Below are 61274 nucleotides of genomic sequence, written 5' to 3'. Positions count from 1 at the left end.
AAGGGGCGGGGGATTTGGAGGTTGGGGTACCAGGTGTTGGGTATCATAGAGGGCACTGCTTGCATGGAGCACTGGGTGTGGTGCAAAAAGAATGAATACTGTTATGCTGAAAATAAATAAAAAATTAATTTAAAAAATATTAGTTTTTCGTAAACTACAAAAAAAAAAAAAAAAAAGAAAAGCGCTCCCATTTATAGCGTACACTTTATGGTTCACAAGGCACGTGCCAACAATAAAAATAATAATGGGTTACCGTTACACTTCATAGAAAAGGAGGTACAGGGAAATTGAATGAAAGGGAATAACAAAGTAGGTTCATAAGTCAATCTTCCTTGTAAAATAATTAACCTGAAAGTGCGTTTCTGCCACCTCTCTCCTGTGTGACATTTTATCGATGGGAGATGGAAAATAAATGGTCTGGTTAACCTTTCCCTCCCCCTCAAAACCCATTATTTGAAAACACAAAAAGGGAAGTGAAGGGAGAAATCCTCCCACTCCCATTCCCACTCACCTCCATAGCCACCTCCTCTTCCAAGAACCTAGCAGACAAGGTGCCAAGAAGTGTTAGGTACCAGCAGTGGTCTCAGATCTCATTCAAGGATCATGGTGAAAGGCATTCAAAGAGATTGTGGGGGCACAGGGATCCAATTAAGGGGGACAAGTTTAAGGTTTGCCTGTTCCCCTAAAAACTAATGGCACTAGAGAAGATGACCTTTGGGAACTATAGCATAATGGATACAATGTGTTAAAAGCTTCAGTGAGTCATGGTGGGAAGAGGCCAAGAGGGCAGCAAACACAGTCTTAGATGATGTTATTAATAGCACTACAGGCTCTAGATTTCCTGTGGTGGTGTTCTTGGCAAGACCAGCCCGGCCAAAGTGGATACTCTCAACCTGGAACAGAGGGTCTTGGAGATGCCAGCACGTGAGGTATGATGAGAGGGTAAAATGATAGGAGGTGTCCTTTGGAAGGACTGACTCCTTGACTTTAAAAGGGAGAACCCAAATCTGTAGGTGAAATCTTTCTGGCTACAAAGAGGGCCAAGGCCTCCTAAGGTCAAGGTCTCCTCGTCACTTGCAAAGATGTCGAAGAACATATTCAGACATTTCAAAGATGTCCTCATATCATTGGTTCCCACTCTGGAATTCTATCAATAAGGTGAGAGTTCCTCTAGTTGAAAAAGAGATCTAAAAAGACTTCCCTTTCTCATGTAATTTCTGTAACCTCCAGGACACACCCACCTCCCCCTTCCAGCTCTGTAATGAAGCCACAGCTGGTGCCAATTTGTGGAACTCCTTAAAGGCTATTCTCCCTTATATACCCCGGGACCAAGTTCCCATGCTCCCTCACCCGATTTCCTGCACTCACCTCCCACCTGGTGTGTTCACACCTGCAAGTGCCTTTTACCAACCCCTTTGCCAAAAGGCAGCCAGAGTGACCTTTCAAAGACCTATCAGTTCCTGGCATTTGTCTCCATAGAAATCTGCACTGATCTTCTAACAAATTCTCAGTCCTCCAAAGGCACCCATAATCCTCCCATCAGTCTATTCATACCCCTCCAACTGACTGATGCCTGTTCTGCCCCATCTCTCTGCCCTTCAACCACACTGCCTCCTTCTTCCTGTGGAGACCTCTCATGGCACCTGCCTCCAAGCACAGGTGATTCCCATTGATGGGAAGACCCTCTTCTCTCCCCCATCTCCCCACTCCAGTTACTCCCACTTATTCGTGAGCTCACAAGCCCCATGGTACACACTCTCCATGCAGCCTGCTCTCTCTTTTCTAGCACTGGCCTCCGTTTCTAGCTGTGCTTGTGTCATGAATGTCCCTCCCCAGCTAGCCTCCAAGCTCTCTTTCCCTTTAGCTCCAACACCTGACACAGTGCCTGGCACGTAGTAAGCCCTGGCTAGCTTCTAAGAGCCTCACTGAGGGACTGAAAGCATTTTAAAAATGTCACCACGTAGGCTCGAAACTGTAGGCAGAAAAAGCTTTGCCTGGATTGACATTTTAGAGACGTATTCGTCAAGTTGGATATGTTCACTGACTTTACCTTGTAAAATTAAAAAAAAAAAAAGGACCTCTGTATCGCTTCGCATCTAAGGAAGGCGCATGTATATTATTAGATCACGTTATGAGCTTAATGGAAGGAGACAAGATGTTTTCGCTAAGAAAATGTATAAGACTGTTGAGGTCAAGTGGGAGGAAACAGTCCGTTTGTTGGAGCATTGCTATCTTACTCTATCACAGCCACTCATAAAAATCTGACACGGGGTGAGTCAGAATTGTCTGTCGGAGATGAGTTAGATCTGGCTCATGTTCCTACAAACATGAAAGCCAGAAGCGAAGAAGGAGGCTTTGAAAGCGTGGGTTGAGGAGGCCGTGTGGTTCACTGCGATGAGCTAAGTGCCCAGGGCCACCAGCAGACATGCTGGCCTGTGTCCGTCCTTTGTTCTGGGGTCCCTCTTGCACCATGTGGTGAGGCTGGTGGCTGGGAGCAGCTCAGGACAGGACCTGGTGGCATCTTACCTCTCCCACCCTCCTGTGGGCTCCAGTGGGCTCCAGTAGGTCCCAAGGGACAGCCTGCCTTCCTTGCAAAGCCCAGTAGCACAGGGAGCAGAAACTGGGGCCAAAGAGTGAGCACCCTGTTTGACAAGCTGGACCAGCCACCTCTTCTTCAGATGCAGGGGGAGCCCTGGCATGCTGACTCCTCCCTTCTCCCTTTCCCCTTTCCTCTTTCCTCCCTCTTTTCTTCCCCTCTCTCCTTCCCTGGTGGTGCCCTTTCCCAATGCCCACTTCATCCCTTTTCCTTTCTACATACCTGTCTTCTAGAGTTTCTTCTCTTTCCTCCCCATTACTTCCCTTCATCTGAATCTCCTCTTTGGTCCCTTTGTCCCTGCTCTCTGCTCCTCCTCCCCTTCCCTGGCCCCTGTTCAGCTCCATACTGAATGCAGGCAGAGCTGGACTAACATGCTCACTTGCTTGCTCTTCCAACCTCCAGAGAAGTCACTCTTCGGTGGCCACCTTCCTGACCCCCTGGTCGCTTCTCCACTTGTTCAGATATTGCTCTGAAGTCTGAGGAGGACAGAGCGGGGCTGCCACAGAAGCAGGCCAGAGGAGAAACCAAACCATGTGTCCACACTGTCCCCCAGCACTGCTGCTCTGAGAGCTTTCGGAGTCCTCAACAGGGTTAGGATTTAGGGGCTTCTTCAGAACCGGGAGTGAAAACAAGCATAGGTCAAAAGAAAAGCGACGTCCCCCACACAAAAATAATAATCACAAATGAAAACTATGTTAACTCTGAGTCCCAAAGTCGAAAAATTGCCTTGAATCTGTCACTAGAGAACACCCAAGGCCTCACTCTCTGGGTTCTGGGTGCCCTGGGAATGGCAGGAGGCTCTGAAAAGCGCGTGGGGGTGCAGAACTATGGGGGCTAGCCTGCCCGCTGGCAGGGGGGGGTACCTCCTGTGGCGCTGTCCCGGCCTGACCCCCTGCGGACAGGGTGTGGCGCAGCGTCTGGGGTGGTCCTGGTGCCCTGGGGTTGGCAGGAGGCTGCGCCCAGCTCCTGGACTGCGTTTTCTGCTTCAGGTGAGGGCGTGTCGTGGTGTCACTTTACCTGTGAGCAGAGGGTCCTCCAGAGAAGCCATGGGTCGGGGAGGGGCAGCAGGCGGCGGTACGGGAACAGGACACCGCGGCCTCAGGGGCTAGGCTGGAGCATGGGAGTGCAGGGGCAGCGAGTATGGTGGGTCCTGCAGTCCCAAATGGGCTGCAGCACAGCACACTGGCGCTGCGCGCCCCTCCTTCCCGCCTGGGCAATTAGCAAAGCCCCTCTCCCGGCTGCCCCCGCCCCCCTCCCTCCTGAGTCCTCTGAGAGCTCACTTCTTGCTTTGGAAATTAGCAAAGACCCTTCTCTGCGCTGGCCCCGCCCCCTCACTTCTGAGGCCGGAGCCCATGCTGGGGTGCGGGGCTAAGCTCCCAGTGGAGCATCTCAACAGGAAAAGGTCCACCCAAGGGAAGCTCAAAGTGATACGTGCCAGGCACTGTGTCAGGTGTTGGAGCTAAAGGGAAGGAGAGCTTGGAGGCTGGCTGGGGAGGGACATCCATGACACAAGCACAGCTAGAAACGGAGGCCAATGCTAGAAAAGAGAGAGCATGCTGCATGGAGAGTGTGTACCATGGGGCTTGTGAGCTCACGAATAAGTGGGAGTAACTGGAGTGGGGAGATGGGGGAGAGAAGAGGGTCTTCCCATCAATGGGAATCACCTGTGCTTGGAGGCAGGTGCCATGAGAGGTCTCCACAGGAAGAAGGAGGCAGTGTGGTTGAAGGGCAGAGAGATGGGGCAGAACAGCCATCTCCATTCCTGTGTGTTCATAGGCTTCCAACGTTTAGATACACCCTTGTTCGTGGTGTATATGTTGGCAATTCTTCCAGGTTTCTGTTGTTTTGATGCTCCATCAAGACAAAACAACTTCCGCTTATCTTTTGTCTCTCGAAGGCATAAAATGACTCTCGCTGACTTATGCACAAACACTTTGGCTCTCTTCTCCTTGGGAATAGCATAACCTATGTCTTCCCTGTTTCTTCACTTGCAAGCTATGAGTATCTTTATAGTCGAAGGAAATCTCCTATGGTCAACAGAAGGACGAGCTAGTTTAATATTTGCTGTTTTCTTATGGATGTTTTCTACCTTTTTTTTTTTTTTTTTTGATTTGGAATTTCAACCACTCTTACAAACTGTTTGTATTGACGGGAGACTTTAGTCCTGATACTGAATGTATTATTGATAGGTAATAGTTCACTTTCTCATTTCGGTTGGCTTCTGACTTGGATTCTATTTGCCTTTCACCTATATGGTATTTTCTTGGGGTTGCTTCATTGGTACGATTCCTCGCTTCCTTCCCATATTTTGCATGTCTTATCTTTGTGTGTTTGCATGTGCATGTGTTAATGCTGTGTGGTGTGTGTGTGTTTCACATCACAATTATTATTAAAATACGAGAGAATGGAATTCGGTCTCTTGTGGGTAGCAATTCAATTTGACATGCCTTGAAATCTCACATTCCATCAGTTTCAGGAAATCTCCTGCAAGGAATGTCATCTCTTGTCCTCTTCAAGTAACACGTGTTCTCACAAAACTGCTTTCCAAAGAACAGCACCATTTGAATTTCTCATTAGAGTCATACTGTTTGTACCAATACCCTTTCTTTTTCGTATGATTCTTGAGTGTCATGAGTTAGTGAAATCGTCTGTCTGATGTCGTTCTGAGAATGATAGATGTGACAAAGCCCAATGCTCTCCGCAAGACTGCCATAAGAGACAAGTGGAAGAATTCCTTCTTGCTTATGTCTCAGTACGAATTGCGGTGACATGGAGGAGAGTGAGATGGTAGTAGTGTCTAATAACCTCATGCTTGTCTTCAGCTATGAAGGCAACAGGAAGATGAACACAACAACTGCATTGGGGTGGAAATTGACCTGAAGCCTACAAGATAAACTCCACAGCGAAAGAAAACGGAAGTTGCAGAGATGATGGGAGAAGGTTGGAGACATGGCTCAGGGGAGATTTGGTTGGTTAGTGGATCAGAGGGCTGGATCCCATGAAGAGTACCAAGGCACAGGAGAGCAGGGCACACTGGGAACCCACAAGGAACCTGTTTCCCAGTGCCGTTGACTGTGAGACGCAGAGGGTCTGAAGGGCACGAGTACTTTACAACACAAGTGTTGAAGGCTGAAGTTTTCCTATCAGCAGGCTTGGCAGACATCAACTTGAAGGAACACCATCTTTTTCCTGCATATGACACCAACAAGCGACCAGGAGCAGACAGCCTGGAGACAATGATCAGAGAGAGACAATACTAAGTGACGCACTGGGAAGATGGTGAGTAGTGGGAGTGATTCCGTGAAAGGCAGTGTTCGTGGAGATGTCTCAATGTGGACATAATAAATTTTGGGCTCTCGCAACAGCAGCATCAAGACAAAGCTACTGGCCAAGACAGGTATGTGAGGACATAGGCTGCCTATCCAGCCAACTCGAAATCCCGACAGTGGAATACTTGGAAAACTGCCTTCCTCAGTCCAAGATGCTTAGTCCAAGGACAACGACTCTCCCATAGGGGACGAGAAGAAAGCTTTGACCACATGTTCTCTTCTGAACACAGCATTCTGCAGGCCTGCGTTCTGTTGAGTTGGTAGAGTTTCTCCTTTCACAGGCACACCAGAGCCCACCAAGGTAAACCTCTGCATATTCAACCCGGACCCTAAAAACAACAAACGGCCGGAAAGGAGAGCTACAGCAAATGACTGGCCTCCAGGACAGGGTCAGCCACAACACAAACAGCAGTGGCATGCATGCCACATACACACTCACAAACACACACACACGCACGCACTCAACAAACCTTAAGGGCCAGCCCTGGGTACTCCGGATCTCTTCCTCCTAAATAAATTACCCTCAGGTTAGAAAGCAGAATGAGTTTAACGAATACAGAGAGGTGACAGAGACTTAGATCCAATGCAAAGATGAAAAAATCAATTGATGCCCAGGTAAAGGAAGAAGGAATGATTATGGCTAGGCAATCAGAGTGAACCCTCTACATAGAAAACGCCTGATGCGGGATTGAAAGCAGGGGCCTGGATACTCGCTGTACGTCAGAAAACATAGGAGATATCAGAGAGTCTCGAACCACAGAGATAAAACTGATAAAGATAAAAGCACCTAAAGAACTCCTGAAGAGAAGATTGGTAGGAGACTGTACACTGCAGCTCCATGCAGGATCCCATGATCTTACTCCAGAGGCTTTTCCAAAAATTCCAATGCTGTTTCAGTTCTCATCATTTGAATTCGGGTGGCCCTCCAAAGATAGGGTCCTTATTCAAAAGAGCGAGACTGATACAAAGTGAAGGTCAAGCAAACGTTAATTGTGCACAAAGCATCGAGAATCATATTGACCGGTCAGGGCCTTCTCTTGCAAAGAGGCAACCCCTCCCAGCCTCAGAGACTAACATTTATAGCGGTAGTTTAGCCAGGCTATACAGACGTGGCCAATGAGATAACAATACAGAAAAAACTGCACAGTCGTGCTAAGTCTGCTACACCACAAAAACAAAAATGCTAGGTAACACATGGGTGGACAATTGGATCTCAATTTACCCTAGTAGATATATGCGTGCCCCTCTAATGGGATGTCTTCACCTGGCCTGATTCACCCTTGTATCTAGGCTTTGAGAGTAAGCTCCTCTGGGAGGAGTAGGGTCAATTTTGTTTACAGCATGGGTTCAATATAAGTTTACTGCAGAAACACAAAATGACTCCCTCTGGCCTAGCGGACCTTATAATGAGTAGCTGTAGCATCCCTAGAAATAGAGCCAAAATGACTTCCAAATCTTCAAAACTGACGATTTACCAAAAGCAGATTCTACATCCTAGAACCCTAGGTCCAGAATGGACTCATGTACTTGGAGTCCACAGGAGCAAGCATGGAGCATGTTGGAAAAGACCCATAGCCCAAGTGAAGCCATCTGAAAGACTTCCGTGCCCGTTTCAGGAAGACAACTTGTATCTTCAAAAGGACGCATTGAAGAGGATTCAAATGTCAAAGAACCTGGAGCATTCCCACAGGGTCGTGCAGATACCCTCTGGAGGAGTACATGTAGATGTGACAGCACAAGCCTGCCTTCACCCTCTCATGAACATCCCCCAAATAGTTTCATGGGATAAGCAAACAATGCCTCTTGTGGAAGATGGGCGTGTTCTAATGGAGGCAGCAGAAGATGAACAGTGGGACAACAAAGGGCCATTAGAGAGCCACAGACAGCGTATGCTACAGGTTGGTGAGGATATTCAGGAAGACAAGGAACTGGAGAATGAACATTGGAGCTCTGAGCGAAGGTCTAGCATTTGAGATAATGGGAGGTTCTCTGAACCTGGCTGCCTTCCATAGAGATCTAGGTCCAAATTAAAGAAAACATCCCCTGGCCACAGTCAATCCTTGTACCCCGGTTGTGTTTTTGTCTTTTTGTCAAACAATGCACATGCACATATTTGACAGAGAGACAGAGAGATCACAATCAGGGTGTAGAGCTGGAGAGGGAAAAGCTGACTTACCCCTGAGCAGGGAACCTGAGACCAGAGTCGATGCCAAGACCCTGGGATCATGAGTTGAGCTGAAGGCCGCCTCTGAACTGATAGACACAATCCATGACACAACCTTTGACTTCTGAATATGTCCTAGTTCTAGACGTGAACCACTGCTCTGTCATTGTTCACAAATGAAGGGGAAATGGATTTTGGCTTGGGCTGGTGTTGCTTGAGCAACCTGGCCTGCTTTGAGAGCTGGTATAGTTTGTCCTCTTGAGGTAAGTGATTTGGCTATGTACAAACTACACTCCCACGCATATTTAGGTAAAGAGAATTCCTCCATTGAATGAAACTATGTCTTGTGGTTCCATGCTTCTGTGGATGGTGATGTGAGTCCTCCTTTCCTCTGAATCTGGATCTCTGTTTCTGCTCCCAGATGAGGGACAGTTTTAGCTCTGAATTCTCAAATCCATGTTCAGCCCTCTTTTTTTTCTCTCACTCCTACTTCTCCTACAATAAGCACCTCTTTCTATTCCTTGGAGTCAATGACTTTCCTAAGCTCATTGTCATGTTTCATCATTCTTCCTTCTTTCTTTGGATTTGTTTCCTTATTTACCATTCCTTTTCTGCCAGGTCAAAAATTTGGTCCTTTGCTTCTGCCAGCTTCTTGGACTTTTCCTTCAGTCTGCTACCAATCTTTTCTTTAGAAATTCTTTATTTATTTTATTTTATTTTACTTTATTTTATTTCTATCAGTTTAATCTATGTGTTTTGAGACTCCCTGATATCTTTCTGCTTTCAATCCTCCATTGGGCGTGTTATATGTGAGGTTTCACTCCGATTACCTGGCCATGATAATTTCTTGTCTTCTTCCTTGGCAACAATTGATTCTTCCATCTTTGTCTTGGATATAGGTCTCTGACTCTTTCTCAGTATTTGAAAAATCAATTCTGTTTTTTATCCTGATGGTAATTTCTTTAGAAATAAGATATCATGGAGTGCCCAAGGGCTGGCCCTTGAGGGAGTCTCAGGTATGTGTGTGTGGCATGCATGCCCTCTGCTGTTGTATCATAGCTGCCCCCTGTCCTTGAGACCAGTCATCTGCAGAGGCTCTCTTTGCCAGCCTTTTGGTGTGTTTGGGGTCTGGGCTGAATAGGCTGAGGTTTAGCTTGGTGGGATCTGGTGTGCCTGTGAAAGGAGAAATTCAACCTTCACAACAGAATGAATGCCTGTAGCATTCTGTGGTCAGGGGACAGCCTATGGACAGGGCTTTCTTCTAGTCCCCTATGGGAGAATCTGTTCTCTTAAAATGAAGCAAGTTGGACTGAGGAACACAGTACCCTATGTGTTCCATGGTTAGAATTTCGTGTTTGCAGGAGAGGCAATTAAAGCCCTCACCAACCTGTCTTTGGCCAGTAGCTCGGGCTTGATGCTGCCTGTGCGAGAGCCCCAAATTTCTTTTGCCCCCATCAAATCATCTCCAAGAACACTGCCTCTCACTAATGTACAGCCAGAACCCACCATCTTCCCACTGTGTCACCTGGTATTGTCTCTAATCGTGGTTTCCAGGCTGTCTTCACCTGGCTATTTGTTGGTGTTCTCTGACAGAGAAATACAGTGTTCTTTTGAGTTGATATGCCAAGGCTGCTGATCTAAAATCTCCAGGCCTCAAGGCCCTTTGTTGGCATGAACTAGTATGATTCAGACCCCCTGATGGTCAGAATCAATGGAATTGGAGAACGTACTCCTTGTGGGTTCCAAGTGTGCTCCGATCTCTTGTGGCTTTGCCCATTGCATTGTCTCACTGCCTTCTGAATTACCAACTTTCCACTTTTCCCCTAAACCATGTCTCCAGTCTTCTCCATTAGTGATTGCAACTTATTCTCTCTTTTGCTATGGAGTTTGCTTTGTGGGCTCCAGTTCATTTCTGCCATGTTGAAGTTGATGTGGTAATCTTCCTGTTGTGTTCCTGGATAAAGACAAGTCTGGAGTTACCAGACACTACTACCATCTCACTGTCCTGAAAAAGCCCCACAGAATCTTACCCAGCCATAAGCAAGAATGAATTCTTTCCACTTGCCTCATGTGGCAGAATTGTGGAGAGCATTAGCCTACGTCACATCTATCAGTCCCAGAAAGACAAATAACATACAATTTCACTCTCTCATGACTGTCAAGAGACATATGAAAAAGCAAGGGAAAAATGGACAAATAATACGACACTACCCAGGCACACAAAATGTGGTGTTTGTTGAGGTCAGGTTTGAGAAAATATGTGTTTATCAAAGAGGACAAAAGATGACATTCTTTGTAGGAAATGTGGCTGAAAGAGAGGGAATGTGAGTTTTCAAGGCATGTCAAATGGAACTGCTATCCATTAAATACCGACTTCCTATCTCCATCAATTTAATTATAATTGTTATTTGAAACACACTCAGCACACACACACACACACACACACACACACACACACAGATAAGACACACAAAAGATGGGGAGGAAGTGAAGAATAGCACTAATGAAGCAAACCCAAAAGAAAAGAACTGAGAGAAAAGGATAAATTCCAAGACACATATTCACTCCAAAGATTAGGTCAGGAAACCTACAAAATCTCAGCTCTGTAGTAGTGACTAAAGCGTTTGAAGCAGTAATCAAACCCCTGTCAACACACAGATGGCGAGGTGCAAATCATTTCCTGTTCAACTCTTCTAGACATTTAGAGAAGGCAATGCCATTTTCTTCTCATCAATTCCACAAATGGAGGAGGTGGATGAACTCCACTTTACTAGTATAAAGACCCAATTCAAATAATGACATTTTAGGAAATAAATTATATTCCATTTCAATAATTAAACATAATAAAAATATAATTCTTTCGTTTTCTCTGTCTGTCTTCACCTGCATTTGAAAGGGCCAGCTTGTTTTTGTATTATTTTGTACTGTTGAGGAAGCCAGCCTGTCATCCATCATCCATTTTTGACAGAGTATTCACTGATGCTTCAGTTCCATATATGACCTAGTACTCCGCCTAAGATATGCCAGAACTCTTCAACACCCATTAGCCCGTTCCCTCATTCCCTGCATGTCTCTTTTTTCCTTGACTCTCAGCTTGATTCCTCAGAGTTCTGAGTTACTCCTGGTTTGTCTCCTTCTCTGACTTATCCCCTTCAGTTTTTCCTTCTTTCTACTAAGGGCCGTGGTATTCGTCCAAGGGCACATATGAGAGAAGCCATATGATATTTCCCTATGTCTCCTTGCCCATTTCATTTCACAAACCCAGTCCTGTGGCATTCATGCCAGTGCAAGAATCAAGAGTTCATCCTCCCTAATTGCTGAGGAATACTCTGTTGCCAATATGGACCACACCTTCTTTATCCACTAGTCTTTGCAAGGACATAGCAGCTCAATCCTCAGTTCTGTTCAAGTGAGCCTTGCAGACCATCAATATAAGCCATTAATTTTCCTTTGATTAAAGAGACTTGGTCAACAGGGTTATACCCATTAACACAGTAGGTAGAGATAAATAATGGTAACAAGGAGTGCTGTCCATTGCTCCTCCTTAAGGATTAGCTATAATGTATAATGTCACTCTCTCATGCAAAGGATGACAAACCTCAGAGAGACGGGATGATATACCAGAGGACTTGTTGTTTCTGATATCTCTAGATATTTCAGAGGAAATAGGAAAACTTTGCCATCTCTGGAGAAAGGTTGGCCTAAAAGATCATTTTCCTGGGCCACTCTTCTAGGTATTTAGTGAAGGCATTGTCATGTCCTCTCATCAAATCCAGAGATGGAAGAGGCGGGTAAGCTCTAATTCACAAGGATAAAGACCCAATTCAAAGAAGGACATTTTAGGAAACCCACCCAATGTCATTTCAATAAGGAAAGATAATAAACAATATAATTCTTTCTTTTTCTCCCTGTGACTTCCTTTGGTTTTGAGAGGGCCACATTGTTTTCCTATGAATTGATGTTGTTGTTGCTATCTGTTGAGAAAGCCTGCCTATCATCCATCATCCATTTTTGACAGAGTATTCACGGATGCTTTAGTTGCATGGATGTCCTAGTGCTCCTCCTAATATATGCCACAACTCCTGACCACCCATTAATCAGTTCTCTTTTCGGTAGCCCTCAGCTGGATTCTCAGAGTCCTGAGTCACTCCTGGTGGGTCTCCTTCTCTGACTTCTTGCCCTTTATTATTCCCTTCCTTAAGTGGGCCAAGGTATTCCTCCCGAGGCACATATTGTGGGTAGCCATATGACATTTCCCTTTGTTTGCTTGCCTTTTCCATTTCCCAACAGCAGGGCATGGGACATTCATGTCAAGGCAAGGTCCAGGGGTTCATTCACTCGACGGCAGAGGAATACTGTGGTGCCGAAATGGACCCAAACTTCCTGATCCACTAGTCCTTGCAAGGGCATTGCGACTCACTCCAAAGTTCTGCTCGAATGGGCCTTGCAAGCCTTCGGTATAGGCCGTCCCTTTCCTTCTGACTAAAGAGTCTTGGTCCACATGTTTATACCCGTTACCACAACAAGTACAGTTAACTAATAATAACAACGGGTTCGGTCCAGGCCTCTTCATTGAGAGTTAGCTCAGATGCAGAATATCACTCTCCTCAAAGACTTTGCAAAGGTATTTAAGGGAAAGCCAGGTAGACAGAGGCCTCATCCCTTAGCCGCGTGTTTCAGAACACTAGGAGACGAGGACACAGACGGCACCATATAGCGATGCCCTCACCTTTTACCTCGGAAAGGGACTTTCCGTACCTTAGTCATCACTGACCCATAAGCAAAAGACGCTGACAAAGTACGCTCTCACCCACAGGACGAAAAACCCCACGGAGAGCTGCTCATACACGCGACCTCACCTTTTCTTGAGATATCTAGAAATTGTAGTGTAAAAGGACACCTTGCCGTCTCTGGGGATATGTTGGCCTAAAGGAAGGTATACTGAATGTCATTTTCCTTCCTCTATGTCTCCAGAAAGGGGAAGTTGGACATTAAACCACAAGACATCCTGAGTTCTTGATCAGGTTCAGAGGGCTCTTGTTTTGTCCTTCCTGGGGCTTCCTACTTAAAGCCATAGGACACCAAGGTCATGGGAGAGGGACAGCTGCTTCAGTGAAGCCAGCATCTGTGATGTCACAAAGCTTTGAGGTCATAGCAACCACTCCTCATCAACCCAGACCTGATCACTACACTTGACTGGAGTAGTCATGGGTGGGCCAAGAGGACCCCAGGCCGTCCCAAACTGCTGGAGCCGCCTGGGTCTCTCACCAACACAGTTTGCGAAGCGAGTCGGTGTCACCTTCTCCATGGCCCAATTCATAGTATTTGGTCGTGAGTGTCAGCACCAGCCCTCTGGACCTCGGAGAAAGGCAAGATGCCGCATTCCATCTTAGCAACGACAAGCCAAGAAACTAACAGACCGCAAGCAATGCCTCAGGGGAGGAAATCTGAGCCCTGCGTAAGGGTGAGACCCTCCCACCAAATCATGGAGCATCTCAACAGGAAAAGGTCCACCCAAGGGAAGCTCAAAGTGAACCCCCGCAACCGTGCCAAAGACATGTCTGGAGTCTTCCACAGAAAGCACACGAGTACCTCAATGGTCTCCAGAAACGGTGCCAACAAGGCCTCCCAATCTTCCAAAAAGACCATGCATCCAAGGCAGAGTCTACACCCTAGAACCTTAGGTCCAGGACGGACTCATGTTCTTGGAGTCCACAGAAGCCAACGGAGAGCATGTTGGAAGAGACCCAAGCCCAAGTGAAGCCATCTGAAAGACTTCGGTGCCCATTTCAGGAAGACAACTTGTATGTGCAAAAGGACGCATTGAAGAGGATTCGAATGTGGAAGAACCTTGAGCACTCCCTCATGGTGGATCAGCTACCCTCTGTGGAACTGCATGGAGATGTGGCAGCACAAGCCTGCCTTCACCCTCTCATGACCATCCCCCAAATGGTTACATGCGATAAGCAAACAGTGCCTCTTGAGGAAGATGGGCATGTTCCAATGGAGCCCCGAGAGGATGCACAATGTGTTAACAAGGGGTCAGTACAGCACGACAGACAGCGGATGCTGCAGGTTGGTGAGGAGATCCAGGAAGGCAAAGAACAGGAGAATGAACAAGGAAGCTCCAAGCGAAGGTCGGGCATTTTAGGATGGTGGGAGGTTCTCTATACCTGGCTGCCCTCCATAGGAACCTAGGTCCAAATTCAATAAAACATCCTTTGGCCCCAGTCAATTATTGTGCACTGTTTTTGTCTTTGTTATCTTATCGAACATGCACATGCACGTTTGGACAGAGAGGCAGAGAGATCCCAATCAGGGGGTGGAGCTGGAGAGGGAGAAGCTTACTTGCCCCTGAGCAGAGAACCTGAGAACAGAGTCAATGCCAAGGCCCTGGAATCATGAGTTGATCTGAAGGCCGCGTCTGAACTGATGGACACAACCCGGGACCCAACAATTGACTTCTGAATACCTCCTGGTTCTAGACAGAACCGCTGCTCTGTCATTGTTCAGAAATGCAGGGGATAAGGATTTTGGCTTGGCTGCTGTTGCTTGAGCTATCCGGCCTGCTTCGAGAGCTGGTATAGCTTTTCCTCTTGAAGTCAGTGACTGGGCTATGGACAAACTATTCTCCGATGCCTATTTGCCTAAAGAGAATACCTCCATGCCTAGATTTTCAGGGGTAATGGCACTATGTCTTTAGGTGCTCCGCTTCTGTGGAAGGTGTTGGGAGTCCTCTGTGCCTCTGATTCTGGACCACTTTCTCTGCTCCCAGATGAGCGTCCTTTTCAGCCCCGAGTTCTCCAATCTAGGATAAGCCCTCTTTTCTTTCTCTCACTCTTACTTCACCTACAAGAGGCACCTCTTTCATTAACTTGGTGATTCCCTAAGCTCACTATCATGTTCCATCAAAGAATACATTCAAATGGCCAACAGACACATGAAAAAATGCTCCACATCACTCGGCATCAGGGAAATACAAATCAAAACCAGAATGAGATACCACCTCACACCGTTCAGAATGGCTAAAATGAACAAGTCCGTCAATGACAGATGCTGGCGAGGATGTGGAGAAAGGGCAACCCTCCTACACTGTATGTGGGAATGCAAGCTGGTGCAACCACTCTGGAAAACAGCGTGGACGTGCCTCAAAAAGCTGAAAATAGAACTACCCTATGACCCAGTGCTTGTAGTACTGGGTATATACCCTACAGATACAAACGTGGCATTCTGAAGGGGCACATGCACCCAAATGTTTATAGCAGCAATGTCCACAATAGTTAAACTATGGAAAGAAACTAAATGTCCTTCAACAGATGAATCAATAAATAAGATGTGGTATATATGTTCAATGGAATACTATGCAGCCATCAAAAAAAATGAAATCCTGCTATTTGTGATGACGTGGATGGAACTAGAGGGTATTATGCTTGGCGAAATAAATCAATCTGAGAAAGACAACTATCATATGATCTCCCTGATATGATGAAGTGGAGATGCAACATAGGCAGTTTCGGGCGTACGAAAAAAAAATAAAAAAAGATGGTATTAGGAGGGAGACAAACCATAAAAGACTGAATCTCACAAAACAGACTGAGGGTTGCTGGGGGGAGGTGTGTTGGGAGAGGATGGTGGGGGTATGGACATTGGAGAGGGCAGGTGCTATGGTGAGTGATGGTGAGTGCTGTGAATCACAGACCTGTACCCCTAGGGATAAAACACATTATATAAAAAATTTTAAAAAATAATTTAAAAAACCCATTAAAGAAAAAACACAGATTGCAAGCCCAGAGCTAATCTCATATTCAATCAAAACTTTTGAAAGTTTTCCCCTTAAAGATCAGAAAAAAGACAAGTGTGTCCATTTTCACTACTCTCATTTGACACAGTAGTGGATGTCCTAGCCAGAGAAACAAGGAACACAAAGAAATAAGAGACTCCAAAAAAAAAAAAAAAAAGGAAGAAGTAAAATTTTCTTTTTTTGGATAACATGAACTTACATGTTAAAAAATCCTAAAAAATTCACAAAAAATTTGAATAAACAAATTTAGTAAAATTACCAAATACAAGATCAATATATAAAAGAAAGGAATTTTGTTTTGTTTCTTTTTTTTTTTATGGACTGCTTCCCAGTTTGTCATGTCATCCTTGTTCAGTGATCACGCTAATCTTCTCTGCATCATTCCAATTTTAGTATATGTGCTGCCAAAGTAAGCACAAGACAGGAGCATTTTAACATTCTAATGATGAACTATCTGAAAAAATAAAGAAAACAATCTAATTCACAATAGCATCAAAAATAATAAAATACTTAGGGATAGATTTAACTAAGAAGATGAAAGATCTGTACTCCATAAACTATGACATTGATAAAGAAATTGAAGGTGACAGAAATGGAAAGATAGCTCATATTTATGAATGGTAAGAATTAACATTGTTAAAATGTCCATACTACCGTAAACCATCTGTAAATCCAATTCCTATCAAAAATCCAATGTTAGGGGCGCCTGGGTGGCTCAGTGGGTTAAGCCGCTGCCTTCGGCTCTGGTCATGATCCCAGGGTCCTGGGATCGAGCCCCGCATCAGGCTCTCTGCTCAGCAGGAAGCCTGCTTCCTCTTCTCTCTCTGCCTGCCTCTCTGCCTGCTTGTCATCTCTCTCTGTCAAATAAATAAATTAAAAATCTTAAAAAAAAATCCAATATTATTGTTTTACAGAAGTAAGTAAAGAATCCTAAAGTTTATATGAGACCATAAAAGACAACAAATAATCAAAGCAGTTCTGAGAAAGAATGAAGAAGGGAGATTACACTTCTTGATTTGAAACTATACTACAAAGCCCTCATGCTCAAAACAATAAAGTATACTGGCATAAAAACAGACCAATAAACAAGTAGAACAGAATTGAGAGTCCAGAAATAAATTCTTTCATACAGTCACCTAATATTTGACAGGGGCCAACATATGTAATGGGGAAAGATAGTCTGTTCAATAAATGATATTTAAAACTGAATAGTCACATAAACAGTATGAAAAGGGAACCTTATATCACTCATAAGTCTGAACTTGAAATAGATTAAAGACTTAAAGGTGATGCATGAAACTAAATTTCCTAAAGGAAAACATAGGAAAAATTCTCCTTGACATTGGTCTTGCCAATAGTTTTTTGGATACCAGACTAAAAACACAAGCAAAAAAAGCAAAAATAAATAAATGGTATTACATCAAACTAACGTTTCTGCATTGCCAAAAAAAGGGAGAGAGAATGAAAACACAATCCACAGAATGTAAGAAAATACTTACGAATCTTATATCTGAAAAGAGGTTAATAACCAACAGATACAAATAGAAAAAAATATATGATTAAAAAAATAGCAAAAGGATCTCAATAGACTTTTTTTTTTTCAAAAAAGTTATATAAATGACCAACAGGAGCATTAAAAAGTGCTCAACGTAAAAATCTCAGGGCAAAGTCCTTATGTTGTTGTTGTTGTTGTTTACCTCTGAAAAACACAGCAAGATATTAGAATATATACTACCAAAAAATTGAAACTAACCAATTTTGGTAAATATTGGGGAAAACGGGGAACTTATGCACTGTAATAGGGATATAAATTTGTATGGAAAACAGTATGGAGATTATTCATATTATTAAAAGTAAAATTACCATATGATTCAGTAATCCCACTTCTAGGTATCTATCTAAAGAAAACGAAGTTCACTGTTCAAAGACATATCTGCACTCTTATGTTTATTATAAAATTATTAACTCTAAGCAAGAGATGGAAATAACTTCAGTATCCATTAATGGATGAATGAGTAAAATAAGTATGGTAAATATATACTACGGAATACTACTTAACCATGAAAAATTAAGAAATACTGCCATTTACAACAGCATGGATGGATCTTGAAGGTATTATTCTAAGTGAAATATTTCAAAGATTTTATATATTTTTTTAATTTATGTATTATGATATCCCTTACATACAGAATCTGAGGAAAAGGAAAACTAATGGAAACTTAGAGTTGAGTTGACAAGGAGTGAACCTGGGGTGGAGTAAGGTGGTCCAAGGGTGCAAACTTGCAACTATAATATGAAAAAGTTCTGGGGATTTAATGTACAGCATGATGATCATAGTTAATAAGATATACATACTTTTTTTTATTGTGCTTCCCTTTATTAAACTTTGCATATATCACATTCTTACAAGTTGAAAGTTTATAGCAATCTTGTATAAAAGAGGTCTGCTGCCACCATTTTTCTAACAACATTTGTTCATTTTGTGTCTCTTTGTCACATGTTGGTAATTCTTGCAATATATCAAGTTTTTTCATTATTATTGTATTTGTTATGGTGATCTGTGATCAGTAATTATGACCCACTGAAAACTCAGAACTAGTGTACTTAAGGTATATACATTGTTTTTCTTTAAAAACATAATGCTTTTGAACAGTGCAGTATAGTTTTTATTTTTTATATGCACTGGGAAACATAATTTTTTATATGCACTGGGAAACCAAAAAATATAATAATTTGACTTAGTTTATTGAGATAATCACTTTATTGAGGCAGTCTGGAACAAAACCCACAAGACCTCTGAAGTTTATCTCTACTATACTATATACATAAAAGTTGCTAAGAGAGTAGATCTTAAAATTCCTTATGATAAATGCATAAAAAACAGTGGCAACTATACAAAAAAATGTATTAACATTTTTATGTAGATTATATTGCAATAAAGATGTATACCAATTTATCAAATTGTACAAAATTTACACAATGTTAAAGGTTTGCAATGTTATAAGAAATCATTTCTTAAATTTACAAATATGTCGATTTTTTTCAATAAACCTGGAAAAAACTTTTTGTAGAATTAATCTATTTTTCAAAAAAGGAAGTAAGGCAGTAGAAACTGCAACTAACTCTGAAATAATAGAATATAAAATCCATTTTCATTATATACACTGTGACAAAAAGTATTACTTAGTTTACAATGGAGGAGTACTTATGAAACATGAAGGATGGTCTATAAATAAGGCTGAAAGAGCTCAGTTTTAAGGTTTAAATTTAAAATCTTCTTTTGAAATACTAAACTGACCACCCAGTGTTCCAAACATCAATGTCTTAACTGCATGAATTTATTTCATACAACTCTATAATCTAGTTTCATAAGAAAACAGCATGCAAATTTTGAATAAGACAGACTTGCTTAAGTTTCATGTTCAACAGTAAAGGATACCTCCCTAAAAACAAATAGAAGACAAATCAGCATATTTATTATGATAATTATTATTCATAAAGAGATTCATATTGAATTAGGGAATATATATCCTCAGAGGGGGTAAAGTAAAATGAAATTTATTTTGGTAAATGTGTCTATGAATAGTCAATACAATGCCTCAATATAAATGAATATTACCATTTTGAACAATTTAATTACTATTACTAGAATTATTATAAGTATAAAAATAGCTATCATTTTAGCATGGAATATGAGATTCTCATGCTCCATGCTTCATCACATACACACAACAACGCAGCATAATAAGTATTATCATCACCATTTCATGGGTGAAAAAACTGAGGCTAACACATTTGGATAACTGGTTTATGATTACATGGGTAGCAAAAATGCATCACACTAATTTAGGCTTTATGATTTCAGAATTGTACTCTTACCATTGCACATTCTATTACTCTGTAAATACTTGGCCTGTTTTCATTTGGTTCTTTAATTTTATTCATGTGGTGATGGCTTAAAGCTTCATTTAAAGGAAGCTTAAAAATTTCATTTAACCAAAAGCTCCCAAGAATTAAAAATGTCATTGATCTAATGTAGACATGGATATCATTAGTTAATGGGTAACTATATATTTTCCACTCTAGTGAGATAAAAGAGTATTTTTCTAAGTTTTAGTCTCTCAGTGTTAAAAAGGACTTTGTTAAAATAGAAATATTTAGACAAAGGTGATCAAAAGTCTGGATCAGGTCACCTTAAGGTAAATATTAGGAAACTGAGGAAACAAATGGAGATTTGAACACTGAGCTATGATATAATGAATGGTTTCAAGTATTTAGTAGAGTATAGAAAAGCCCTTTAAAGCCTGGTCTTAGCCTAGCATTGCAGCTTCTGGGATATCTATCTATCATCTATCTATCTAGATATAATGTGAAAACTTTTTTAACTTAAAGATTTTGAGAAATAGAACATAATCAGCACCATAGAAGATCTGTTTATGATAACAACCTAGCCCCTCCTCCCAGTTTGTTAATATTCTCTCTTATTTAATGTAACATTGTGCAAATAGACCACTACTGATCTGCTGTTATGAATGAAATAGCTATAATCATCTGTTTGCATATCCTGGTGAAAATATTCATTTAGTTCCATGTTGTATTTCTAGGAATGGACCAAATTTTTATTTTTATTTTTAAGTTTTCTAAATATTGTCCAACTTACCTCAAATGTTTTTATTATGGGCACTTTCATTCTTTCACATTCTTGCAAGGCAATTTTACTGTTGCCCAATATGGTAAGTGTGTAATAGTATGTCATTTTAGGTTTTAATTTATTATTAATTTAATTTAATTTAATTCCAGATTCATAATAAAGATAAACAGTTTTTATATATGAGTGGCCATTTGGATTACCCTTTCTGAAAAGTGCATGCTCAAATCTTTTGATATCTTAACATTGTGTCATACTGACTTCTTTAATAGTAGATTTTCTGAATGAACTTTAAGCTGTGTAGGTCTTCTCTATTTTATTTTGAACTTGTTTTCATTTCAAAATCTTTATATTTATTTTCATAATCTGCTTTTATTTTTCTTTGTCTATTATCTATCTATCTATCTATTTATTTGCAAGCAAGAGAGAGCTAGCAAGTGAGAGTGCAGGGAGGGATAGAAAAAGAAGGGAAAAGAATCTTAAGCAGGCTCCAGGCTCAGCACAGAGCCCAACTCTGGGCTCTATTTCACAACCCTGACATCATGACCTGAGCCAAATGAAAAAGATAAAATAAAATTAAGGTGTTAAAAAAAAAAGGAAAAAGAATTGGAGGTTTAATTAAGTGAGCCACCCAGGCACCCCTGTGGTACCTTAAATTAGCTGTCATATTTTTAAAGTTCTAGAGTATCCATTTGTTCATTTATAAAACCTTTCTCAATATCATTTTTAGTGTCAGTTTTTGGTTCAATTTGCTTCCCCTCTCATTTCTTTGAGCAGAGTAATCAAGCCATTTTACAATCTTTATTGATCATTTTAACATCATACTTAATCCCATTTTGTCTATCAAATCTTGTTAATGGTTTTTCTTTGTGTGCTTTGTTACATTTTGCTATGTTCAAGACATTATATTTGAAACTCTTATTGAGTAGGGATAATTAAGAGCTATAATAATGGTATGGTCCTCCTTGGTAGGATTTTCTCTTATATCTGAGACTCTACAAGACAATCATACTCCAAATTCAGTGATTGACTTTCTCAGTTTACACAGAAGGCAAGGTAGGCTATAGTCTTATTTCTGCTTCTCCTTGTGCTTTGGGGATCTCAAGTTAAATTTGGGTTGTACCAAAGTCCTCAAATTTGATTGCTGCTGGATTTTGAATTTTGTTTCTCTAGTATCAAGAGTCTATGAACAACACAGCTCAGTGTGTTTTAGCAGTTTCAAATGCTCTCATAGCTAAAATGGCTTCAGGGCATATATCTCTAGGCTCTCATTGTATTTCGTATTTTGGCCCAGTAATCCCTCACTTATTTTTATAATCATTCTGATATTTTTAACTTTAAAAGCTATTTTGTCTGGATTTTTAGTTGTCTTAAGTAGGAGTTTTTAGATCACCATTACTAGAAGCAACAACAAATATACATGAAAATATCTGCAGTAGTTTATCACATCTTTATGGCTTTGAACTTCCATAAGCTGAGGCATCCTTCTCTAATCACTTAGGCAAACTCCAATTTACCCTTTAATACAACACAAGAATTGCTTCATTTAAGAACATGTTCAGGGATGACTCTTCCCCACTGTTCTTACCAACATTCCCACACACTCTTTGCTACCCAAAGCTTGTTTATGAACTTTCGTTAGGTATATCAGCGTGACCAGAATTTTGCTCTATTGTATTTTTGTCCTTTAGAGCTTTAATTAAATATGAATTCCATAGAAAGTCTGTCCCTTTTCTTTCAAACCTGGGTTAGTTATTTCTTCTCATTCTTTGTCAGAAGTTACTTTATTAGAGAAACTTATAGCTCTATTGTGACTTTGGAGCCTTTACAGTTTTTCGACTGGAAAAATCACCCATCCCTGAGATTTTTACGCAGCTTCCTAGCTGATATTATTCAGAAATCTGTTCAAAACAGACTTTTTCAGGGAGGCCCTTTTGGACCACTCAGTTTAAAAACCTCTTCTCAATCACTGCTCTTTTAAAAATGTGCTTATTTAGTTCAAATACGCATCTCTATTAAAGAAAAATCAGTACGTTTTTTTTTTTTTAAAGTTGGCTTACCTATTATCTATCTCTCCCATTAAAATGATTCCTCTGGGCTGGGGTTTTGTTGTGCTCATCTTAGGCCAGGCACTCAATAAATTGTCTCTGAATGATTGAATTGTTTGACTCCCTTGCTAGATTCTCAACTTCATGAGGCCAAGGATTGTTCTATTCAGTCCTTCTTTATCCTCAATGTCTGTTATATTGCAGTCACTTACATGACTAATGGGAAAAATCACAGAAAGAAAGAGTTCAAACTACATAAAAACCCCGTAGGTTCAATAACACAAAGCTTTCTAAAATTATTTAGCCCAGGAATTGAATACTGGCTGCACTTTTGATTTTTTTTAAATGGTATTGAATTTAATTTAAATGGAAATACTGGAATGGTAGAATAATAAAAAAATTATAAAAGCAACTTGCTCCTTAAAGTAAGAATTATATAGGGCATCTCTTCTAGAAGCAAAATTTTCAAATGACAAACATCTGAAAGCATAGAAGGAGAAGTAAGAGTGTGAATTGTATTTCAATGCTCTTTTCTTTATATTCAACAAACAGCTTCATTCACACACCTTTCCAATTTTTTCAACTCTTTTGACAAAGCCTTCAGAGGAGTTACTGCTGATGACAACCATCACAGCCTAACAGGAGAAATTTTATAAAGAAAAATAATAGCATGTTTTTCCCAAATTGTTAAGGATATGGTGAAGCTCTGTCGGATTCAAAGGAGGAATGTGCAATTCCATGCTATATATAATAATAACTTGTTTTAATAGTGGCTTTGCAATTTTTCAGATATATCCATTTACTGAAACCACTATCAAATAAACAAAAACAAACAAATGAACAGGGGTTCGAGACAGAAATTATCTAATCTAAAAATAGCACATGTTCACAGAATACACAACACATATCCCAAGTACTACTATAGGTTTCAAGTAATAGTCAAAACAATAGTAAACATGATTCAGACCCTACCAGTCAAATCATAAATGGGACCTTAACTGTAAATCCTTATCTTTAGATCAAAGCGGGTAATTGGGGGCTGAAGATACATTATAGAACTAATATGTTATAGAACTCCTCTGAAATGAGTCATTTATTCCATCACTTTTCCTGCACAGCTGCTGACCCATGTTTTGGTTCCTGGAAATAGCTGCTACCCTGTCATACTTCTTAAAAGCACATATATTGATAACTCTACTCATTCCTCCATTCCTCTGTGACTGTCACTGTGTTAAAATGTGGAGTCAGCTGACTCACTTGTGATGGTAATAAAGTAGATGAGTTTGCAAAGTATTTTGTTATTTCTAAAAATGCAAAAACCAAATTACATTGAAATCATAAGGGGTGTTTCAGGGAGAGCTGTAGGATGTGGTTTCTTGTGTAATCCACAGAGATTAGCTCCAACACATATTTAAACTCTCCTCTAGGAGCAACCTTAGTGGTAAAGCAAGAAGATAAACAGATGTATACACACCCTGGCACAAAATTATCACTTATGTTTGGCTTCCTAGTCTCCTCGTGTTACTTATTTATCTTAACTTCTCTCTGAAATCAGGGAACACAGAATCTCAATCAGTAGACATTTTTCTACTGAATTACCCAATAGTCCGATCATACCCCTAATACTTTTTAAAATTATTTCACTCATAATCCCAAATCTGCTTTGCTTCCTCATCTTAGTACACTGTAATTTGATTTCAAAATGAGGACGGTTGTCAGTAATGCCACATTCATTCATCTATTTTACAATTCCATGTGCTTATAACTATGAAGATATGTTAATAACATCCATTCCAATAAGCCACCCTAAATTTATTATCATGAAACAAGACCTCAAGAAAGAGAATTCAAAATCATCCATGTATTTGCAACTTATTGCAATAAAGCCTTTATCAATAGACTTCCCTGTGCACATGGTGGTCAAATTGCTGGTGAAAACCAGCCAGATCTATTACAAGCTTTCTCATGGCTTCTAGGTAACCCAAGTGAGCCTTTATTGATACTGGGAAGGGATAAAGCAGGGAAGGGATAAACAGTGCTATAAGATTTGGCTAGACAAAAGTAATGACTCTCATTACAAAGTGAGTATTTTTTTTTTCAAGCTTTAGTTCAGTTTATTTTTCTTGTATAAAACTATGTAGTAGCCACAGCTGGAGCCTGGGTCCTCTGAACAGAGACTCTGGTGTGGGTCTTCACAAGATGGTCCGTGAACTCCTGATAGGGAGACTTGGTGAACACAGTCTCCTTCCAGAGATCAGGGGTGAGATAGCTGTAGGTCTTGGAGATGGCATCGAAAGTAGCCTTGGCAAAGTTCCCTAGGGTGGCAGTGCAGCCCCTGGCCGAGGTGTAGCAGTCGTCAATACCAGCCATCATCAGCAGTTTCTTGGGCACAGGGGCCGAGACAATGCCAGTGCCTCTGGGGGCGGGGATGAGATGCACCAGCATAGAGCCACAGCGGCCAGTCACCTTGCACGGGACAGTGTGGGGCTTGCCGATCTTGTTCCCCCAGTAGCCTCGCCGCACAGGGACAATGGAAAGCTTCGCCAGAATGATGGCTCCGCGGATGGCAGTGGCTACCTCCTTGGAACACTTGACATCCAAACCGACGTGTCCATTGTAATCTCCGATGGCGACAAATGCCTTGAACCTGGTCCGCTGGCCCGCGCGCGTCTGCTTCTGCACAGGCATGATCTTCAAAACCTCGTCCTTGAGGGAGGCTCCCAGGAAGAAGTCGATGATCTCAGACTCCTTGATGGGCAGGGAGAAGAGATAGATCTCCTCCAGGGACTTGATCTTCATGTCTTTGACCAGGCGGCCCAGCTTGGTGATGGGGATCCACTCCTTGTCCGCGGCCTTGCCCCCGCGAGCTCCACGGCCTCGGCCCCGGCCCCGACCACGGCCCCGGCCCGGCCCGGCCCCGGATGCCGCTGCCGAAGCCACCGCGGAAACCGCCGCGGCCTCCCATTCCAGGGCCCCCGGGCCCTCCGGGCCCTCCCGCAGCACCGGCGTCATCCGCCATTTGGTGTTCTCTCGGAGAGGAAACAAAGTGAGTATTTTAAAGCAAAAGAGCCTGTTGGGAATATTGTTTTATAAAATAGTGGTTTTTTTTATTAACTTTTTAAAATTCAATTAGGTAACATATAGTGTACCAATAGTTTCAAATGTAGATTTCAGTTATTCATCCATAGCATATAATAGCTAATGCTCAGTACTTACTGTTATAGCTTCTTGAAAGCAGAATTTTAACCCACTGAGCCACCCAGGCGCCCTTGAAAGCAGAATTTTAGATCACATTTTCTGATTACTTCCATGTCGTACAACACTTTCCTGCTAGCAACCTTCAAAACATACTGTTTGTTAGAGGAATTTCTTTAATAATAAATAAATAGGAATTCATTTAAATTTATAAATATATAAAATAAATAGGAATTTATTTAAATTTATTTAAATATTACACACTGTTTCATTGTTCATAAATAAGGTGATGATATTATAGCCATTAGTTGGTAGCACTGATATATCACTATCTTTTTACTTCTCAGTGCATTCTCTTTACACAAATAGATATATATTTAAAAAAATGTGGATCTGTGGCAAACTTGTAAAAAACCCTATACAGTAAAGTTTATCATTTTAAGTAATCTCAATTATCTTCCTCAATTGTGATAGTATATCCTTCTATCTAGGCCAGATATTGTATGAGGGATTTGAAGAGACATACTTTTCTAAATTTCACTTTTCTCATCTGCAAAATGCTTATCATGATCCTACAAAAAAATACACTTATAATTTTTAATGAAAATTTATTTATTTATTTTAAGATTTTATTTCTTTATCAGAGAGAGTGGGCGAGAGAGCAAGCACAGGCAGACAGAATGGCAGGCAGAGGTAGAGGGAGAAGCAGGCTCCGGCCGAGCAAGGAGCCAGATGCGGGACTCGATCCCAGGATGCTGGGATCATGACCTGAGCCAAAGGCAGCTGCTTAACCAACTGAGCCACCCAGGCGTCCCTTTTGATGAAAATTTAATCTGTATAAACAATATATTTGCTGTAATGCGTGGTTCATGGAAAACATCTTTTTTAATTATAAGCAGTATTAGAAATTAAGTAAATGTGTCTATAATATTTAAAGTTTTAACACATAATTCCACTGCTTTGCCTTATTTTCTCAAATCCCTTTACCACTTTCACTGACAGAGTCAAATGTACTTTTTCTACTAGTAGCCAGCTCTTTGTCTTTTGTCAGAAAGATGCCCTTGTGAATTATTTATAATAGAGATATTAGCAATAATAATAATAATAATAATAATAAATAGCAATGAAAATGTTAAAAAAAAAGTTTTCTTAACTAATTAGGGTTCTTAGACATCAATTAGAGGAACCACCTCGGGCAAGCAAATTAATCTGCAAGACATTCCCAGAATTAACAAGTCAGTCAGATACAGGGTTGTCTGTAGACTGAAAAGAACTAGGTTTGGAAAATAGGTAAGGACAGTGAAAAAAGTGATCAAATTTTTGGGCAAAATAAACTCTTAGGTGTCCTTTCAATGGAGTCCTGTTCATTATGTAGCAGAAACTCTGGAGATTATCTCAATCCATTGGAGTCACCCCGTTTATTAGCTTGCTATTGACAAAGTTATTTACAAACTGTAGAGCAAGAGGTTATAATGGAGAAAACTGATGGTAATGCACAGGATTCTTGTTAACAATAATGCAAGTTAGTGATTTTTCATTAGAAAACATAAATTCTATAACCCAAATTATGGGCCCAGAGCACTTCTGCTGCACAACTCTGCTTATATCCCAAATAACCATGTGAACTAGTTTTAATATCTGCTTCTCTTATTAATTTTTGAATAAAAATTCTTGACACAAGTATTTTATAATTGTGTGATAATCATGAATTTAATTTTTGGAGAACAAAACACACTTTAGCATAACTAGGTTTGTTCACAGAACCAGCCTTGATAACACACTTCTATATGTTAGAAATGCTGTAATAAATGTAGAATATTGGGCACTTGTTTGGTATTCTTTGCCATGTTTTGCACTATCTAAAAAGAGATCAGTGAACTTGGACTGGAGTTAGTAGACATGGAAGAAAATAAAATATTACAGAGAAGAATACTCTGTGGTCCACAACCTAAACGGCCTGGGATTCCCATCATTTGGATCCCTGTAGCTTTACAGAAGTCAATTAAATTTTTGTATCTCTGATTAAAGTTGTTTCCCCAGTACTTTTTCAAACATCTCTTGTAAAGTATTGTTTCCCAGAAAAAAAGGGATTTTGCACATGTATCTGCCTTTGTCTCTGGTCATGATCTCAGTCAGGATCCTTGGATCGAGCCCCATATCGGGCTTCCTGCTCATTAGGGAGTATACTTCTCAGTCTCTCTCTGCAGCTACATCCCCCTGCCCCACTCATGCTCTCTCTCTCTCAAATAAATAAATACAATCTTTAATTTTTTAATTAAAAATAAGATAAATAAATTAAAATAAAAAGTCTGGGCTTACTGCCCCATTTAGCTCCTTTTGTTTTTTTGAGTTGTATTTAAAGCAGCATGAGAGAACATGAGGCTCTCAAACTTAAAAAAAAAAAGGAAAAAATTGAGTTTTGTTAGGATTTAAGATCTTGTCTGCTAGACAAAAACGTTGGCTTTGTTAACATGTGAAAATTATCAAAAGGGAATAAGATAGAATTCTAATAATTTTTGTAGAAATTAAAAATTTTCTCCAACCCAATTACGTACAGACCCATTAAGTAAATTCATTCCAATGTCCCAAACCAACCTTTTCTAATAGTAATGCATCTGTGTAAACAGGGTCAACCCAAGGAATAAATAAATATTATTATTTTTTTCCTGTCTCTTCCACAGTCTCATCTGGGTATATTGGTAGCAAGCCAATTATCTATCTTATAAGACATGATATCATAAGGAAGGGTATTCTGTCCATTTGGAACAACTGAAAATCATTGTAATTTTATCTTGGTGCAGTAACTTGAGATGGCACAGTGTGGTTTATGAATATATTTTATTTTTTTTTTACTGGGAAGAAGAGATTATAGAGATATTGGTTATCCAAGAGAGACTGACAGGTGTTGATAGTTGCCAGGTCAATATCCATCTACTTTTTCCTTTAGTATCAGAAAGCACTGAGGGATTGACAACAAGGAAACTTAAAACAACATCAAATATTTTATTGTCTCTTTTCTAGTTACATTGTAACCATATGACAAAGTATCAGTCGTACAAGATATCATTCTCTTTTACCTCTATCTTTCTGCCAGAAATGTGGGCTTAATAGTGAGAACTCCAACAGCAATTTTTGCAACTGTGAATAAAAAGCCATGAAAACCTCTAAGATAGTTCACTTGACTTTCTTAAGACTCTGAACCAACACCAGAAAACACTCTCTGTAGTCTTCTTGTTAAATGAAAAATATGGTTAAACCACTTTTGACAGTCTACTACCTACAGCAAACTGTAAATCTTAATTGAAATATGTCCTCTCAGCTGTGCTTAAGCAACTGAGTCCTGAGCTTTTCAGGTTTTCAGTCTGAAAGAGTACACCTTGGGTGCTCTGAAAGGGAAGAGAAACGACACCCTGTTCTCCATATAAATTAAAGAAGAGAAATCTGTGCATTTAAGTGGGCCATATAAAATTTATCAAGCAGTTATCTCCTAACTCCTTCCTATCCAAATTACCTGATATGCTCTCCCTACTCCTTTATTCCATGTTACTGCCTTTTCACAACATGTCTTCTGTTATTTCCTTCTTGCAAGCTAGTTTTGATTTCTGCATCTAAAAAAATCAACAATCATTGTGTATTTCAATTCCCATTTTCCTCAAATGCATTGATTCTTCTTATCTATTACTCTTTTCTCATACTCAGTGTCTTTGTCTTTATGGGGTTTGTACTTTGCTTTTCCCCATCCTTTACTGCCATTATATAATCAATCTAATAACTTCTTAGAGAAAGTTAAAAATTCCCGCATAGCCACACGTGAACACAAAGTCACTGATTTTTAGCAAACCTATAAGATAGTCAGACATCCATTCAATTTCTTTTTTTTTAAGATTTTATTTATTTATTTGACAGAGAGAGATGACAAGTAGGCAGAGAGGCAGGCAGAGAGAGAGGAGGAAGCAGTCTCCCTGCTGAGCAGAGAGCCTGATTTGGGGCTCGGTCCCAGGACCCTGGGATCATGACCTGAGCCGAAGGCAGTGGCTTAACCCACTGAGCCACCCAGGCGTCCCTCCATTCAATTTCTTAACTGAGTCCCAAATGCATCCTGACTTCTAACCTAAACCTAAGCTCTACTTCTTACACGTTGTTATATGACCAAATTCTTTCAGTTCAGTATTTTGTAACATTTAAATATTAATCAGTTGATGCTTTGTTTGTGTATTTCTATGAAAATAATTTGAATACTGTAGATTTATTGTTATATTTATAGGTTTATAATCAAAGTTTCATCAGTTGAAGTTTTTGGAAATTTCAGATATAATGATTAACCTAAAATGATACTGCCTCAAATCCCTCTGATATCAAGGCCCAACACCTGATTATAGCCAAACCTGTGGTGGATAGTTCCATGGGAAATTGCAGTTACTTAACACTAATAGCATCTCATGTTCTCTCTCTCATTTTAGAATGTCTCCAACACAACCTGAAAGTGTAGGAGAGTTAATGTCCTCTGAGGACAGCTCTCAGTGAAGTGGAAATAAGAACCATAGGTAAAATTGTCAGTTTTCAGGTCTTCATGAGGACAACTTAAAGAAGTTTCTCAGGACCTTTCAGTAAAAGCAAGCCTTCATTTTCTATCCACAACAATTATATCAACAATGTACCTCTTTGACAAAGTTGCTTCTTCACTGTATTACTTTCCCATTCTTTTCTACCTTGGATAATCTCCCAGATAAACTAACAGTACTCAAATCCTTTGTCCTACTCTTTGCTCTCAGGATAAATGGAGCCAAAAGACTTAGATTAATATCAAGTTCTGAATGGGATCTTAGAGCTATTTCTGTCCAGATTTTCATAAACATAGGGACCTTTGAATTATCAGGCTATAAATAAGTTCTAAATGGAGGGGGCAAAAGCAAAAAGTAGAAATTTTTATGTTTGATTTTTAATCATGATTAATTGACTTTATTGATTATTATAAATACTAACATTATAAAAGTGTGGATCTTTGTAAAACAATGTCATATTGTAAGAAAGAAGTTGCATAATCCTTTTGAGAATATTAAACCAAGTGTTCAGGTGCCATCTAATTTCTTGTTTAATCCAGAACTTTGGTGTACATCATCTTGAGGAATAGGATTTTGAAGTCCAGACAGACTAAGAGAAAACTGATCCAAATGTGTGTGTTTATATTTCTGCTTTTGTTGTAAAAATCAAAGTGTGATTGCTGGTTTAAAATGGTAAAACTAATAATGTTCATGGACTCGATTATAAATTTTCTAATTGTATGGGAAGAATCCAATAAACATAGAATTAATTGATTTGCAAATCCCCAAAGAGCTACAGGATCAGGTAGTGGTATGTTCTGATTCAACAGCATCATAATGCAGCATTTTATATGTGTGGCTAATGGATATTTTCATGAATGTTTGCTAGCTAGTCAGCCAATACAGAGAAATATTAGGTAGCGTAATTACTCACAGTTGTGTTTAATAAAATGAGAGAAAATTATCAAATGACACTAATAATAATAATCCTATAGCAGGCTAAATATTCAATGATAATTACAAGTATTAATCTAGCTTTCTTCCCTGATTATGACTCTGCTCTCCTTTATCATAATGGGAGTAGCAGATTGTCTGCAGTGAATTGTGAAAACGCAGCAGTGACTTTGGCAGTGAAGGCCTCCCATCAATTTTGATAGGTTAAAATGATTCTGGTTGGTCTTGAGCAAATGTGTCAATTTTTTTTTTCTGTGTGTGTCATAAAAGAAAGAAGCAATAGTAAATTCTTGCTGTTATTCCATGGAGCCAATAAAATCATACTGCCAACAAGAGGCTGTTGACACTATAGGTGTAGTTAACTGTCTTGAAATACTACGCCTGGAAATAAAATCCTAATATTTCACATAACCTCTTTTTTTAAAAGAAATAAAACAAAACAAAACAAAACAACTATACTGCTTACATTTAGGGCCCTGCTGTTGTGTAACTATTTTTGAACATGTCTTCTGTAAGTGTATATATATATATATATATACATATTTTTCTGTGCAATAAATTCATTTAGAGATAAATTTGGATTACTAATTATTTTGGGGGAGGCGTGGTATTTGTGGCTAGTCTTACAAGTAAAAAGGACTAAAAGAAAGAAGAAAAACATTTTTTATTACAGCATATTTACATCTGTCCAAAGTACTTATCTACTATAATACTGACTAATGTATAATACTGTACACAAAGAAAGAAGCTAAATGAGTTATAATTCAGTCAGTGTATAGCTGGCCATTTTAAAACTTACCACTGAATCTTTCTGGTATGCAATGTGATATCTGGCAATCTGGTCCAGTTCATTACATCAGGTCATTTGTATGTTCTTATTACCATTTTGATAGCATAGCACATTTTATAACCCAGACATTTTACAATGGAACTATGATGCATGTATTTTCAAAAGTATAGACATACATGAAGCTATGAGGTCAAAAAAGATGAATGTCCGTAGTACCATATAGACTCAACAAATAAAAGTGTCCAAGGGTCTGAGTGTGACTTATGAATATTGTATAAGATTAGGCCAACATGTGGTTTTGATATAAATAATCTGTTCTTAAATTAGAATTACAATCATTGAGTACAGTGTTGAAAATGGCAGATAGATTTTAGCTATCTTTGCTCACTAGGGAAAATGGAAAAATGTTTAGTTTGGTCAGATTTTCACTTAACTTCTGAAAAATCTTACATTTGAGAGAACCCTTCTGAAATAAGAATCCTTAAAGACATAACCCCTTTGGCACAAGTTTTCAAGAAACTTGTTTGATGTTGTAGACAATTCTATGGCACACGTACTGTTCTAGATGTTTCATGCCAATAATATGTAAGCCATACCAAGGCTACATATACATATAGAGATGTTCCTCAGCTTACAAGGGGGCTATGTACAGAGAAACACATAAAAAATTGAAAATGCATTTAATACCCCAAAACTATCAAATATCATAGCTTACCTTAAGCTTATTTAAACATACTCAGAACACTTACATTTGCCTGCATTTGGGCAAAATCATCTTAAGCAAAGCCTATTTTATAACAAAGTATCAAATATCACATGCAATTTATTAAATATTACACTAAAAAAAGAAGAATATATATATTCTATATATATATTCTATATATAGAATGCTTGTAAGAATATCAGGTGTTCACCCCTGTAATCTTCTAGCTGACTGGAAGCTGTGGCTCACTGCCGCTGCCCAGCATCACAAGATGGCACCATATAGAACAAGAGTTTCAGGTGGTAGGTGTTGTAAGTTTTACCCAAACTGACATTGGTTTTTGTCATCATATATGTCAAGTAGTTTTCTCAGGTTTATTTTTAGAATATCCTTGTATAATGAATATTTACACTGATATCTAGTATAAAAATCTTGCAATTTAACATTAGAAACATTAAGATATTGAAAATCAATCTATTTCTTTAATTCATTGAAGACATTTTTGGCTTGTTTCCAGTACTTTCTTACTGGTTAAAAAATGAATTTGAAGTAGTCTGGATTTCATTATTATATGGCACTTTCCCTTTGATGAATACAAAGACGATATTCTATATTAGCTATCTGAGAAGAATTTATTTTTTTAATTTTATTTATTTGTAAGAGAGAGAGTGAGAGAGAGCACAAGCAGGGGGAGCAGCAGGATGAGGGAGAAGCAAACTCCCGGCTAAGCAGGGAATCTGTTGCAGAACTGAGTCCCAGGACCCTAAGATCATGACCCGAGCTAAAGGCTCAGGCGTTTAACTGACTGAGCCACCCAGGTGTCCCAATCTGAGAAGAGTTCTGTATGCTATTCCTATTAATATGCAGTTTAAAGTCTAGGTAATTAACTTAATATTTTAGTGGCTATTGCATAGATAGCACTATGTTCCAGGCAGAGAGTAAGAAAGAAATATTAAATCAACCATATTCTATGCATTCTAAATGAAAATAATTAATCGATCATAAAAATCCTTCTATTTATGGAATATCAACTTATAAGCTTTCCTCCATATGAACAATGCCAAATACCAGAACAAAGGGTCATCTAATACAAATAAAGGATAGAATTAAAGAATTCTGGTAAGCCATTTAATTTTGAAAAATGGTGTTCTATTGTTGCTGAGTTGTGGTTTTCAGTTACATAATATCTGATAAGTGTAGAAGTAACATGAGTGTTACGTGAGATGAGAAATGGTATATAATTAAGATATTTTTAAAAGTACAGATAAATACAAATTTGTAAACATAGCATTATGGAGGAGTAAAAATAAATGATAGCTACACACTCTAAAGTGAATAAAACTTGGAAAGCTAATAGAGAAGTAAAACAAGGACAGTGCAAAAAGTATGGTACATTTTTATGAAGTTCAAACAAATTCTGTGAAATCATAGATGGACTTAAAGATACTATTATGTATCAAATATTGTAAAAATTAAGCAAGGAAATAGCAAACATAAAACAACCAAAGCATACAAACTTGGGTAGATACAAGAGGTGTGATCATGTTCTACTTCATAAAGAGATGACTTAATAGATAAATACAAGTAACTAGACTTTTTAGAAGTTAATAAAACGTTGCCTGTTATTTCTTAGTAATATAAAATATATGGTTTTCTAACAAAAACGTTTATCTTAAAATATTTAAAAATAAATTTTAGGCTACTCCTAAGGTTATATTTACTTTTCCACTGTAGTAAAAGCTGGTTGTTGTAGTTGTATTTGTTTGTTTGTTTTAGTCTCCTCCTAGTTTTTATTATTATAATGTGGAATGAGGAATGTTAGATTGAAAAGTGAATTATTTTATAGACAAAAATCATTACTTGATTCACCTCCTGGTACAGCAGATGGAACTCCTGAAAATATGCCCTTTTGCCTTATGGAAGAGTAACAGTTATGCTTACTTCTGAAACATACTTGGTGGTGGCCCTAAATAGTGACACCATAGTAAACATTTTGAATATTTGCAATTAATTTTTATAGTCATAGGGCTCCAAAAGGCACTGCAGGTATCTTAGCAGGTATTTCAATAAGGCTAAAATTTGCCTGACTGTTTAAAAATATTAGCAAGGCACAAAACATGGCAGAAGTATTGTCCTCAGATATTATTTTTTTCCATATGCTCCTGATTCCAGACATGACAAGTTATTTTTCAAATATTTATTATAAAAGTTTTTATTTATTTATTTGACAGAGATCACAATAAGGCAGAGTCAGGCAGAGAGAGAGAGGAGGAAGCAGGCTCCCTGCTGAGCTGAGAGCCCGATGTGGGCCTCGATCCAAGGATCCTGGAATCATGACCTGAGCCGAAGGCAGATGCTTTAACCTACTGAGCCACCCAGGCTCCCCCATGACAAGTTATTTTGATAGATGTATATACAGTGTATTTTCCAGTTATAAGAAAAATGGTTCTGCTATTTTTAACCTTTTTAAAAATTAAATAATTTTTTTCATTGAAATTTTATTTTTTAATGTTTTACTTTTCTTTTATTTTTTTTTAAAGATTTTATTTATTTATTTGAGAGACAGAGATCACAAGTAGGCAGAGAGGCAGGCAGTGAGAGAGAGAGAGAGAGGGGGAAGCAGGCTCCCTGCGGAGCAGAGAGCCCGATGCGGGGCTCAATCCAAGGACCCTGAGATCATGACCCGAGCTGAAGGCAGCAGCCCAACCCACTGCGCCACCCAGGCGCCCCAATGTTTTACTTTTCAATATACTACTTAGAATATAAAACCTATTCCATTTTGTAAGATGTTTACCATTTAAAAAATGGTAATTTTCTCATTGTGTCTTCCCCTCACATTGCTTTATTTTGAATAAAAAATTTCACAATAAACATAACTGATGCTTTCCTTCTGATGGTCCCTCTGTTGGTCATATTGTATATGAGCCATGACAATTAGTTTTACAAAATTTATTGATGTTTGTTGATATGTTTTATCATAACTAATTTTCCCTCCCTTATCTAGATTCCCCAGCTTTCAGACAGGTGGACACTTCAATAAACCATACCCAAGGGATGTATCAAGTACTTCTTAGACATTCTCTCAGATCCTTGAGGTCTCATTTTGCCTAGGGATTTGCAATAGGTTCTGCCAGAGGCACCACTGTGACAACTGATGTCCATGGTCTATCTCCTGCTAAGCTCAAGAGGTCACTGGTTTCCAAGTTTATCTATAAAATTAATGCATTCCAGCAAGTTCTTTTTTTTAATATTAACAAACTTATTTTAAAGTTTATATGGAGAGGCAAAGACTCACAATAGTCAACATAGTGTTGAAGGAGAACAAAGACTGAGGACTGACTTCAAAGTTTACTAAAGCGATTGGGCGCCTGGGTGGCTCAGTTGGTTAAGCCTCTGCCTTCCGGCTCAGGTCATGATCCCAGGGGCCAGGGATCGAGTCCGGCATTGGGTTCTCTGCTCAGCAGGGAGCCTGCTTCTCCTCATCTCTCTCTCTGGCTGTCTCTCTGCCCATTTGTGATCTCTCTCTCTGTCAAATAAATAAATAAAATCTTTAAAAAAAGTTTACCATAACGATAATTGTAAGCATGATATTGTAATACCACAGAGAGACTAGATTAAAGCAACAGAATATATATATTCAATTATATTTTATATTTAATAGAAAAGCAAAAGCAATACAAGAGAGCAAAATACAATCTTTTAAACAAATGGTTCTGTAGCAATGGTGAAGCTAAATCTAAAAATATAAAATAAAATAAATCCAGGCAGATATCCTACACTCTTCACAAAAATTAACTCAGATTGGATTATAAACCTAAACATGAAACATGTAGAAGGTAATATAGAAGAAAATTTAAATGACCTTGGTTTTCGCAATAACTTTAGCTACAAAAGCACAAGCACTGAATTTAAAAATGTCTACTCTGTGAAACACAATGCCAAGAGAATGAAAAGGCAAAGCACAGACTATGAGAAAAAATTTGCAAAATACACATCTGGCAAAGGACTGTTAATCAAAAATACACAAAGACCCCTAAAAACTCAACAATGGGGGAAAAACCGGATTAAAAATGAGCCAAAGGCCTTAGCAGATACCTCACCAAAGAAAATATTACAGATGGCAAATAAGCATATAAAAAGATGCTTCACATCATATGTCATCAGGAAAATGCAAATTAAAACAAAAAAGAGACACCAGTACATACCCAGAATCCAGAGCACTGACAACAGAACACGAAATGTTGGTGAGGATGTGGAGCAACAGGAATGTTCTTCCATGTGTATTGAGAATAAAGAATGGAAAACAACTTGGCAGTTTCTTACAAAACTAAACATATTCTTGCCAGATGATTCAGCAGTAGCAGCTCTTGGTATTTATCCAAAGAAGATGAAATCTATACCCACAAAGATGTCTATAGTAGTTTTATTCATAACTGACAAAAGCTTGGAAGCAACCAACATATCCTTCCATAAGTGAAAGGTCAAAGAAAGTGTAGTACATGCAAACAATGGAATATTATTTAATGCTAGAGAAATGAATTACCAAGCTATGAAAAGATATGGATATAAATATTTAATAAATATTTGATTTTAGGCTTCTACCAGTCTATCAATGTTATTAGTATATTTTAACAGTGAATGCTCAGCATTCATGAATTTACCTAATAAAACATTTTGGGTTCAATATTTTAAATACTTCAACCTCTATGATTATATTCCTAATAATTTTGAATTGGGGTAAATAAACCTTAATTTTTTGTAACTTGTTTCTTATTGCAAGAGAGCTCAATGAAATTTTAGAAAATAAAAATTTACAAAAAAAAAGTTTAGTTTATTATTGCCAAATAATTTAAAACTTTATCTTATATTCAAATACATATATTTTTCTAAATTGATTTATATGCTACTAAAACCAAAAACTTTTAGTTATACTAGATTTCATATCCTGCAATCAATGCCAGAAATCCATCTGGCAATGATTTGTCTTAAATAGAGTTAAGATGGGTGTTATTACAATGCAAGATGGAAACAAAGATAGTATAACAATAGGTGATACATAACTTTTCCGTTTTGATCAAGTTACTAATCTACAAAAGGCTTTTATCAGTGACAGACTTGGGAATTTAACAAAACTTTTAAACTAGCATGTGCGACTCATTCCTAGAAAACAACACAATCAATAACACTTTATTTAGATTAAATCATGACTATTTCTCCATTTGAATAAAAAAGGTAGCAACCCCAATAAGTTTATTGAACATGAAAAGTTGAAATGCTATAATGCTCCTAAGGAATTAAATGATCCAGTCAAGAATAACTAAAAAAGGATATAAATTACCAAAGTGTTTGTATAATTGTAATGTACAACAGCCCATTATCGTTCCATAGTGTAGGCTTGTACAAGAACTCTATAAAAGAACTCCACTTCTGGGCGCCTGGGTGGCTCAGTGGATTAAAGCCTCTGCCTTCAGCTCAGGTCATGATCTCAGGGTCCTGGGATCGAGACCCACATCGGGCTCTCTGCTTAGCAGGGAGCCTGCTTCCTCCTCTCTCTGCTTGCCTCTCTGCCTACTTGTAATCTCTGTTCTGCCTACTTGTAATCTGTCACATAAATAAATAAAATCTTTAAAAAAAAAAAAAAAAAAAAAGAACTCCACTTCTAAACTGTGGAAAATATGTTCCCTTTTCCCCTATATACAACTATTAAGCCATTCATTTAGCTTTTAAAATATCCACTTAATACAGGCTTTTTACACATTTGAACAGGCAGCAGGGCTCTATTCTTATCGCTTACATCTGAAGGATAGACTTCTAGCGTAAGAGGTAAAGCCCATAAAGGAGCCCAATAATAACAACAAAATACAGTTTAGTGAGCCCTTACAATCTGCCAGCTACCTTTCTGAGAATACTTCAATTAATAAAACATATAAAATACCTGACCACAAAGAGCTCACATTCTTTTGAAATATAATAGTGAAATAAACCAATAATAGAGGGGCACCTGGGTGGCTCAGTCCATTGAGTGACTGCCTTTGGCTTGGGTCATGATCTCAGGGTCCTGGGATGTAACTCCCCAGCAGGCTTTCTAGGCAGTGGGGTGTTTTCTTCTTCCTCTGCGCACCCTCCCAATTCTCTCTCTCTCTGTCTCAAATAAGAAAATAAACCAGTAATAGAATAATGATTGATGGTTGATGGTGATAAGTGATACAAAGAAATACAAGAAAGGTAAAAGCCATTGGAGAATGCTGGGATGAAAGTTAATTTTATTTTGTGTTGGGTGGTTATATCTCATTTATGAGATGTTATTTGCACAAAGACCCAGGAAGTGAAGGAGAGTGTTATACAAATATTAAAGGAAAAGATTGCTCTAGGCAGAGCAAGTAAGTATATAGACTTTGTGTGAACAGCTTGTCTGTTACTTTTGAGGAAAAGCAAGGAGGCCAATGAGGAGTTCATAGTGGTGGAGAGAGGAAGAACGTATTGATGTATGACCTTCTAGTACATTGAAACGCCTTCAGTTTTTATTTAATATGAAAGGGGAAGATACCAAAAGTCTTTCAACAGCAGAATAAAATCATATGACTTGATTTTTAGGTTAAATTGCTGTACCAAAATAAATTTGCATGGAGAAAGGAGTGCAGTATGTGTGGAAGTGGGGTTATCAATCAAGTCAATAATTCAGGAACATATGATGGTGTTTTTAGCATGCTGGGTGGTAATAGAAGTGGTGAGGTATGGTTTTCATTGTGTATATATATATATATATTTTTTTTTTTTTTTAAAAGACACATTTATTCAGCGTCATGATCAGACTATTACATTTAGCAATCAACAGCATGGGTGCAAAAAAAAAAAAAATCTACATTAAAACCCTTTGTTGGAATGCTTTACACTTTCCACAGAACAGAAACTAAAATAACCTGTTATACAATTAGTCACAAATACAGTCCTCGAGTTTTTTTGCCCATACACATGAGTATTGTCTAAAACATGTCTTCTTTGTAGCAGCTAGGCCCTGCCACCACTGTGCTTGGCTGAGTTCACAAATCTGTTGTAACCTGTAGCTTCCCTGTCACTTCTCTGGCTCTCCTCTCCTGCTAAGCTTTGTTTCCTGGCAGTAATTAAAACCTTCTGCCACTGCCATAGCTGCTGCTGCTGCTGGAACCACCATAGCCACCTTGGTTTCGTGGTTTGGCGAAGTATTGGCCTCCACCACCATAAGGGCCAGAGCTTCTGCCTCCAAAATTGCCTCCTTTCATGGGTTCAAAATTTGAGGATTGATTGTTGTAATTGCCAAAATCATTATAGCTTCCACCACCTCCAAAGTTGCTTCCATCATTACCAAATCCGTTATAGCCATCCCCACTGCCACCATATCCACCACCACCTCGACTGCCACCAAAGCCACCTCGACCACTGAAGTTTCCTCCGCGACCAAAGTTGTCATTCCCACCAAAACCACCTCCACGACCACCACCAAAGTTTCCAGAACCACTTCGACCTCTTTGGCTGGATGAAGCACTAGCCATCTCTTGCTTAGAGAGCGCTTTCCTTACTTCACAGTTGTGGCCATTCACAGTATGGTATTTTTGAATGACAATCTTGTCTACAGAATCATGGTCATCAAATGTTACAAAAGCAAAACCTCTCTTTTTGCCACTGCCTCGGTCAGTCATGATCTCAATCACTTCGATTTTCCCATACTGTTCGAAATAATCTCTTAGATGATGTTCTTCAGTGTCTTCTTTAATGCCACCAACAAAAATCTTTTTCACAGTTAAGTGGGCACCAGGTCTTTGAGAATCTTCTCTTGAGACAGCCCTCTTTGGTTCCACAACTCTTCCATCCACCTTGTGTGGCCTTGCATTCATGGCTGCATCCACCTCCTCCACAGTGGCATAGGTGACAAACCCAAAGCCTCTGGAGCGCTTGGTGTTCGGATCTCTCATTAACACACAGTCCGTAAGTGTTCCCCATTGCTCAAAATGGCTCCTCAGACTCTCATCGGTTGTTTCAAAGCTCAGACCTCCGATGAAGAGCTTCCGCAGCTGTTCAGGCTCTTTGGGAGACTCTGACTTAGACATGACGGCGGTGGGAGGGGAGACTTTAACGATGCTTACTCGGCGGCGTCCACAGGCAGAAAGCTCATTGTGTATATATTTTGATGGTGAATATTCTGGTGAACAGGATGGGGTATGTGCAGGACAGACATCAACATTTATTTTACCTGCACAAACAGAAGGGTGGAGTCTTCATTCCCTGATATGGAGAGAACTCTGAGTTCAAATGTTCTTTCTCATTAAATGGCATAGTGATGATGAGGATTTAGTCAGACAGTGAAAGAGAGCAGTAAGCATAGTGTTAAGCGGTAAGACATTATAATACATTGGAACATCAAAAAACGTTGTGTTGGATCATCTGTTTATGTGAGTAAATAAATAAATAAAGCTTCCTGGGGTTCTGATAGAGGTAAAGAAGACTGTATATGATCCAAAGGGGCACGTGCACCAAATGTTTATAGCATTAATATCCACAATAGGCAAACTATGGAAAGAACCTAGATGTCCATCAACAAATGAAATATATATATATATATATATATATATATATATATATATATATATATATACACACACAATGGAATACTATTCAGCCATCAAAAGAAATGAAATCTTGCCATTTGCGTTGACATGGATGGAACTGGAGGGTATTATGCTTAGCAAAATAAGTCAACCAGAGAAAGTCACTATCATATGATCTCCCTGATATGAGGAAATGGAGGTGCAATGTGGGGGGTTTGGGGAACAGGAAAAGAGTAAATGAAACAAGATGGGATCGGGAGGGAGACAAACCATAAGAGACTCTTAATCTCACAAAACAAACTGAGAGTTGCCGGGGGGGGGGGGTGGGGAGGTTAGGGAGAGGGTGGTGGGGTTATGAACATTGGGGAGGGTATGTGCTGTGGTGAGTGCTGTGAAGTGTGTAAACCTGGCGATTCACAGACTTGTACCCCTGGGGCTAATAATACATTATATGTTAATTAAGAAGAAGAAAGAAGAAGAAGAAGAAGAAGAAGAAGAAGAAGAAGAAGAAGAAGAAGAAGAAGAAGAAGAAGACTACTATAAATCAAATGCTATGGTTTTCAGCATAGAGTGTGTAATCAGGCATATTTTATTAAAGTAACCAAGTAAAATGAGGTCGAAAATTGGAATAACAGAAAACATAAAAATCAGAGATTTTAAAAAGAGATATGGGACAGTGTAGAGAATATAGTCAATGATATTATAATAGTGTTATATGGTGACAGATGGTGGCTATATTTGTAGTGATCATAGAATAATGTATGGAGATCTTGAAAACCTGAAACCAATGTAACACTGACTATCAACTACACTCAAATAAAAAAATAGTAAAAGGAAACATTTTAATTTAAAAAGATAAAAAGAGGGACAAGAATTTGAAAAGTGAATTTCAAAAAGAGTAAAGATGAGGCTAAGACATACTCTGAACCTTGAGGAAAACACCATTTTGAAAATTCTTCCCATTTTGAGAAAACTCAAATGAATCAATACCATAAAAGAACCCATTTTAACCGAGAGATGTAATGAATGCTCAAGAAATAATTTTATGACAGGATAATTCTTCCCTATGAAACAGCATACAGAAACCCGGGGAAACACCTGGAAGCCAAATAAACTATACTGAAAATAAGAATTAGGAAAAAGATAAATGATGAAAGATAAGAAAATTAGACCTGCGACAGAGACCTAGTGAAGAGAATTTTTAGCTTGTGGTTTAATGTTTTTGAGGATAATCTAGAGTTCATAACTGCCTTGAGGCAGGCTGGTTGTAGGCAGTTTAGGCAGACCCCTAAGAGAGGCCTACTTTGGGCAGGTGGTGTTGGAGGAGGCCATTGGGCTGGACAAAGACAAATCCAACCATTTGACTAAAGTGTCTGTGAAGATGTTGAAGTCAGATGCAGCAGAGAAAGACCTGTCAAACCTAATCTCAGAAATGGAGATGATGAAGATGATTGGACAGCACAAGGACACCATCAACCTGCTGGGTCCTGCACACAGGATGGTCCTTCGTACACTATCATGGAATATGCCTCCAAAGACAACATACAGGAGTACCTGCAGGCCCAGAGGCCTCCTGACCTGGAGTACTGTTACAATATCAGCCACAATGCAGCAGAGCAACTCTCCTCCAAGCACCCGGTATACTTTGCCTACCAGGTAGCCTGAGGCATGGAGTACCTTGCCTCCAAGAAGTGCATACACCAAGACCTGGCCACCAGGGAAGTGCTGGTGACAAAGGACAACATGATGAAGATCTCAGACTTCAGCCTTGCCAGAGATATCACCACATCAGTTACTATAAAATGAGAACCAACAGTGGACTGCCTGTGAAGTGGATGGTCCCTAAGGCCATGTTTGACCAGATCTACATCCACCAGAGTGACTTCTGGTCTTTTGGGGGTGATCCTGTGCAAAATTTTCACTCTGGAAGCCTCCCATATCCTGGAGTGCCTGTGGAGGTGGTTTTCAAGCTGCTGAAGGAGTCATTTGATGGATAAGCCAATAAGTGCACCAGAGAGTTATACACAATAATGAGGGGTGGCTGGCATGTGGTACCTTCAAGCTGCTGGTAGAAGACCTGGATCATACTGTGGCCTTGACCTCCAACCAGGAGTACCCGGACCTGTCCTTGGCCCTGGAACAATACTGTCTATGCTTTCCCAACACCCAAAGCTTCACCTGCTCCTCAGAGAAGAATTCCACCTTCTCTCATGTGCCCTTGCCCAAGGAGGCCTATCTGCCCTGACACCCAGCCCAGCTTGCCAATGGTGGACTCAAATGACTAGTATCCCTATTACTCCTGTCCAGATTCCGTCATAAGCTGTAACCCTTACCCCCCACCCTCCCTGCAAGACTCACTGCCTTCTCCTTTGTCCCTTTCCTACTGGCAGGAGCCAGCTGCCTACCTGAGGCCTTCACCCCTTGAAGTTCACCTCTCTTCCCCTTCCTCTTCCTCCTCCTTACAACCTGCTCATGAAAGAAAGGAACAGAGAGGCAGGTACTTGCTCGTGGCTACTTCCTTCCCTCCCATATGTTGGACCAAGACCCCTCCCTGTCATCTGGTACTGCCTAGACGTCGAGAGAGTTGGAGATGAGGCATGCCAGTGAAAGCTGTCGGAGCTTTCCTGGTTTGGTTTTGTCTGCTTAGCATAACATGTAAGACTGAGTTCTGGTGGCAGGGACCTAGTCCTTGGGGCTATAGCACTAGTGAGGGGAGGTCAACTGCTCTGGGCCTTGGCTAAGAGCAAGCCCTGCTCCAGAGATATGGTGCCAAGGGCTTATCAATTTTGATACTAATTTGCTTTGCTGACCAAATACCTGGTATCAAAAGATGGGAAGGCAAAGACTGGAAGCAGTGTTGTGACCATGGGGTCCAGCCCCAAACTATGAAGAAAACACAAAGTGTATAAATCTGAGTAAGTATATATTTACACACCTTTTTAAATAGGTTGTTATCAAAGATTTAATCAATGGGTAATATGCTCCTCGTGGCTGGGAAGCATCAGTTGCCATATATTAAAAACAAAGAAAAGAGGTGTCTGGGTGGCTTCCTCCAAGAAGTGTCCCTTCTTTTCAGGTCATGATCCCAGGGTCCTGGGATGAAGCCCCACATCAGGCTCTCTGCACAGTGGGAAACCTGCTTCTCCTTTTCCCTCTGCCCTGCTTATAGTTCCTCTTCCTGTCTCTCTGTCTGTCAAATAAATAAAATATTTAAAAAAAAAACAAGAAAGAAACAAAATGTTTTAAAAGGCCTTTTTTTTTTTTTAATTTTCTAGGGGTGCCTGGATGACTTAGTTGTTTAAGCAGATGTTTGCCTTTGGCTGAGGTCATGATTCCAGTGTACAGGGATCCAGCCCTGCATGGGACTACTTGCACCCCAAGGAGCTTGCTTCTTCCTCTCCCTTTGCACATGATTCCCCCTGTTTGTGTGCTTCTTCTCTCTCTCTCTCTCTCTCTTGCTGTCAATAAATAAAATAAAATCTTTTACTAAATAAATAAAAAAATAAATAAATTTCTAAACCTACTTTCAGTTTAGGTCCCTTAACAAAAATTGCTACTGCTTCATTAAAAAAAAAAAAAGGATGATTTAGAAAGATGCTTCCAGAGTTAAAAAGCTGTTTTGTTTCTTTGTCAGGATTCAATATAGAAGTGCTTTAAAAAGTAAAAGAAAAAATATGCTATATTAACTCTAATCACACTATAACTTTGGTGGTTATATCAAGATAATGAAAAGTGATTTTAAAGCAAATTTCATTATCAGACATAAAGATCAAGTCAAAATTACAGAAGAGTAAAAGGATGAATTCATCAGGGAGTATAATAATTCTTTTTTTTTTTAAGATTTTATTTATTTATTTGACAGAGAGAGATCACAAGTAGGCAGAGAGGCAGGCAGAGACAGAGAGAGGAGGAAGCAGGCTCCCTGCTGAGCAGAGAGCCCGATGCGGGACTCGATCCCAGGACCCAGAGATCATGACCTGAGCCTAAGGCAGCGGCCTAACCCACTGAGCCACCCAGGCGCCCCGGGAGTATAATAATTCTTGAATTTTAATACGTAACAACAGATTTGGGGATATATAGGGAAAAACTAAGAACAAAAATCATAACTTCTACCTTGGACGACAAATGGAAAATAATTTCAACACACTTATTTTAAGATTACATAGACAAATGGTCATCATATTGGTAAGATATGTAAGACTTGAACAAAATGATCAACTAACTAGATATGCTTGATATTACATTACAGTAACTGAACTAACTGAGGTCAGTCTTTGGTGAATCACAGAAACAGGTGGAGTTATCAAACAAAGGAATCTTTGTTTACAACATACAAGGAGTTCACAGGGAATAAGTTCCAAAGCCTTGACTGTTTGAACAGGAGAGAGATTTTTATTTAGTATTTAAGATGAATACTCAGAAGGGAGAGTTTTATTATCCCGTGTATGGTTGGTCATAAGGTTGTGGATGCATGCACATCCACATATGTATTTGTGCAATATGTATTGCATGTTCACCTGAATGAAGCTTGTATTCCACCGAGGGCAGAAACTTCAACGTTAGAATAAAGCAGAGGTAACTGTTGGACAAGGGAAAGGAACTCTGCAGGCTTCAAGAGCAGATAGAAACTAGATGGGGTCTTGGGCTCATTTTCTGGGACAAGGAATGAAAGGCCTTGATTGCTTTTGAAATAGCACTAGGAGTTTTACCACTGATTTATTGTCTCAATAGCTTAGGCTATTTCCTGCTCTGGTGGTGACTGTTAGTTTTCCCATTGCCTTGTTCCCTCAAAATCCTTAGGAGTGAGGTTTTTGCATTTCTTTGTAAGAACCTCCCAGGAATTTTTGGAAGAAGTGTGCTGGGGCAAGTACACAGGTGGGGTATAGATCATTGAAAATAGCTGGGGACAAAAAATGACTTTTCTTATGTCAGGAAAACTATATCTCTTCTTTAATTTTCTAGGAACCTCTAACTCTTTCTGCTGATGTTACCAGCAGGCATCTGAGATATTACTGATTGTTCTCTTGAACCTAAGGAAAAGGAAATGTAGAAAGCAAAAGAAAAAACTTTAAAATCTATCCTGCAACTCATCAATTCACTGCAGCCACCTCTCTGTCTTTCCCTTTCTCTTTTTCTCTCTTTCTCTTTCTCTCTCACTTTCTCTCTCACATACGCACAACACACGCAAATCGACTTAAAGCAATTTTTAATTTTCCCTATTCCATTTTAATATACTTGAGGCATGATCATTTTCTTAGTAAATACAAGGAAAAAAAATCTAGGATTCCATCATTCTGTGTGATTAAAGTATTGAGGAATTTACTTCCAATAGCACTTATAAAAACATATTTTATTTAAGGAATATTATATAATCAGGTGCCTGCATTTTTCTTATTCTCTAACTAGTGTTATTTGGCAATTAATATTTTGTCAATCAATATTCCCCTATACCTGAATGTGTGGGCAGTGAGAGATGAGTTAGAGGCAAGGATGGTGAACACTCCCAACAACTGCAGACTACATATATCTTAAGCCATGATTTTCTTTGCAAAGGTCAACATTGATAATGTTCTAGTCATACCTCCGTGTACCAGGAAAGAAGTAGCATATTTCTTGAAAGACACAGCTATCAAAGCTCCATTGAGAATCCGTAAAGATGGAGAAGGGATTTGCAAATTAAATATCTGATAATGGACATCTACTCTGATTATTTAAAAATGAATAAAAATAAAAAACCTTACTAATAACCAAACAGAGTATCCAACTTTACATGTGAAGGAAATAATGGAAGAGACATGTCACCAAAAGTATATGGATGGCTTATAAGCACATGGCCAATTTCTCAACATTTAAACATTAAAGAAATAAAAATTAAAATCATAATGAGACATGCTTACATATCTATTAGAATGGCTAAAATTATAAAGGCTAATTGTACTTGGTCTGAGCTAGATTGAGAAGAAACAAAAAATCTAAACTGTTGTTGGCATATATCATGATACAACCACTTTGGAAAATAGTTTCAAAATTTTTTTAAATGAAAAATATGTTGCAGTTACACAAATAGCCATTTTACTTCTAGGCATTTCACCAAGAGAAACAATCCCTAGGACTTGTATGTGAATTTCATAGCAGCTTTATTTTTAAGAATTGAAAACAGTGGAAATGTTCATCAATGTCCATCAATAGAGCAAAGACAATTGGAGATTCTCAAAGTAATGATGCCGAGAAAAGAAAATCCAGGCCATGAATAGTATATACTGTGTGATTCCATGACTACAAAAAATCTAGAAAATACAAATTTATATATAGTCACAGTCATCAAATATATGGTGTGATTTTAGTGCCTTCTTCTGTGCTCCCATAGCTTCCTACACTTGGATCTCCGAGCATTTCTTACACCATGTGAAAATATGAACTCTTACTCTTTATTCTGTCTTACTAGAATAAGAATCCTTGAAATTTTATGGACATTTGAACTCTCAGTTATTAGCAAAAATTCTATCACACAGTAAGTTTCCAAATATAAAAGCCAGAGTTTTACAATGACTTCGAAGCTTTTACATGATCTAGCCACTCATTTAACCTCTGTGACCTCTTTCCCTGCTACTCTTCAGTCACTCACAGTGGCCTCCTTGCTATTCCTCAGATATGCCAGGCATGATCCAACCTTATGGCCTTCAAGATAGCCAATTCCTTTGTCTGGAGTGACCTTATTGCTGATAGTTCTGGGCAAATTCATCACCTTTCCATACATTTGTTCAATTGTCAGCTTCATTGTAACTACCCTGATCTTTCTATTAAAAGATTTAACTCCCCATCCCCTGCCTAGCAACCTTGATTTTTCTCACCCTGATCGAATTTTTCTTTTTCCCCATTGTACTCTTCCTTTTTGAATGCACTATGCCATTTTTATTAAGGTTTATAGCTTTGAATTGTCTCACCCATTAAAATAAAAGTTCTACAAAGCCAAGTATTTCATTTACCAGTGTAGTCTGAAGTAATATCTGCCATATAATAGTTCAGTAGACAACTGGTAAATTTCAAAATAAATCAATGTTGAGAGTATACTGAATTTCATAAGTCATTTCAATATTTTTTTCCAAAAAATAAACTACATAAAACATACTTTAAATTTACTTTCAAAATATTTTATAGCATATAATGGACAATATACATAAGCCTAAAGAAACAATCCTATAATTAACCATTTCATACCTACTTAAAAACTGCATAATACCACACTCTTAGATCCTCTTTGAATGCTCTAAAATAACCCTTCAAAGGAAATACATTTTTAAAACTCACAGATTTTTTGGCAAATAATTTAATAAAATAAAAGTTTCATTCATCTATGTAGATCAAAATAAATATGTTTAATAAGCATGAAATTATAACTCTGAAGTGTGCTAAAATGAAACCACCTGCTAAGGGTGAGAGAACAAAAATAAACATCCTTTTTCCAAATAAGAGGAATTTATTACCTTTGAATCAAAGCATGTGGATTTGTTTTAACTGGCAATAAAGCAATATGGAGACACAAACCATAGAAAGTCATATTTTAGATTTCCAAAAGACTTCTAAGTGAAGAGTATACATTTTTTAATTGCTACATAATGCTACATAATGACAAGATGACAGGTTGTGACAAATAGCATTTTAAAAGCTCTACTCATAATGGAACGAAAGATGTCATTTCCCTATAATTTTATATATGTCTTTAATTTACTATATCTGGATCAACATATTACCAAACAGATGTTCATCAAAGACTAAATCATTTTTAATGGAACATAATAATTTGAACCTACATCTTTTAATCATTTTTTTCGATCTAACATTTATAGTCTCGCTAAACATTTTATCAGTTGTTGACAAAATTCAAAATAAATAGGATAAAAAGTCGTGTTTGGAAAAGTAGATTTTTTTTCAAATTTGCATTTAAATGAAAATATTTGCTGATATTTTTAAAACTTTAAAAGTAATTTATATATATATCTGACCTATCAGATGATATAAAATTTTTGGAGAAAATATGACATATTTTTTGATCTTGGTTGAAGGTATTAATAAAGAGCAACTGTTTGTATTATTTGTATTGTGATATCTTAGTTAATAAACATGGATAACTGGTATAAAATATGTTTTTTTTAAAATTTTATTTATTTACTTGACAGAGATCATAGGAAGGCAGAGAGGCAGCCAGAGAGAGAGGAATGGAAGCATGCTCCCAGCTGAGAAGAGAGCCCACTGTAGGACTCAATCCCAGGAACCTGGAATCATGACCTGAGCCGAAGGAAGAGATTTTAACCCACTGAGCCACCCAGGTGCCCTAAAATATGTTTTTTTTTTTTTAATATAGAAGTATAGTTCTTGCCAAAATATGGAACTAGCTGGAACTGAATGCCTCCTTCAAAGTCAGCTCTGGAGAAATTATGCCAGTGGAATATGGAACTATTTCAGATATTAACCAAAAAGAAAGAAATGATGATAAATTCCTTAAAAGACTCAAAGTTGCCCTTGACTGGTATGTTTCAAGCTCTATTCCTGGTTTGAAGACAGGTTTTAACAGGCCTGTCACTGTAGAAATCCACTAGATGTTTAGAGGCTATCAGAACTTTACAAAAACCTTCAAGGGGTAAAGACTTGAAAATTCTTTAGAGAGATTAGCTCCCTAAGGCATTATTCCTCCACACATTTTCCTCCAATCAATTAAGACTGATGGATGAGGGGCACCTGAGTGGCTCTCTCATCACGTGGGTGGTGGGTTAAGCCTCTGCCTTCATCTCAAGTCATGGTCTCTGGGTCCTGGGATCCAGCCCCACATCGGGCTCTGCTCAAAAGGAAGCCTGCTTCCCTCCCTGCTTGCCTGCCTCTCTGCTTACTTGTGATCTCTCTCTCTCTCTCTTTCTCTCTCTCTGTGTCCAATAAATAAATAAAATCTTTAAAAAAAAGCTGATGGATGATAAATTATGAAAACTGCTCCCTCCAAATGATGCTTCTTCATAAGGATTTAAGAATTTAAAATTGAAACTTGATCATAGGATTTATCTTATAGAATAAAATCAAGTGAAGGCAGTTATTATTAGTTCTGAAGTATTGGTGATTCTGAATTCTTGGCCTCATTAGTAAATTTATTTTTAAATTCTCCCATGGAGTGGTGATTGGCCTTCAGTCTTTCATTGATATACATCATTGGGTCAAATGAGATGTGTGTGCCCAGAACTATATATAATCTTTTTTGTATTTCACTGGAGATGGCATTTCTGAGTTTTGTTCAATTGAATTTGGACAGATGTTTTAATAGTCACTTCTAGAGTTGGCCCTGGAGAATATCTTCCTTTTTTTCTCTTCCCGATTCTCTGAAAAACCCTGACTAATTCACATTATCACAGTAATATCACATTTCAAGTTTTTCCAAACACTAAAGCTGCAAAATAGAAGGAAGCTACTCAGAATAGAATACTATTATGAATGATTGAGAAAGAAAACATTATTATAATTAAGCTACCAGGTTTCAATGTATTTTATTGTTGCTTAGAAAATCCTAGCATACCCAGACTTTACAGAGATTTGATGATCCTAAGAAGAGCTGAACTCATGGACCAAAATAACTATGCACATAAAAAGTACAATTACTTACCTAAAAAATATGATGTGGTTAACTTTATATGCCAATCCAAGTGTTATGGGAACAGGAATTTAAAAAATAGCTTAGGGGCGCCTAGGTGGCACAGTGGATTAAGCCACTGCCTTCAGCTCAGGTCATAATCTCAGGGTCCTGGGATCAAGTCCTGCATCAGGCTCTCTGCTCAGCAGGGAGTCTGCTTCCCTCTCTCTCTCTCTGCCTGCCCTCTGTCTACTTGTGATCTCTCTCTGAGATCACAAATAAATAAATAAATAAAACCTTTAAAAAAAAAAGAATGACTGTACTTTTAAAAAATAGCTTAAAAGGAGCGCCTGGGTGGCTCAGTGGGTTAAGCCGCTGCCTTCCGTTCAGGTCATGATCTCAGGGTCCTGGGATCAAGCCCCACATCGGGCTTTCTGCTCAGCAGGTAGCCTGCTTCTCTTCCTCTCTCTCTGCCCACCTCTCTGCCTACTTGTGATCTCTCACTGTCAAATAAATAAATAAAATATTTTTAAAAATAGCTTAAAAGTATATGATAAAATAATGATATACATATACAAGGAAAAGAAAGATACTATACTGTGAATATAAATTAAGTGAAAATTGTTGAAATAAAGAATACAATAAATGGAGACTAAGATGAATATAGCTGTAAAATGAATAAATGAGTTGGGAAAAACAAACAAATTAATGACTTCTGCCCAAATACAGCAGAAGAGAAAAAAAAATAAAGAAAATATTTAAATAAGTACTGAGATAAATTTTGGAGAATTAAAGAAAGATAAAAGATACCAGACTTAAAATGATGCCAAACATGAGATATCAGAAACAAAACAAAACAAAAACTACACACACTAAAAACCACTCGTATACATTATGGTGAGTTTTAAGAATATCAAAAACAGAGAAGAGCATAAATGATGCCCAAGAGAAGAACAGATCACCTAAAATGTACAAGAATAATACTGACAGCACAATTCTCAATAGTAATAGCATATAAAGAGACAGCTGGGAGTTTTTATAGATGGAAAAGATATTTGAAACTAGGTATTATACATCAATCCAAATTATTGATTAAATTTGAGAGCACAGTAAAAATACAATGAAGCATGTTAGGTCTTAGAACATTTATCACACAGAGACACACATTTTGGAAAACTTCCTTGGAAGACAGCTCAATTTAGATCGAGAAAACAGAATTATGTACTCAAAGGCACATTTTGAAGGAAGGATTGAATATAGTCTGCACTGCAAATATTCTTTAATCGTATGTTCTGAATTTCCTAAATTTAAGAAGTATTTGTTCAAATATTTATCTTTAAATAAATCCTAGGAGACTTTTTCTTGGATTCTGGAAAATCAGTCCATTTGGATACAAATCTTTTTGTCACTGATGGAAATTTTGATAGCCCTTAACTGTGGAATGCCTAATGTATTGTTACAGCAATTGTGATTTGCCAATACATGGGTGATGTGTGTGTGTTGTGTGTGTTTATTTTTATTTTTGATGGTTTAACTCTTCTATGAGATTTTTAAGTAGACATGATTTTAATAAATTATGATTTGTTGAAATTTATCTGAGGTCATATATAATAAAATGAAATTTGTGTGAACTAAAGAAGTGCATCTCCATTTTTTTTGTTTTAAGAGTAGACTGGTCTTTAAAAATTGTCCAAAGAAGTACATTATATTCATTATTAAATTTGATAATATACAATAAACTATTTATGGTCATACTGGACCATATCAAATTCTACTATTAATTCATATTCATAATTACCATAAGAGGAAAAAGGGATATTTTTCAAAATAATAAAAAATTAGCATATTTTTCAGAATATGATATAGTGTTATTCACTGAACTGAGGGAACAAATGTCAAAGTCTAACACAGTTTACAGAATGTTTTAACATAAATTGAAATTTAAATCTGACCAAATTTCACAGTTTTAAGTAAAATGATAGCACTTTATATCCTTGAAAAGTGGTAAGTGACCCAAAACATGGCTTAGAAAACCAAATTTAACACTACACTAGTCTGAGATGGTTAAGTTATGGTACAACTTGCCATTGTGTATCATCAAATGGTATATTTTTTTCTTTTGGGCTTGTCATTATATTTTATTTTAGCCATTCTGGTAAGTGTGTAGTGATATCTCAGTGTCATTTTAATTGCATTTCCTTGATGTCTAATTATGTCAAAATATATTACTTTGATGTTTAATGCTCTGAACTTTCTCAGTTCAAGACCATGAAGCCACTTAGGAAAAATACAGTTGCAGAGGCACTCATAGACCAACTCTTATTTCGAAATAAGAAGAAACATTACTACCCATTCCAACAAAAAATAGATTTGTTATGCAGCAGGGATTTTATAAATTACCTGACACAACTTATATAGTAAGATGAAATGGGACAGGCGGCTTCTTGCAGCTATATACAACATCATTTTAATTTCAATTTTCAGTATAATTTTTCCAAGGTATACACAGAATATATATTTAATGTAAATTGTGAACATTTTAAACTCTGTATATGGAAATTAGTCAATTTTAAGTTTATAACAATCAAAATTAATGGAAGTTTATTTTAAATTAGTTAGCTTTCTCTGCATTGCAAGACAGAATAATCAAGAATTGGTAAGAAAAAAGTAATCTCTGTAAAATTACCGGGGGTGCATTATAAAGTGTTCGGTAACCGATCAAACTCACAATTTGGATTGAATGGCAAGTGATTTTTAAAATCTGGAACTCATTGTCAATTTTTTTTTCTTCATTGTGTCTTAATAAATTACTTTCTTCATTTGCATGGAAGTGAAGAAAAATGCATGACATTTCATCTCAACACTAACACCTTTAACTGGCAACTCTGAATGTACTTTACAGCAGTGTAACAAAGTAAAGATCAATGATGTTTCATGAAATATCTGTTATAATTCTCAAGGAGATAGGGAGTTTGTGCAAAAATGCAAATCACTTTGCGACTAAACACATTGTTTATTTCAGCTAATTTTAAGAAAATATGCTGAGAATCTCTCAAAAAAGGAAGCAATGATTTAGGTTTGCCTTCAAACTCCTTATCTAATCCTGAACCAACAGCACATAGTTCAAAGAGCAACTAATTTGAGTAGCTCCAATTTACACATTTCCTAACAATGCTTAATTTAGTGGAATTTCTGTCCAATTATGGTAATTTGATGTAATGAAAGACAAAAGTTCAAAAAGATCATCCTTAATTTATATAGATGCCAAACTCTGCATTTTCTGAATGACGCCCAGGAACGTATTTTCAAAAACAAACAAACAATGCCAGAACCACTATTAGGTCATCTCTAGGCAGAAAGTGACTCAGAGCTTACATTACTCTCTCCCTGAAAGTATACTGTAGGCACTGAAACTACTACCCTGAGTCTGTGCTATCAAATTCCTTAAGTTAGAAAGTTTTAAAACCCGTCTGTGTGGGAGTATTTCATTTACAGATAGAGATTTGGTTGTTTATACATTTTCATACTTGATTTTTAGGGTGTAATAACTATGTTTTAAAATTCATGGTGGTTTTGAATACTGTTGGATAATTGAGCTAAAATGGTATATCCATTCCTCCTAGGAAACAGAAATTATAGAAAGGTAGTGCTTTTCAAATCTGACATCTTTGAGTCATTGTAGTTTCATATAAATGCAATAGGAAAAGTGTCATTCATGTTTATGATATTTTCTATAAATAAATTAGAATGTACTGGAGGCCTGATATAAAGTGGGATGCCTAAACTTCAGTAAGATCTTGTTTTCAATTCAAAATAAATTTTATTTTTTATTTTTTTATAATGTCCCTCAATTTCAGATAAGCACCCCCATAATGTCCACTCCGGTTTTTTTAAGATTTTATTTATTTTATTTGACAGATAGAGATCACAAGTAGGCAGAGAGGCAGGCAGAGAGAGAGGGAAGAGGAAGCAGGCTCCCTGCTAGGCAGAGAGCCCGATGCGGGGCTCGATCCCAGGACCCTGGGATCATGACCTGAGCCAAAGGCAGAGGCTTTAACCCACTGAGCCACCCAGGCGCCCCCAAAATAAATTTTAAATTGAATTATGCACCTCTAAGTTCAGAGACAATAAACATCAACCAACACAATTAATAAGTTCTATTTCTTGAAATTTCGGGAACATTGATAGTCTCATCTCCTGGAAGAACAACAGCTAAAATTTTTGGTCATGGATTCTTGCTAAAATATCACTTTCCCAAAGAAAATTAATGTTATGAATTTTTATTGATTGTTATTGATCATGAAGAATATAACAACCACGATAAAAAGAGTAGGAAAAACATGATATCTCATCTGTAAGGGCATGTGGAAAGTAGGAAATGCTAATAAAAATAACTACCATTATTTCCTAAGTTAACATAATATAACAGAACAAAAATATTTCAAAACAATGTTTTCTTTTTTTTTAAGATTTTATTTATTTATTTGACAGAGAGAGATCACAAGTAGGCAGAGAGGCAGGCAGAAAGAGAGAAGGAAGCAGGCACCCTGCTGAGCAGAGAGCCCAATGTGGGACTTGATCCCAGGATTCTGAGATTATGACCTGAGCCAAAGGCAGCGGCTTAACCCACTGAGCCACCCAGGCGCCCCCATAACAATATTTTCTAGGCTCATTCTGATAACTCTTTTCTACATTCAAATTTAAAGGTTGAGGCATGTGATATATATTACACAAAAAACATCCCAAGGAATTCGTTAAAAAAAAACTTTAATAAAGAACAAATCCAAAGGAATTTCTTTTCTAATTTAATTAACAAATTATGAATTGACTTACCTATTTCATCACAGTGTATCAGGCACCAATAATATTTTTTAATCGTCACACCTGATGCAATAGTTATCATCTTTCAGACATACTGATCACGAACAAGCAAATAAACAAGAGCACCGTAGCTTAAGATCTACCTGCATAAATATAGGCTACTTCAGACAATCTCTTCACCACAACATAGAAATGAATAGAAATCATACATGCTCTGTATGGACATACAGATGAGATAGAAGGGGATGGATGTTAATATATGCAGAATCTTTATTAATTACATTGTAAACCATAATATGGAAAAACAGAATACAATTTTAGAAATACCCAGGTCACCATCATTGTTTTATTTTTATATGTGTAGATAAGGAGTTTAATAAACAATCCATGACTATTCAACTCCTTATATTTTGAAAATTTTAGTAAAAGTAACAAACCTACCACCTAGAAAATTATACTTATCTGCAACATACAGCTTTGCCAGCATGGTAGAGGAAAAGCAAAACAAAATAAGTAAGAAAAGTTTAACATTTCACAAGAGATTGGCTTTTATTTTTTATTTATTATTTTTTATTTTTCATTAATTATTTACTTCTATTTTCTACTTTATTTTAATGAAAATGTCATGACCATAACATAAGAGCAGAATTAAACCAACATGAGAAATTATTTTTTCATAAGTTAAAATAAACTAGCTTGGTGATTAATTCAAAATTATATTACAAACTTCAGTGTTCTTGAAGTAAGTATCACTGCATAAACAAATGAGTCAGGAGTCATAAACTAATGATGATTCTAAATGTTATTTAGAGAGACATTCTGTTCTTAATATATTTCAAATATTCTACACAAGGCAAAGTGGATCCAAGTAATCTGTAGGCAAAATAAGATTTTAGAGAAGTATATATTTCCAACAGTATTTATAAAATATTACCTTTATGTAAGGCATCATCCTGGACTTTGTGGAAAACACACAAAGGAGTAAGAAGTGGCCCTTCAAGAAACATATACAATATCAAGGTTTAACATGAAGCAGCATGTCTTCTCTAAGTAAAAAAAAAAAAAACATTGTACCAACTGACTTTACTGAAACTTTATATTTATTGCTCTCATTTTAGGTCATAGTGTCCTTCTGCATGCAGGCTGCTATAACGGACATGATATAGACTTAATAGCTTATAAAGAACAGGAATTTATTTCTCACAGTTCTAGAACGGAGAAGTTCAAGATTAAGGAATGGGCAGATCCAGGGAGAGCCCACTTCCTCATAGATGGCTATCTTCTCACTGTAAACGTACATGATGAATGAATCAAGAGAACTCTCTGGGGTCTCCTTTAAAAGGACTGTAATCCCACTTATGACCTAATCACCTCCCAAAGGCCCCTAAGTTTTAATACTATCACTTCCAGAGTTAGATTCCATAATATGATTTTGGGAGACATAAACATTCACACCATAGTATATATAAACAAAAAAAGACACAAAAACAACAAACAAAAAAATTATTTTAACTACCTATTATTTTCAACTACATAAACTTTTAATTTGTTTCTATATAATATTAAATAACTCATTTGAGTGATTCACTTATATCCAATGCATCTGAGTGCAATTAAATTTGCTTACCCAGCATATCCAGAAGCATATTTCTTCAGACTATCCCATTCCCCACCTTACAGGATTTACCACAATTAGAAGACATGGGATAGAGGATAGATAGATAGATGTATACATAAACACACTTGTACATACCCATATGCATATTTTTTCCTGTTAATGATACTCATGCAAATAAAATTTAAGCTCAAGGAAACCTGTCTTGTGTGTTACTTAATATCCAGTTTTTAGTCAACATCCAAAAACAAATAATCCAATAAAACCATGGATAGAAGACATGAACAAGTGTTTCCCCAAAGAACACATTCAAATGTTCAGTAGATACATGAAAAGATGTCCATCATCATGTATCATCAGGAAATTGCAAAGCAAAACTAGAAAGAGATACCACCTCACACCTGTCAGAATGGCTAAAATCAACACTACAAGAAACAAAAGGTGTTGGAGAGGATGTGAAAAAGTAACACTTGTGGGGGCTGCCTGGGTGGCTCAGTGGGTTAAGCCTCTGCCTTCAGCTCAGGTCATGATCTCAGGGTCCTGGGATCAAGTCCCACATCGGGCTCTCTGCCAGGCATGGAGCCTGCTCCCTCCTCTCTCTCTCTCTACTTGTGATCTCTCTCTGTCAAATGAATAAAATCTTAAAAAAAAAAGAAAAAGTAACAATTGTGAACTGTTGGTGGTGATGCAAACTGATACAACCATATTTGAAAACAGTATGGAATTTCCATAAAATTTAAAAATAGAAGTCCTTTGTGATCCAACAATCCTGTTGGTTTGTATTTACCCAATGAATATAAGAAAACTTATTCAAAGGGATGCTAGCACCCCTATGTTTATAGCAGCATTATTTATAAAGCTAAGATATGGAAAGCGCCCAAGTATCCATCAATTGATGAATAAATAAAGAATAAGTGGTATGTATATACAATGGAATATTATTCTGCCATAAAAAAGACTGAAATCTTGCCATTTGCAATAACATGGTTGGAACTAGACAGTATAATGCTAAAAGTGAAATAAGTCAGTCAGAGAAAGACAAATACCTTTACTCATATATGGAATAAAAGAAACAAAACAAACAAGCAAAGGGGAAATAATAAGACATAGAAAGAGAAACAAAGCAAGAAACAGACATTTCATTACAGAGAACAAACTGATGGTTACTTGACGGGATCTGAAAGGAGTGATGGATTAAATAAGTGATGGGGGTTAATTAGAGCACTTGTCATGATGAGCACTGAGTGCTATATGTTATATTGTACACATGAAACTAATACAACCATATATGTTAACTAACTGGATTTCAAATGAAAATTTTTTAAAATCCCAGTTTTTAGCTCACATTCTGGCTTACAAAAGGGATTTAGTCAGGAATTTGGAGATTAGTTAATGAACAAAAAAGGGGTGAACAGGCAGTTGTTAGATAAAATTACTATCCTTTCTGGCATTATCTTATACCTTTTATCTAGAAGTATTTTTAGCACTTTAGACTCTTCCTATTTTATTTTGAGTCATTAAACAAAAATTTCCTCAAAGGACCTTAGAGTCCATCCAATTTGAGCAACAGTGTGAGAGAGGAAATGGTGTCAGGAGGAAAAAAAAAAAAAAGATGAATCTACTTTTGTTTACTAGTGAATGCATAGTTCTTCCACAGAAGAAGCTCTAAATGGAAAGGGCTCCAGCTTTATATGTGTTCAGTCATATGTTCAGAAGTAGGTAACACTATCAAAAAATATAAAGCATCTGAGATTATTTTCCCTTATTTGAAAGCTGGTGTATGAGTCTGCCGTAGTTTCTTGGGTGTTGATAGAAGACGCAGACTCATGGTTCAGAAATAATATAGTTTATTATTCACAGCAATAGAGGTAGCCAGAATATTAACAGTATTTGTGTGTGTGTGTGTGTATTTGTGTTTGTGTGTGTGTGTGTGTGTGTAGGGGTGGGAGTTATATATCAGTTCTGAGCCTCAGTTCCCACAAGAAGAATCAAAACAGAGGCAGATAATATTTGCAAACACAACAGGTTAAGTTAAAAAAAAAGATACTATTTCTGTCTTCCAAGTCTATTCAATACAACCATCTTCAAAGGATGGCCTAGAACAAATAATAAATGCAGAAATGTAAGCAACCAATTGAAAAGTGTCTCCCAAGAAACACACTTTGAGAGTCTTCATTTGACAAAAATACTATAGGATATTACATGGATCAGGTGCATTGAATACTGGAAGGTTAAAATTACAAGGGACCAAATATTTTTAAGCAGTTCTGGCATCCAGTAGAGTTCACATAGGTTTTATAAGATTGAGGAAAGAAGCCATCAAAACCTGGGCCCAGGGGCCCCTGGGTAGCTCAGTGGGTTAAGCCTCTGCCTTCGGCTCAGGCCATGATCTCAGGATCCTGGGATCAAGCTCTGCATCAGGCTCTCTGTTCAGCAGGGAGCCTGCTTCCCCCCCCCCCCCGCCTCTTTGCCTACTTGTGGTCTCTGCCTGTCAAATAAATAAATAAAATCTTAAAACAAAACAAAACAAAAATCCTGGGCCCAATTTTCCCAAAAGTATGATTCTGATTCTAGTCTCTATGATGTGATCCCTTGAAGACAATGTCTCTAATTGAGTTGAATTAGTTTACTAAAGAGCATACCCCCATTTGTTGTAGGAGATGAACAATATGCAAGAGGCAAAATGCCACATGGAAGCCACCTGGTCTTCAGTGGAATATAGAATCAGTTCCTTTGGGATGAATTTGTTCCACATTTGACTTCCCACTTAAGGGAAAATAAGAGTGCCTTCTAATAGATTTTAAATAGGAAATGACAACGGAAGCTTATACAAGATTATAAAATGGGAAATTTCATTTAGATAAGCAATCATTTCAAAGTCATGTTCTTAATATTACAGACTCTTCACATAATCATAATTTTATTTTGGTATTATATGGTAATTTCAAATATAGTAAATATAAAGAATTTACCTCTGTAATTATAGCGAGTCTGGTCATAGTTTAATGGCAACAAATCTTCAATTTAGAAGTATGGTCTACCAATTATTAATACATTTGGAAATGGTGTGTCATCTTCACTCCACTTGTCTCACTAAAACAGTGAGCCAAAAAAAGTAGGTCCAAGCTGTTTACTATGGTCAAAATGGGTTGCTTTTGCACTTGGTAAAGAAGCAGTCATATTTTGGAAGAAGAAACTGAGGCTATTAATATTTTCAACTTATTTTCAGAAAAGGAAAGAAAGGATAATCTAAGCTAAAGCCAAAATCTTACACAAGGTGGCAGGAGAATGATCTTTTCCCAGATAAAGGGTTTTTCATCTTAGCCATGTTAGGAGGAAGAAGAGATGAGACATTGTGGACTTGACTAACGTTTGTACACTGTTCAAAAAGTTTTCAAAATAATGTGTATTATTTTTCTTCTTTTAGTTGAGACAAAAACAAACAAACAAACAAAAAACACTAATGAGCTTACTCTTAAAAGGAGGTAAACAAGAAACTAGCAAAGATTGAGTGTTAGGTATTGTCCCCATCCTTTTCTTTTTAATTATGTTATGTTAGTTACCATACAATACATCATTAGTTTTTGAAGTAGTGTTCCATGATTCATTGTTTGTGTAAAACACCCAGTGCCCCATGCAATATGTGCACTCCTTAATACCCATCACCAGTCTCACCCATCCCCACATCCTTCTCATCTTTAAAACCCTCAGTTTGTTTCTTGGAGTCCATAGTTTTTCATGTTTCATTTCCCCTTCCAATCCCCCCACTTCATTTTTCCTTTCCTTCTCCTAATGTCCTCCATGCTATTCCTTAGGTTCCACAAATAAGTGAAACCATATGATGATTGACTTTCACTGCTTGACTTATTTCACTTAA

General features: G+C 38.0%; 2 pseudogenes across 2 annotated transcripts; both read right to left on the bottom strand.

Annotated features, from left to right (window-relative positions):
* Positions 1 to 24674: 24674 nt before the first annotated feature.
* On the bottom strand, positions 24675 to 25605 carry LOC309857998 (small ribosomal subunit protein uS5 pseudogene; annotated as a pseudogene). Its single transcript has one exon. The product of its transcript is annotated as a small ribosomal subunit protein uS5 pseudogene (transcript).
* Positions 25606 to 39616: 14011 nt separating this feature from the next.
* On the bottom strand, positions 39617 to 40910 carry LOC309857999 (heterogeneous nuclear ribonucleoprotein A1 pseudogene; annotated as a pseudogene). Its single transcript has one exon. The product of its transcript is annotated as a heterogeneous nuclear ribonucleoprotein A1 pseudogene (transcript).
* Between the last annotated feature and the right edge of the window lie 20364 nt (positions 40911 to 61274).

Source organism: Mustela nivalis (assembly GCF_964662115.1).
Source record: "Mustela nivalis genome assembly, contig: HAP1_SCAFFOLD_1677, whole genome shotgun sequence".
NCBI lineage: Eukaryota > Metazoa > Chordata > Mammalia > Carnivora > Mustelidae > Mustela > Mustela nivalis.
The sequence above is the reverse complement of the archived record's forward strand: the minus strand, read 5'-3'. Positions and strand labels throughout refer to the sequence as shown.